Source organism: Molossus molossus, unplaced genomic scaffold (genome assembly GCF_014108415.1).
Source record: "Molossus molossus isolate mMolMol1 unplaced genomic scaffold, mMolMol1.p scaffold_m16_p_1, whole genome shotgun sequence".
NCBI lineage: Eukaryota > Metazoa > Chordata > Mammalia > Chiroptera > Molossidae > Molossus > Molossus molossus.
Genome location: NW_023425344.1, coordinates 189,982,066 through 190,054,154, shown reverse-complemented (window position 1 = coordinate 190,054,154; position 72,089 = coordinate 189,982,066). Strand labels below are relative to the sequence as shown.

Here is a 72,089-nt window from a genome sequence, read left to right as displayed (position 1 = left end):
TCTATATAGCTGGAAGTTACATTTGAAGTTAGAGCCACGAGTCCCGGTTGGTCGAGAAAGAATGAGGCAGAAATGAGAAACAGCCTAACCCTCCTCGGGCTGCTGGTGCCCTCTGGCCTGGTTCTGTTTATCCTAAGGCCCAGTTCTTAGGCTCCATGAGTCACCCTTGAATTCTGATCAATTTCCCCCTTTTTCAAAGGCTAGCATGAGAGGGTTTCTGTTGCCAAAGATCCTTAACTAAACATATAATCTAGGCCTGGCTCATTTGGCAGCATTATGATTAACAGGAATAGTAAAGAGGCAGTTAAAAAACAAACCAGCTGGCACTGTTTTAACTGGGTCATGAACATATTGTGCAACCCTGACAGGTACAGTCATTCCAACAAAGAGAACAAGCAAAGAGGCAAGCAGTGGAGTCAGGAGCAATAGTCGTTAACCTCAACTGCACCCGCATTTGAAAATAAAATTCAGGATAAAGAACCTGCTGGACCAGACCACATTTTTCTGCAAATTTCTAACTGCTCTTGAGACTTTTAGAGTTTGCTGGTTCTGGAGAGTCATACCTAAGGAACCCCAAAGTTAGAGTCCTCCCCCTCCTGCGAATGACAGAAAGTTGGAGAACCACGGATGATACCATAACTGAACCTCAGTAGGCAAACCCCAGACCTATCACCAGAGCCTCACTGCTCCTGAGCCCCAGCAATCCAGAAGGAACAGCAAGCAGCATTCATCATTAGTTCCCTGCATGCCTTCATTCATCCAGCAAATACCGAGCACTTACTATATGCCAAGCACTTGTTCAGGGCTGGAGACACAGCGGTGAACAAAGCCAATGAACTCTCTGCCTCAAGGAGCTCATATTTTAAGTGGAGAGAGAAATAAAGATATAAGACATGGCATATGTGCTAGAAAGAAAAATCAAGTAGGGCAGGTGTAACATAGTGATGGATGTGTTATTCCATATACACTACTCAGGCACAGCCTCCTCTGAGACAAGGTGACAGGTGAACAGAGACTTGAAGAGGTTGGCAGTGATGTAGCTCTCGGGCCAAGAGCCGTACGGGTAGAGGGAAAGGCTAGTCAACACCCCGCGGTGGGAGCCAGTGCGGCTGGGGCCACGCGAGCTTGGGAGGGAGCAGTGGAGGATGCCTGGGGGGCTGTGGTAAAGGCTTCCTCTGAGAAGGGGTCAATCAGGTTTTAACTAGAGGAGCAACATGACATGATTTAAAAGATCACTTTGGCTGCTATATTGAGAATAAACCGTAGGGAGGCCAGGAGGGTCAGTGAGAGGCTATTGATGAAGTCCCGACAGACACATGATGGTGGATTAGATCACACAGCAGTGGTGGAGACGGTGAGAAATGGTCTGATGCTGACATCGCCACAGGATTCCCCGGGGTATTGGATGTAGGTTTTCAGAAGGAGTACGAGATGACTCTCAAGATTTGGCTTCCAAATGAGGATGCTTGTTGAGCTAGGGGTCTGGGTGGTGTGGAAGATCAAACCAGGGCCAGGAGTGGGGCAGGGCTGATAAGCAGTGTGGCTAGAACAGAAATTAAGATACTTCGAGAAAGGGTGCAAAATCAAGGTTGAAGTTTCAATTTGAGGGGCAAGGGCAGTAATTTAAACAGGACAAGAGCAATGATAATTTATGAAATACCAGGCATTGTGCTAAAAGGTTTTGTGGATAGCCTTTTAAAATCCTTACAACAGCCCAGCCAGTGTGACTCAGTAGTTGAGCATTGACCCATGCACCAAGAGGTCACCAGTTCGATTCCAGTCAGGGCACATGCCCAGGTTGTGGGCCCAGTCCCCAGTGGGGGGCATGCAGAAGGCCAATCGATGTCTTCTCTCATCGATGTTTCTCTCTCTCTCTCCCTTTCCCTTTCTCTCTCTCTAAAATCAATAAAGAGCCCTGGTTGGTTTGGCTCAGCAGTAGAGCATCGGCCCATGGACCAATGAGTCCTGGGTTCGATTCCAGCCAAGGGCACGTACCTCAGTTGCAGTTCGTTCCCAGCCTGGTCGGAGTCGTGCGGGAGGCAACTAGTCAATGTGTCCCTCTCATGTCGATGTGTGTCTCTCTCCCTCTTTCTTTCCCTCTCTTTCCCTGAAGGTAAATAGAAAAATATCCTCCAGTGAGAATAAAAAATAAAAATAAAATCAGTAAAGAAAAAATATTTAAAAATAAAATAAAAAAATAAAATCCTTATAACAGGGTGGGGGGAAAAGGAGAAATATCTGTAACAAAAAAAATAAACTAATACAAAAAATAAAATAAAATCCTTACAACAACCTGAGAAAATGTGTTAGTAGCCCTATTTTACAAATGAAAAAAAATCAAGAGGCTGAATAACCTACACAAGGCTGGTAAGTAGACGGCGGTTTTCAGTTTAGTTTGGATCTGACTCTGAAGTATGTGTGCTTAAGGACTATGCAATACTGCAAAGTTCAATGTCTTCGGTGGTGGCTGAAGTCATCCCTAAGGTTCAAGTTAGGTGGGTGTGGGAGTGGTAAGCACAGTTGGAAGCAAGGTCCAAGTGTACAGACAAATATGGATCCAAGCTTGTGGTTTAAGCTGGGCAGAAAGAAACAGGCTTGGACTGGAGTACGAACCAGACGCCCAGGATCTGGCACAGCACCAAGAGCTAGGCAAGGCATTGCAGAGGGGCCAGTTGTCATGGAAGGTGAGTTAGATTTGTCACAATACCACCGAGGCATTGAAGATAAACATGCAAACCACTAGAATCTGATTGCTAGACCTCTGCCTGGAACAGAGACCAATGCTCCAACACGGGTAATCAAACACCCCTCGCTATGAGATACTTGTTACATACCGACCTTTGGAAGAGCTCAGTCTTCTCTTCACTTGGCTTCTTTAAGGAGCCTGCCTGCCCCAGGCACTATGGAGAGGAGTTTGGTGAGCTCACACTGCTCTTTCAAGGTAAACAATCCCGGGGTTCTGATATTTTTGCCTCTACCAGTCAAGTGGTAACGGTACACTGAACACAAAATTTCATTCTCAATCTTTAAAGGCACATGAATGCATCCAGTCCAATGTAGCTATTATCCTGCCAAGGACTAATCATTGTGACTGTTATAGTGGGTTAGAATTCAACACGGCACTGTGCTGTTCAGTTATCCCCAGACTATATTGTTAGGCTCAAGTAATTTGTATCATCTACTTAGTAAGAAACTTAGACCCAGAGATGTGACACCCAAGTGAGAGTGTAAGTCAGTGAAACTGGATCCAGATCTCAGATCTCCCAATTCCTGGTTTCTCCTTTTCCTTCTCTACCCAGATTTTCATGGTAGTAAAACTGAATGATAAGCAATCCTCATATGAACAAGTTTAGGGTAAAAGTACAACAGACTAATATTAGATACATAATAATAAATCCATTTAGGGTAGAGCCACTATTGATTTGAATTCAATAGCAAATGGGAACTGAAAAGTCTGAGATCAGGAGGAAGCATTTTGTTATTCAAAGAGCACGAGGACCAGCCCACTAATAATTAAACATGTTATATAACACACAACAAAGCAGCTGATAGAAAACAGTCCTTTTTAAATAAAACAATAGTCTTATAGGAGCAATACTATGCAGAACCTACATTATTGAGCCTAGACGCAAAGGCAATCCTATGTTACATTTTATTTTGAAAACACTGATTCATGATCCTCTTTTACTCCTTAGCTATAGGCCTCAGTGTAAGTTACATAATTGGCTCAACTTTTAAAATTTAAACCACCTGTTCCCAAACTAGAGCAGATGCAACAGGACATATAAAAACAACACTCTCTCATCGTCATCAAAGTGGCTGCATACACATCCCTGAGGTGCAGTCATGACTTTGTCATAGTTGCTTAGAATTAGGAAGTCCAATTCCTACTATAGTTAAAGTAAACTAAACACAGCAAGCCTGCTAAGGTTAATTGAATGAAAAAGACTCAGTTTCTGGTTTGGGAGGATGTGTGTGGATAGGAACTCTCATACTGCTGGCGGGAGTATGAATCTGTACCATCACTTTTGGGCAGCAAAATCTCCTAAACTTGAAGATACACATTCTCTATGACTCAACAATTCTACGTCTAGATATATACCCTAAAGACACTCATCCATGTTCACAAGGATTCTCACTGCAAATGTGTTTGTAGGAGCAAAATTTTGAAAACAAATGTAATTTAAGAAATGGATATATACCCAACCGGTATGGCTCAGTCGTTGAGCGTCAACCCATGCACCAAGAGGTCGTCAGTTTGATTCCCAGTCAGGGCACATGCCCAGGTTGTGGGCCAAATCCCTAGTTGGGGGGCATGCAGGAGGCGGACAACCAATGTTCTCTCTCATTGATGTTTCTCTCTCTCTCCCTCTCCCTTCCCCTCTCTCTAAAATCAATAAAGAAAAACAAATTTTTAATTTGTGAAAAAATAAAAATAAAAAATGATACAGCCCTGGCCGGTTTAGCTCAGCGGTTGGAGCATTGGCCTACGGTCTGGAAAGACCTGGGATCGGTTCCCGCTAAGGGCGCGTACCTCGGTTGCAGTTTGTCCCCGGCCCTGGTTGGTCGTGCGGGTGGCAGCCACTCGATGTGTCCCTTTCACATCAATGTTTCTCTCTCTCTCTCCCTCCTGCTCTATCTGAACAAAAAATGAAAAAGTGTCCTCGGGTGAGGATAAAAAAAAAAAATGATACATAGCACTACAACAATTAATGGAATTAGAGTTACCTGTATCAACATAGTTAAATTTCAAGATATGCTGAGCAAAAAATGCAAATTGCAAAAAGATATGAAAAATATGTCATGACATTTTAAAACCTGCAAAATATTATGTTTACAAAATCATATATAGTAAAGTATAAAACTGCATGAGAATGATAAGCAAAACTAGGAAAAGTATCTACCTCTGAGGAGAAAGGCAGGAATATGAAATGTGCAGGTTTAAATAGAGGAATTCAGTTGTATTCTATAGCTGTTCATCTGATGCAAATCAAAAGGAGATGAACTGATAAAGAGTGGTGTGTGTGTGTGTGTGTGTGTGTGTGTATCTCTCTCTATATATTTAACTTTATACAGTTTTTCTATATGCTTGAACTCTCATTTTTTTTTAAAGACAACCAAAAGGTGGGGATAGAAGGCAACAATACAGGTTCCAAAGTAGGCCCAATATCCAAGCTTCAGAAATAGCTCTAAAAATTGTGATGCCAAACCATCAGTTCAGAGACGTGTCAAATCTACTGACAAAGACCATACCAAAAGCCTGAAGCTGCATGACAACTGGACATTCCTCTTAGTCAGAATTAGTCATTTAAAAAGTAAATTATTTTTGGATATAAGCAAGATGGCAGAATAGGAAGCCCAAGACATTACTACTCCACAGAAATACCAACCTAACAATATATGGTCCATAAAGCCTTTAGGAGAAATCCAGAAACCAGTTATGAAGTCACAGTACCCCAGAGCCTCAAAGCCAAGAATAGGTACATGGAAATCGGTAAGAAAAGCGGTTTCATTTCAACCAGGGCAGCCCCTCCCACAAACCAGCATGATTAGGAGGAAAAGCTCAACTTGCAACTTCTTCCTAAGGAGTGAAGAGAACAATCTTCAATGTGCCAGGCTTTGGGAAGGCTGCCCAAGAGACTGATTGATTTCAGTATGACCTGACTCAAAGCACTAATTTAGATGCCTGGGGGCCACTGAGAAAAGTAAGCTCAGTGAGTTGTAGTGCCAGGTATTTCAGACAGACACCCAGAAGGAGCAAGCGACTACAATCTCCAGTAAAAAGAAATTGTCAAATCTGTTAAGGGCCAGGGGGGTTACACACACCAATACAGAGGTGAAACATCCCCATAAAAGGTTTGAGATGCCCAAGAATCTCTAACTGGGATGGTTGGTAAAGATTTTCCTCAGTACACAGCCAGTCTATAAATACAGGCAGAAGTGGCTGTTTTTTCAAATGCAAAAATCACAACAAAAAATAAGACACATGAAGAAATAGGGAAACCCAGCTCAATCAAAGAAAACAAAATAAATCTCCATAAACTAGCCAAAAATAACTGGAGATCTATTAATTGCCTGACAAAGAATAAAATAATCATCTTAAAGAAACTCAATGTGCTACAAGAGAACACAAAGAACGACACAAAATCAGGAAGACAATGCATGAACAAAATTAGAATATAGCAATGACATAGAAACTTTTTTTTTATCCTCACCCGAGGGCAGTTTTGCATTTATCTTCAGATAGAGTGGGAGGGAGAGAGGGAGGAAGAGAGAGAGAGAAACATCAATGCAAGAAAGACACATCGAGTGGCTGCCACCCACACGACCCCAACCGGGGCCAGGGACAAAATGCAACAGAGGTATGTGCCCTTAGCAGGAACCAAACCCGGGAACTCTCTGGTCCGTGGGCCAATGCTCTAAGTGCTGAACCAAACCGGCCAGGGCAGAAACTTTTTTTTTTAAGAACTAAGTGGAAATTCTGCAGCTAAAGAATACAGGAATTGAAAAGTTCACAAGAGGGGATCAACATCAGACTTGATCAAGCAGAAGAATCAGTGAACTCTAAGATAGTTTATTTGAACTGTCAAGTTTGAATAAGAGGAATAAGAAGAAAACAGAATAAACAAAAGTGAAGAAAACCTAAAGGACATATGAGACACAATCAAGCAGACCAATGCATATTACTCAGTGAAACAAACCAGTCTATAAAGGCTACATACTGTATGATTCCAACTATATGTATGACATGCTGGAGAAGGCAATGCTAGGGAGACAGTAAAAAGATTGGTGGTTTTCTTGGGGTAGGGGCAAGGAAGGATAAATTGCAAGAGCACAGAGGATTTTTAGGGTAGTGAAACTACTCTGTATGATACTTCAATGGTGGAAACAAGTAATACATTTGTATAAACCTATATAGTATGTACAACACCAAGAGTATATCCTAATGTGAACTATGGACTTTAGGTGATAATGATGTGTCAATGTAGGTTCATCAATTGCAACAAATGTACCACTCTGGTGGGGGATTTCCATAATATGGGAGGCATGTGTGGGGGCAGTAGCTTTATTGGAAATTTCTCTACCTTCTGTTTATTTTTGCTGTGAAGCTAAAACTGCTCTCAAAAATAAATCTATTAAAAAATAAAGACCTCAGGCCCTGGTCAGTGTGGCTCAGTTGGTGGAGCATCATCCTATTCACTGAAAGGTCACCGGTTCAATTCCTGGTCAGGACACATACCCAAGTTGCAGGTTCAATCCCAGGTCAGGACACATATGGAAGGCAACTGATCAATGTTTCTCTCTCTCTCCCTCCTCCCTCACTTCGCCCCTTCTCCCTTCCTCTCTCTCTCTCTCAAATCAATAAAAAACATATTTTTAAAAAATAAAATAAAATAGCCCTGGCCAGTTTGGCTCAGCGATTAGAGTGTTAGCCCGCAGACCAATGAATCACGGGTTCGGCTCAGTCAAGGGCATGTACCTCGGTTGCAGTCTGTCCCTGGCCCTGGTCGGAGTTGTGTGGGAGGCAACCAGTTGATGTGTTTCACATTGATGTTTCTCTCTCACATCGGTGTTTCTCTCTCTCTCTCTCTCTCCCCTCCCACTCTATCTGAAGATAAATACAAAAAAATAAAGATAAAATAAAATAAAGACCTCAAACCAATAATCTAACTTTATACCTCAAGGCACTAGAAAAAATGGGAACTAAACCTAAATTTATCAGAAGGAAGGAAATAATAAAAATTAGAGCAACAATAAATGAAATAGAGAACAGAAAAGATCAACAAAATCAACAAACCCTTAGAGTAAGAAAAGAGAAAGTATTCAAATAACATAAATCAGAAATGAAAAAAAAATGATAACTTATTCAAAAATAAAAAGTGATCATAAGAAACTATAATAAACAATTACATGTCAACAAATTGGATAATCTAGAAAAATGGATAAATTTCTAGAAACATGCAACCTACCCAGAGTGAATTGTAAAGAAATTAGAAATCTGAACAGACCTATAACTAGTAAGGAGATTGAATGCATAATAAAAAACTTCCCAACAGAGAACAGCCCAGGATCAGATGGCTTCATTATAGATAGAAGTCTACCAAACATTTAAAGAATTAACAACAACCCTTCTCAAACTCTTTTATAAAACTGGAGTAGGGAATACTTCCAAACTCATTCTATCAGGCCAGCATTACACTGTAACAAACTCAGACAATGATATTATAAGAAAACTACAGATCAATATACCTGATGAATATTGACACTAAAATCCTCAAAACAAAACAAACAAAAGTAGCAAACTGAATCCAACAACACATTAAAAGGATTATACATCACAACCAAGTGGGATTCCACAAGGGTGGTTCAACATATAAAAATCAATATAAGATACATTATCAAAACAAAGGACAAAAACCATATGATTATCTCAACTAATACAGAAAAAAGCATTTGACAAAATTCAACACCTTTTCATGATTTAAAAAAATACTCAAAATAGGAACAGAAGAAAATTAGTTCAACATAATAAAGGCCATATATGACAATCCACATCTAACATCATATCTAAGGGCGAAAAATGGAAAGCTTCCCCATAAGAGCTTGCCTGTTTAATGTAACTTGAGTACATATTTAAATTCAAAAGACAAAATTCAGGAGCTCAGAAATTCACACAGCTGATCATTCTACTTCTAAAAGGTATTATGGCAGGCGGACCTACATCCTCATGTGCTTCCTTAAGAAAGAGTATATGGCCCTGGCCCGTTTGGCTTGGCTGTTAGAGCATCAGCCCAGGGACCAAAGAGTCCTGGGTCCAGTTCCCGCTAAGGGCATGTACCTCGGTTGCACTTTGTCCACGGCCATGGTTGGGGTCATGTGGGTGGCAACCAGTCAATGTCTCTCTCACATCGATGTTTCTCTCTCTCTCTTCCTCCCTCTCTCCCTCCTGCTCTATCTGAATATAAATGCAAAAATGTCCTCGGATGAGGATAAAAAAAATATATAAAGAAAGTATATGGCAAAAGAGCCAAGATCTGCTCGTCAGTAACACACAACCTTTAGTCCAGAACAGCTCAGAATACCACAAGATACATTTGAAAAGACCATGTACCCACATTAGGTTAGCATGGCAGAACTTATTTCAGCTACTCAACTTGATGCGTTAGTAATAAAGACTTGGCTCAAGAACCAGTGCATCAAAAGGAGGAAGCAGCAGCTACAAACTCGGCCAAGTCTGACACTAGAAGCAGCAAACCAAATCATTTCAGTGAATGAGGAGACCCCTTTATCCATAACTTCTACAAACACTCATCCCATGAGTCCCAACATTGTGAATGCCTATGATCATGAACCACCTAAGACTTCTGGTATCAAGCAATCTGGAATGCATCATGGGATTCTCAGTCTCATGATCTCCCCCAGATATAACTGGGAGTCTCTGAACCTCCTTTGGCCTCCATTCTCTATGACATAGATCACTTTACACAACTATAAATGCCTTACCTGGGGATGATCACCCCAACATTTTAGGTCAGTACCTCTTCCCAAAGTGCCTTCCTTGGTTGAGGTGGTATGGTTAGGATTGATTTTCAGTGTGATGGCTGATACATCCATAGCTCTTGAGAAAGGTCTGTAATCAAAGTCTTGACAAACTGAGACATTTCCAAATACTTTTTATTTTTAGAGAGGAAGGAAGATTGAAACATCAATGAGAGTGAACACTGATTGGCCGCCTCCTGCATGCCCCCCACTGGGGATTTGGCCCACAACCTGGGCATGTGCCCTGACTGGGAATCAAACTGGCAACCTCTTGGTGCATGGATCAACGCTCAACCACCAAGCTGCACTGGCCAGGCCATTTCCAAATACTTTTAATGGGTCAACTCCAGTCTAAATAGACCAGTTCTTTATTTTTCTCTAAGAAATCCCATTATTTTCATCATTGCCTGAAATTTCTTTCCTTTTTTTTTTTATCCTCACCTGAGGACAGTTTTTGCATTTATCTTCAGGTAGAGCGGGAGGGAGAGAGGGAGGAAGAGAAAGAGAGAGAGAAACATGGATGTGAGAGAGACCCATCAAGTGGTTGCCACCAATACGACTCCAACTGGGGCCGGGGACAAACTGCAACCAAAGTACGTGCCTTTAACAGGAACCGAACCTGGGACTCTCTGGTCCATGGGCCGACGCTTTAACCACTGAGCAAACCGGCCAGGGCCATTGCCTGAAATTTCTGTCCTCTGAGTCTCCTGAGCCAAATTTAGTATCAAGGGCAGTCATTGGTGCCTTTGGAGGAAGTGGAAGCCAGCTAGTTTCCCGTGGGTCCTAGCCTGTCCCAATTAAGCTTAGCACCATGAAAGTACTCCAGCTAAAGTCAACACCATATAAAAAGTCTTGGCCCAAAGACCATCTTTATTTCTTCCACACAAAAAACAAAACAAAACAAAACACATTTTTAGGAGTGCGGCATCAGCAAGATTGGTGGACTGGGCGTTCTCAGCACATATACCTCCAAAAAAACAATGATTAACAGTTACTTACTGATGAAAATACCTCTGAGAAAGCTCTGAAGTACAATGCAGGAGCTACAGCAACCCAGTGGGGCACAGATATAAAAAAGAACTTCATAGAAAAGAATAGACAGCATTTCACAGGGGTCAGCCCATCCCCCAGTCCCACATAGCTTGCAGCCAAATGGGATCCCCTCAGCTATGATCTCCCATTTTGGGGGAAAAGGAGAGCAGAAGACCCCACCAGCTTTCACCACTAAGGATCCATGTAGCCCTCGTGGCTCTCAGGGACACCCGAAGCTTTTGCCACTAAGGATTCCCTCAGTCTTTGCCTATGCTAATCTCAGCTGATGGAGCTGCCCAGAAGCCATGCCAGAGCTCCCCAGAGGAGCCAATGCTGAGTCCCCAACCATAGGTGTTCTGGCCCAGCACACCAACACCCACCCCCTGAATGGTTAGGTATAAAAAAAAAAAAGGACATTGATGGGGTTCAAACAAAAGGTTTTGTTTGTTTTTAATCCTCACCCAAGGATATTTTTCTATTCATCTTCAGGTACAGTGGGAGGGAGAGAGAGGAAGAGAAAGGGAGAAAGAAACATCAACATGAGAGGGACACATCAACTGGTTGCCTCCCGCAAAACCCCAACCAGGGCCAGGGACGAACTGCAACCGAGGTATGTGCCCTTGGCCAGAATCAAACCTAATACTCATTGGTCCGAGGGCCGATGCTCTAACCACTGAGAATCCGGCCAGGGCCAAGCAAAAGTTTTAATACAGTACTACCCAAGGTGGTATAGCCTTAAAGGACCACCTACTGAACCTTCAGGATTAAAGAGCCCCAGACAAGTTTGATTTATTTAACCTGGTTTTGGAAACATTTTGGAGCCAAGACTCAGATAATAAAAAATCTAACCTGCAATTGCTTCAAGCTGAATCAGATGAGGGTTGACAAAAGGACAGGGTCCCTTGACTCGACCCCTCACTGGGGACCCAAAGCCTTTGCACCAATGTGGGTCAGAAGATGGAGAAATTTCTGGACTCTTTGACATGGAAGCCCCACGCACTGTGGCACCAAAATCCAATGGCAAAGCCCAGGGATGGGCTACAATTATACTGAGAGCACATAAAGATTGTTCTCCCAGTGAAAGGATTGATGGGATTATGAATGCTGGGGTCTTTAGACAGGCTTATGCAAATAACTGTGTCTTCTGTGAATGTTTTATGGGAATGGATATTCTGTCTGGCTGGGGAATGTTTCTACCAAGTGTAGTGAAACCGAAAACTTTTTTTTTTTTTAAATCCTCACCCGAGGACATTTTTCCGTTTTTTGTTCAGGTAGAGTAGGAGGGAGAGAGAGGACCAGAGAGAGAGAAACATCGATGTGAAAGGAACACATCGAGTGGCTGCCACCCGCACGACTGACCAGAGCCGGGGACAAACTGCAACCGAGGTACATGCCCTTAGCGGGAACCGAACCCGGGTCTCTCAGGACCGCAGGCCGACACTTTAACCGCTGAGCCAAACCAGCCAGGGCTGAAACCGAAACTATTAATCAAGTCAGAATGGAGGCTAAAAAAAATAAAATTCACGTGACAATGACATTCATCCAGATAATATTTGCATTTTTTTAAAGCCTGTGAATACAGATGAAATCAATAAATAGGTCTTGGGCAGGAAGTAGTTCAGGCATTAACAGAACTGGCTTTGTACAAAACAAAATGGAAGATATACACAAAAGTGAGATTTAAAAAAGATTGGTTTTATATTTGGATAGGTAAAAGGATAAGTTTTTGAGGAAAGGAAAGATGTACTGTAAAACAAATGTTTATTTTTATTATTTTTTAATCCTCAACTGAGGATATTTTTCCATTTATCATCAGATAGAGTGGGAAGGAGAGAGAGAAACATCGACATGAGAGGGACACATTGACTGGTTGCCTTCCCGCACGACCCCAACCAGGGTCAGGGATGAAGAGCAACCGAGGTATGTGACTCGAACCCATGATTCACTAGTCCTTAGGCCGACCCTCTAGTGCTGAGTCAAACTGGCCAGGGTTAAAACAAATACGTTAAAGGTGGTTCCTCTGACTATGTAGCTCAAAGCTTCTATACATGTCTTAATTTTTGAAATAGATAAGTCATGTGCCATATAACGTTTCTGTAACGACAGACCACGTGTAAGACATTGGTATACCACACAGCCTGGGTGTGTAGTAGGCTATAACATCTAGGTTTGTGTAATGGAACTCTATGATGGTTGTACAACAAAATCACCTAACAATGCATTTCTCAGAACATATCCCTATCATTAAGCTACATCTGACTATAGAAAGCCTAATTCCACTTAATTATGTGACGGTAAGTCAACAAGAGATTTTTGTGTGAATTCTTTTAAGCCTTTTAGGTCTAATATAGCTTAAACAATAGCTACAATTCAAAGATGCTCAAAAGTGGACTAGATAAAGATTCTGCTAGTAATTTTCATTCTAGCAAGTAATTTTAATTACCTAAAGAGTTATACAAGAGCCATATTTGCTGGCCATGTTTTATTTGTCCTTTTTCTCCAAACAGGATAACCAAAGATACAGACAGTATGCAATAAAATAAAATGGATGAAACAAATTCTAAAAGACTGCAATGCCACATGCTACATTTAACCTAATTTTATTCATGCTTGCCTTGGGAGGGGGGATAGATCATTCAGTAAAAACATACAGTAAAAACAAAATATGTCTTATCATGTACAACTTTTAAACTACAATAATGATGTACCTTAATTACTTCCATGCACACAAGTCTAACATTACAGTTGGTTTCTTTTTTAAAAAATAAACACAATTAAGACTTCTAGGAGCATTTTATAATAAAGTAATTCCTAATTTTTCTTTGTAGATAGATCAAGCACCTCCAAAATACAAATTCCTATACACAGTGAGCACTTTACTTAAAATGAATACTTAAGTAAATTAAGTATGGGGACAGCCTTAGGATAAGCTGACATTATATATTCAGCTAAGTAGGCAACAAACCATAGTGCCAAATGGAAAAAGTGTATTTGTAAATAAATTTCAAAAACTAAGTTAACTTTTTATAATTAAATACAGAAAATATACTGATTTGCTAAAATAAATAAGATGTGATGTAGTAACACTTCACTATAAAGAATGCATACCAGAACATTTATAAATGGTGAGTGAATCTTATTAAGAATAGTTTACTACAATAAATGCTGGCTAAATAGAAGTGCATATTGTGAAGCACTATGGGTGGTATATGTTTTGCCACATACTTTTGTTACCTTGAGGTAGATAACACATGTGTACCAAATTCGGCATTCATTTTCAGTTGCTGCTGGTATCATGTGTTTTAAGAAATGTGTACAGTATGAAAAACTTGAAAATACTCATGAATGAAAAATGTTTTAGGAAAAAAATAGATATTTTCATGCAATTATGTACAGTCTCACTGTGTAAATTTCAAGGCAAGATTTTTGTTTCCTGTAAAAGAGATCATTGTTCTATGAGAGAATGTTTACTTGTCTTAGTGCATTTCTTTTGTCTCCTCCTGCATTGCATTATTTTGCTCTATTCTTTACTTTTGTGTGCAAACGACATGCCAGTTAAAATGAAAACCATCTCACATGTAGAAAAAAAGTCTGGATTTTAAAAACCAAGAATAAAATCCTTTCTAAATGAAACCATCTGATTCAAGTAAAAAAATGACTTAAACACCAGTAATAAAAAAGACAAACACATTTCATGAAGAATACAAAGAGAAATGTCTGCTGAGTGTTTTAGTTCAGATGTTTCAGAATGCTGCTGTATGTTTTATGAGGAATCTGAGGGGAAGATTTCATAGCAGAAGGTGTTAATGTGGCCTGTATTGACTTAAGTGGTGACCCAACTGGACTGTGAAATTGTGGGATGCCTATGGATTCAAGCTGCTTGTTAAAGAGGAACTCACCACTGTTATTCAGAAATCCTTCCTCATTTCCTCTCTCCCCAAGCTTCCCATCTTCTACAGGCTCAGTGTCTAGCATTTCAGTATCTTCTTTCCTACTAAAGAACTTGTCCAAGTAACTGGTGTAAGTGTTTTCCTTCTCAATTTGTTCATCCTTCCTTACCTCACAACAAAACTGATTTATGAGAAAACATTCCTCCCCACTACCCACAAACTGGCTATCCCAAGAAGATTGGTACAAGGCTTCTAATTGAGCCAAATTTGCCATTCCTTTTTCCTGTTTTTCTCGGCTTACTGACTTTGATATCAAACTTTTCAATTCTAGTTGGGACACTGAGCTATTCAAGTCATTTAATTTATCAACAACATCAGTAGGCTCATGTTGTGAACTAAGTTGAATAGTTCCTGCAATAAAGGAATCGAAGTCAAATCCCTGGTTCCTTTCCCTTTCTTTTTCAGCCAGTTGCTGTGATGCTTCCTCTAGAGCTATCTGGGCTTTAACCAATCCATTCCTTTCACATTTTGATTTGCCTTTCTTATCAGATTTTTCTTTGCTTTGTTCTTTCCAATTGGAAAGATCTATAATAAGCTTGGGTTCATAGTAATGGTTAACTTCACTCTCTCTCCAAACTAAGTTATCTAAATATGATGATGACCTCATTTTGTAGTTACAAGTATGGCTACACTCCAGATCACAATACTTGTTTTCATGATGATCTGAATACTGCCAACAAGGCTCAGTGGAGTAATTGGTATCAAAAGCAGGATCCTCCAAATACTTTTCACGATCTCCATCCAAATATTTTCGAGGATCAACTTGTACTTCTTCTTCATCAGTGACATCAGACAAAACTCTTGGGTCACGCTGAACTTCATCAATATCAAAGTTGTTATGTATAGGCCAATCATGCTCTGAAAACTGACAATCATGGTACCTGAAAAAAATCAAGACATTACTATTAATCCAGGTGTCTAATTTAATTTTCAAATTCACTGAGTACCTTTTATGTGAAAGCACTGTGATATAGGCCTATGAGGGGATAATAGAGTCTAAAGTAATAAGCCTTCCCTACCCTTGTTATCTTAAGAGATAGGTAAAATCTGTAAACATATAAAATATGAGGAAACATCTGGTAATTACCAATGAAGTATATAATAATCAAACTCTGAGTCCTCCATTCTTAAATAAGATCAAATATAATTTCACACTTATTTATTTCCTCTTTTCTCTATTCTTTTTTTTTTTCATCCTCATTCGAGGACATTTTTCCATTTTTTTTTGTTCAGATAGAGTGAGAAGGAGAGAGAGAGAGAAACATCGATGTGAAAGGGACACATCGAGTGGCTGCCACGCACACGACCCAACCAGGGCCGTGGACAAACTGCAACCAAGATACGTGCCCTTAGAGGGAACCAAACCGGGTCTCTCTGGACCGCAGGCTGACGCTCCAACCGCTGAACCAAACCGGCCAGGGCTTCTATTTTTTCATCCACCTTAAACACAACGGCAAGTAAACATCCAAATGGCTGGCATATCAATAGTTTAATTCCAACAGTTTACACAGAGACAAAAAACACTTTATGGCCACAAAATGCAGATCTCTAATCTCAATGAGGTCTCTTACAAATTTTTGCTCTAGTGGTAATAGGCAGACTAGAAAGAGAGGAAGGTTTCCTGGAACTCATCACCAGTGAAGAGAAAAAAGCCCTCTCCATGTATATGTGTTACTGAATGCAGTATCCTCCACTGACACATCACAGCAAAATGACCACACCATGCCCATGTAGACACATACATGACAACAGTTGGGGGGATGGGAAGGAGGGAGGAGAAAAGACATTAGATGTCTTAACTAAGTATGATAGAAAATGTAGATTGGGCCCTGGCCGGTTTGGCTCAGCGGTTAGAGCATCAGCCTGCGGTCCTGAGAGACCCGGGTTCAGTTCCCGCTAAGGGCATGTACCTTGGTTGCAGTTTGTCCCCGACCCTGGTCGGTCGTGCGGGTGGCGGCCACTCGATGTGTCCCTTTCACATCGATGTTTCTCTCTCTCTCTCTCTTCCTCTCTCTCCCTCCCACTCTACCTGAACAAAAAAAAAAAAAAAAATGTCCTCGGGTGAGGATAAAAAAAAAAAAAAAAAAAAAAAAAAAAAGAAAATGTAGATTGGGTCTGGCCAGTGTGGCTCAGTGGTTGAGCATCGACCCATGCACCAAGAGGTCACTGGTTTGATTCCCAGTCAGGGCACATGCCCAGGTTGTGGGCCAAATCCCCAATGAGGGGCATGCAGGAGGTGGCCAGTCGATGTTCTCTCTCACATTGGTGTTTCTATCTACCTCTCCCTTCCACTTCCTCTCTCTCTCAAATCAATCAAAGGAAAAAAAATTTTTTTAATGTAGAGATTGGAGTACATCTGGGTATGTATGGAAAAAACTGTATATCCATGGTAGAAATGGTCACATAGAAGAAAAAAAAATTATTTGGCAGATGTGTGTAAACATATTCACAAATACCTCCACGTTTTAGGAGGAAGAAAAATTCAATGAGTAAACAAACTAATTTCAACATTAACTACTACTTTATTTTTTTCCTAATCCTCACCCAAGGATATTTTTCCATTGATTTTTTTGAGAGGAGGGAAGGGAAAGGGGAAAGGAGAGAGAAAGACACGTTGATGTGAGAGATATATCGATCAGCTGCCTCCCGCAGGACCCCAAATGGGGCCAGGAATCAACCTACAACCCAGGTAGGTGCCCTTGAGCAGATCAAACCAGAGGCCTTTGGTCTGCAGGCCAATGCTCTAACCGCTGAGCCAAACCAGCCAGGGCATTAGCTATTTCTTTATTTTTTTTTTCCTGCTTAATATTTTTAATTTTTAAATCTTTATTGTTGGATGTAAAATGTATTACAGATGTTCCACATTTGTCCCCATTGACCCCCTTCTCCCCACTCCTGCCCCCCTCCCGTCTTTTCCCACACCATTGTCTGTGTCCATTGGTTATGCATATAAGTTCTTTGGTTTATTTCTTCCCACCCCCTCAACCCCTTTCCCTTTGAGGTTTGTCAGTCTAGCAATGAATTTGTACTTCTTAATCTCTTCACCTTTTTCACCCATTCCCCCAAACCCCCTCCCAACTGGCAACCAACAAAATGTTCTCTGTATTTATGAGAATGTTTCTGTTCTATCTGTTCATTTTGTTTGTAGATTCCATTGTCGATAGGTATGTATTCATTGCCATTTTGTTTGTTCATATATTTTATCTTTTTCTTCAAAAAGAGCCTTCATCATTTCATATAATAACAGTTTGGTGGTGATGAACTCCTTCAACTTTTTCTTGTCTGGGTAAGTTTTTATATGGCCATCAATTCTAAATGACAGCTTTGCAGGATAGAGTAATCTTGGTTGTAGGTTCTTGCTTTTCATCACTCTGAGTATTTCTTGCCACTCCCTTCTGGCCAGCAAAGTTTCTTTTGAGAAATCAGCTGACAGCCTAATGGGAACTCCCTTGTAGGTAACTAGCTGCCTTTCTCTTGCTGCTTTTAAGATTCTGTCTTGAACCATTTGCATTTTGATGATGATGTGTCTTGGTGTGGGCCTCTTGGGGTTCATCTTGTTTGGGACTCTCTGTGCTTCCTGGACTTGTATGTCTGTTTCCTTCATCAAGTTAGGAAAGTTTTCTGCCATTATTGTTTCAAACAGGTTTTCGATTTCTTGTTCTTGCTCTTCTCCTTCTGGCACCCCCAAGATGCGAATGTTGGCACGCTTGAAGTTGTCCCAGAGGCTCCTTACGCTATCCTCATTTTTTTGGATTCTTTTTTCTTTTTGCTGTTCTGATTGGGCATTTTTTGCTTCCTTATATTCCAAATCGATGGTTTCCTCCTTGGATTAACATACTCTATTATTGAAGCTGTGTAAATTATTCTTTATTTTAGTTAATGCCTCCTTCAATTCTAACTGTGCATCCATGATTTCTAACTGGTCCTTTTTTATGCTCTTGAGGCCCTCCCTAAGTTCACTGAGGTTCTCACTAAGTTCACTGAGCATCCTTATAAGCAGTATTTTGAACTCAGCATCTGTTAGGTTGCTTATCTCCATTTCGCTTAGTTCTTTTCTTGGGGTTTTGTTCTGTTCTTTCATTTGGGACCTGTTTCTTTGTCTCCTCATTTTGGCTGCCTCCCTGTGTTTGTTTCAGTGTATTACTTAATGAGAGATATGGGGCTCGCTGAGACCAGATGCTGCTCGTTTGAAAGAATTTAGGAAAAACCTGAAGCAGGATCCGAGACAGGCCAATCCTATGGTTAAGCAAGTGGCAACAGCTTGGGTGGCCTTGAAAGTGGGGCGGGGCGGGGCCTCAGGGAGTCAGCAGGGCGGAGCTACCAGTGTGAGCCAGGTTGCTGGAGTCCCAGATATGGCTTCCGTCTGCCGCCCCAGGGAAGGGCTCACCAAAGGAACAAAGGCCTCTGACAGCACATTTGTCCCGGAGAAAGCCCCCTCTCCAGCCCTCGCTCCAGTGCCAAACAGCTCAGTTCTTCCCTGTAGGTCTCTGGCGCCCCTCGAGCTGCCTCCCCTCCAAGCTTAGAGAGTCCGATAAGTCCGTGCGCGGGCCCTTTAAGGAGCTGCCTGGGGCTCCAGCCGCCTCAGCTTCCCTGAGCCTCAGTTCCTGCTGGTTTTTCCAGCCAGAAGTTATGGGGATTCTCTTCCTGGCACTGGAACCCTGAGCGGGGCACCTGGTGTGGGACGGGGACCCCTTACTCCTCAGGAAGGACCTTCTCAGCCGAGGTAGCCTCCTGATTTTTATCCGCCACACGTGGGTGTGGGACCAGCCCGTTGCGCGGTGCCGCCCCTCCTACCAGTCTGGATGTGGCTGCTGCTTTAATTCCGTAGTTGTAGGACTTCCATTCAGCTTGATTTCAGGCGGTTTTCAATGATGGTTGTTTTGTAATTTAGTTGTAACTTTGATGTGGTTGAGGGAGGACGCGATACCGTGTTTACCAACTCCACCATCTTGACCGGAAATCTCATTACCTATTTCTTTAACATTTAATTGGCAATCATTTTTCTTTTAACACAGAAATACATGAAATCCTGAAGTTTTTAAGATTGTCAGTAGTGATTCCCAAATCTGGCTAAATGTCAAAATCACCTGAAGATTTTAAATAATACCAATTCACTATTATATTTTACCAACCCACTTTGAAGCAGAATTATACCCAAACTTCTCTAGAAATTTAAAAGTCTTAAAAGGAGGCTGAGGGAAGAAATTATTTAACTAAAATGTATATTATCTATTTTGATGTTTTAGCCTGTTCAGATTAGAAAAGTTTCTTATATTATACTTAGTTAACATTCCAAAATAAATTTGTCATGAGAAAAAACATTTGAAAATAAATATCATAATTTATATCCTAAGACATAATGAGTTATATGTAAAAATGTGAGACACTTATGGAGATACCTTACTGCATAAGGTTGAGTCTTCACATTCAACATCTTTAAAAAAAATTGTGACATTCATAAAAGCAACTGCTGAGCCCTGGCCGGTTTGGCTCAGTCGTTGGAGTGCTGGACTGCGAGCCAGTAAGTCTCGGGTTTGGTTCTCACTAGGGGCGCGTGCCTCAATTGCAGTTTTTCCCCAGCCCCGGTTGAGGTTGTGCAGGTGGCAACCACTCAATGTGTCTCTCTCTTCCTCCCTCTCATTCTATCTGAAGATAAATGCAGAAATGTCCTCAAGTGGGGATAAAAAATAAAATAAAATAAATAAATAAATAAAATGAAATAAAAGCATTAGGTGAAAATGGTTTAGACTTTCCATATAATTGTATTAACTAAACATACCTTAATGGCTTAAATATGCTTCAAAGTAGCATTTAGCTTTTTCTATTATGTATATCATAACAAATAATTATTAAATATTTAAATTCCATAAAGGCTATTCAGAGATAAATTTAGCAGAAACTGAAAGAGACTTTTACTAAATTTTTTAAGAATTCTACATTGTGTTATATATAATGTAAAAATAAAATTCACTACATTATGATTTATTAAAAACACAGTATTTTTCTAATTTAGGATCAATTTACCTTTCCCAGTTATAAATGTGACTGTGAGTTTCATCCATAAGCAAAATATCATCAACTTCATCTTCAATATGAAAAGGATGACTGGAAATTGGCTCATCCGTTGGAAAAGAATATATGCTCATGTAAGGATGGGAAAGCGCTTCTTCTGCTGTCAACCGATCCATGGGGCTAAATGTCAAAATTTGTTCCAGGAAATCCAGTGCTGCAAAAGAAAGGAATAAAACTCCTTAACTATACTGAAGGTCTACCAACCCATAAAGGAAAAACAAAAAACAAAAAAAGACTACACAATTACAAGGTAATTTAAGTTTTATCAGAGAAATAAAACCAGCTTGCCTGATTATAGATTTTAAAGAAAAAACATCTATTCAATAAACATAGCAAAAATTTGAAATCTCATTTTATGGCCAGTTATAAAAGAAAAGGAATATATTAACTTGAACCATATGAAACTACCATTTTTGTCAGTAAAAATGGTCAAATAACAGCAATTTCATATGGATCAACCTAATATACAGGTCCTAATCTCAGCTCTGCAACTTGCTAACTTCACTGAACTGCTGGGTTACTTAAATTTGCTGAACTTCACTTTCTTCATGTTTAAAGTGGATATCAAGATATAAGGTGTAGAAATGTAAAAACATAGTATGCAGTGCTTAATAAAAACACTTTCTCCTTTCTTTCTCTGATTTCACTGACTAGCTGTTATAATAATCTGTTAATCTCTGTTCACACCAATCTCCTACCAGCATATTATAAAACGCACTTAATCATTTTAGGGCCCTGGTGGGACTACATATACCCAATTCTTCCCACTAACTCAGTCCGTTAGGACTTCCTAAGCTCCTTATCCAGCCTGAACCACACTAACACCAGCCTAAAGGTTGCCTTTACACCACCACACATTCATATGCCTTATGATTTATACCAATCTTCAACTCTGAATTATTTTCACCATCTACTTTGTCTGGCTCCCTAGTCATATAGTACTGATGAAAGCTAGACAGAAAAATCACATACAAAGTCATACTGTAGAATTTCAATTTGGCCTTTGCTACTGTGCTCAGCAATGATCCACACCATCCCTTTATGCTCTCAATCTTCTCTATCATTCCCAACAGATAAATTCACTTCACATCTATCTCAATTCCTATTTCTTTATTATGGTCTATCACACATCCTCTTATCCCTACCTCTGTCTCAAAGGAAAACACAGCCCTTCTCTCTAAAACTAAGCTGTACTCTAGCAAAGACCCTATTCACATTATCTCATTCAAACCTCAATCCATCCAATAAAGACTGAAGAGAAGAAACCTAAGGCTCACTGGTACTCATACTCAGTGATGCAGGACTGAGATTCCTTCCTGTGCTCCCTGCTCTTTTACCCACTCCCCTCTATTACATTACTCTGACCTAGGAGGTCACTTTACAATACACCAAGCTGTTCTTAGTTCTCCTGCAAAAAAAAAAAAAAGTCAGTCTTAATTAGCTCAGGGCCCACATTTCTCAAGGCAAAAAAGACTCTAAGGCACAGAGTTATGGACGATTGACCCAGCACAGAGGGGAGGAGGAGATACATTCAGCTACGCAAGAGGAATACTGTATATTGTAAAATCCCTAGCATTTGGGAACTATAGGTAGCAAATAAAACGAGGAAGTGCTCGGCCAATGTGGCTCAGTTGATTGAGGGAAATCCCATGCACCAGTAGGTTATCGGTTCAATTCCTGATCAGGACACATGCCTGGGTTTCAGGCTCAATCCCCAGTAGGGGGTATGCAGGAGGCAGCCGATCAATGTTTCTCTCTCACTGATGTTTCTCTCGCCCCCTTCTTCTCTCTGAAATCAATAAAAAATTATTTTTAAAAAGGGCGGGGGAGGGGGGAGAGTAAAAAACTAGCCAGACTGAGAACTCCCAAGTATACATATCTACAGTCCAACCTCTGTTCCCAACATTTCCCATCTCGTACATTTCAGTTCTCAACCCAACAACCCTTTTATGCTGATACCTGTATGATCAGTCATGCCTCTCTCAGGTGACAAAGGAGAGAATGCTCAAATATGAGTCAGTTTACCAGTAAACCTCACAATGTGAATATCTCAGGAAATTGTACTGTGCTGTGAATATTTGTATTTTTGCTTTTGTTACAGCTTATTATTAAATTTCCATTTTTTATTGTACATTTCATTTCCTTTTTAATTTTCACTTACATTTTATGTCCTTTTTATTTTTAAAGTGTTTATAGATCAAACACTACATTAGACATGTACTGTATATAAGGTTAAAACGGAATCATTTGGGGGTCTGGAACAGATTAATTCAATTCAAATTATTTCTAATGGGAAAAAAATGCTTCGGTTTTTTTTTTTCCTTTATTGATTTTTAGAGAGAGAGGAAGTGAGAGGGAGAGAGAAATAGAAACATCAATGGCTACCTCCTGCATGGCCCCCACTGGGGATTGGGCCCACAACCTGGGCAATGTGTCCTGATCGGGAATCAAACCAGCGACCTCTTGGTGCATGGGTCAATGCTCAACCACTAAGACACATCAGCCAGACATGATTCTTTTTTTTTCCTTTATTGACTTTTTAGAGAGAGAGAGAAAGAGAGAAGGGAGAGGGAGAGAGAGAAAAACATCGATGAGAGAGAACATCGATTGGCTGCCTCCTGCATGCCCCTCACTGGGGATAGGGCCCACAACTGACTGAGAACTGAATCAGTGACCTCTTGATGCATGGGTTGATGCTCAACTGGTGATCCACAACAGCTGGGCAATGATTTGGTTTTTTAATAGACTTCCAGAATGAATTAAATTCGAGAACCAAGGCTCCACTGTATAGTACATTTCTGTCATTCAGGGGTGGGGAACATCTGCAGGACGTATAAGGCTTGCAAAATCAATACCAGCTAACATCACACACCTCACCAAATTAGCCTGACCAAATATAGCAGGATAATTTTTAACTTGATAATTTTGTATGGCCCTTGAATGATGTTATAATTATCCAAATGGCCCTTGGCAGAAAAAAGGTTCCTTACCCCTGCAAGATAGTTCTTTTGGACAGTACTGCTATAGAGGAAATAGGTCTAAGATATAGAAGTATGTGGTAAACTATAGAGAAAGAGAGGACGAAAGGCTAAGTATAGAGGGAAATGAAAAAGAGGGTACTCATCTAAAGACATTACCCAGAAGGGTCCCTAGTAGTCTTGATGTGTTAATTCATATGGAGCATATCTACTAAGTAAATCTTTAGTCTCAGGAACTTTAAATACTCTGCAGTGGTGAGCCCAGTTCTGCCACTTGTGAATATCAAAGATCTCTGCCCAATGGTTAACTTAATGAATCCTTTATCAAAAATACTCATTCAGCCCTGGCCAGTTTGGCTCAGCAGTTAGAGCGTCAACCTGTGGACCAGAGAGTCCTGGGTTCGGTTCCTGCTAAGGGCGCGTGCCTCAGTTGCAGTTTGTCCCCAGCCCCGGTTGGGGTCATGTGGATGGCAACCTGTCGATGTGTCTCTCACACTGATGTTTTTCTCTTTCTCGTCCCCCCCTCTCTCCCTCCCACTCTATCTGAAGATAAATGCAATAAATGTCCTCGGGTGAAGATAAAAAAAGATACCCATTCAACACATTATGAATAAATCCTAGCCATGAGCTAAATATTCAGGTTGGCTTATAGCTGACTGAGATGGTCCCCACGCTAATGAGAATAGAAAAAAAGAAGATTCAAATTTAGCTAGACTTCAGATGCTTCAACAGTAATGTCCTATATTTCTAGCTTGTCTCTTTTGACAAGACCTAGCAATAGAGCTAATGACTCATTCCAGAGCCTAACCACTTTATCCCTAAGCAGTGTCTTTCAACCTGGCTGAGCAGGGCCATACCTATAGAGGGTTTTAAAAACACAAATGCCACCCAGCCCATGTGGCTCAGTAGTTGAGCGTCAACCCATGCAACAATAGGTCAATGGTTCAATTCCGAATCAAGGTACATGCCCAGGTTGTGGGCCAAATCCCCAGTGGGGGGCATGCAGGAGGCGGCCAAATGATGTTCTCTCTCTCTCTCCCCCTCTCCCTTCTTTCTCTAAAATCAATAAATTTTGCCCTGGCCGGTTTAGCTCAGCGGTTAGAGCGTCAGCCTGTGGTCCCCAAAGACCCTGGTTCGGGTCCCGCTAAGGGCACATACCTCACTTGCAGTTTGTCCCCGGCCCTGGTTGGGTTGTGCAGGTGGCAACTACTCGATGTGTCCCTTTCACGTCATTGTTTCTCTCTCTTTCTCTCCCCCTCCCACCTCTATCTGAACAAAATATCAAAAAATGTCCTCGGGTGAGGATTAAAAAAATAAACTAATTAATTAATTTAAAAAAAAGGTAAAATAAAAAAAAAAACACAGATACCCACCCTGGACGGTTTGGCTCAGCAGTTAGAGAGTCGACCCTCAGACCAGAGTCATGGGTTCAATTCTGGTCAAGGGCATGTACCTTGGTTGTAGTTCAGTCCCGACTCTGGTTGGGGTTGTGTGGGAGGCAGACAGTTGATGAGTCTCTCACATGGATGTTTCTTTCTCTCTCTGTCCCTCCCTCCCTCTCTCACACTCTATTAAAAAATAAATCATTAAATGAATTGATAACTATTTTTTAAAAAAGATAAGAACACTCTGACACACACTCATCTGAACCACACAGAATGAGCAGGGTTGGTGATATGAATAATGGGTACATAATTCAGAGAACGTCTTTTTTTTTTTTTTTATCCTCACCCGAGGACATTTTTCCATTTTTTGTACAGATAGAGTGGGAGGGAGAGAGAGGAAGAGAGAGAGAGAGAGAAACATCGACGTGAAAGGGACACATCGAGTGGCTGCCACCCACACGACCAACCAGAGCCGGGGACAAACTGCAACCAAGGTACATGCCCTTAGCAGGAACCAAACCCAGGACTCTCTGGTCCGCGGGTCGACACTCTAACCACTGAGCCAAACTGACCAGGCCACAATCAACTTTTAAAAAAGGTATTTTTCATGTCTAATGCTCTTCCTGACAAAAAAAAAAATGTTATTACAGATTACTAAAAGAGTTAAAGATTGTCCTGGCCGGTTTTGCTCAGTGGTTAGAGCGACGTCCCACGGACCAGAGAGGCCTGGGTTCGGTTCCCGCTAAGGGCACGTACCTCGGTTGCAGTTTGTCCCCAACCCTGGTAGGGGTTGTGTGGGTGGCAGCCACTTGATGTGCCTCTCTCATGTCGATGTTTCTCTCTCTTTCTTCCTCTCTCCCTCCCGCTCTATTTGAAAATAAATGCAAAAAAAAAAAAAAGTTAAAGCTCTTTGTATCTTATTTATCAACAAATCTAAAGATGTCACTCTATTTTGAGACATGAAATTGCTTTAGTGGTCAATGTTTTGATTCTCTCCAAGTTCCTACTACTTTCAAGCTTACACAAACTCTCACTTTAACATCTAACACAAATCTGCAAACTCTTACATAATGTGTTTGCTCATTATAGAGTTTTGCTCATTCCTCCCCCTCTTCCTTGTTCTGAAGACTTTGCTCCCCACCCCTCCACCACCCAACTGAATTCACTCTTTCATATCTAAATCACATTCTCACTCATACCCACACTTACTTATATAACCCTCAAAGAACTCCATCCATCTTAGTGAGAGCCAGTAATTTAATATACTCATCTATGGTAGACAGACAGAGGTATAAACTCAAAAAGAAAAAGGAGTGAGAACCAGGAGGGATATATTTTTTGAAATGTGGAAAATTATTCAAAGGAGCAAAGAAACAGATTCTAGCCTAAGTGCCAGGCAAAAAAAAAAAAAAAAAAGAAAGTGAGAGTTTAAGTGTTAGGTATACCCTAAATATCTAAAGACTTTTTGGGAGAAAGCCATATAACTAAGGATAAAAAGCTAAAGCTTCCTACACATCCTGCTTACTTACACACACACACACACACACACACACACTTCATGATGTTTAGTCTTGAGTCACAATACCTTCTCGACTAATTCCTGGAAGCAGCTGAGTTAAAGGTTTGTGTGGCTCAGTCATGTCATTTCTAATGTAAACTGGAATTACACTGAGAAGCTCCTGACGGTCTTCCTCATGAACAACAGGTATAGATTCTAAAATCAGCTGCATCTGTTCAAGTTCATGTGCACCTGAGTGAGATGGGGGAAAAAAGACCAAATACAATATAAACAAACACATTCTTGAATGTTTACGAATTTGACAATAAATATTCTAAAGCTATACAAAACTAAGTTAAATATTGTAATGACCACTGGGGAAGAAATTGTTTTAACTGAATCGTTAATCAGCAGGTTACATTATTTCTGATTATCATCAATCTTCTCAAGAAGCCTATTTCAATTTCTACTTACTAATATATTTAGTTTTAGCTCTTTGTTTCTGTAAGAATCTGATTTTTTTTTTTAAATCCTCACCCGAGGACATTTTTCCTTTTTTGTTCAGGTAGAGTGGGAGGGAGAGACAGGAACAGAGAGAGAGAGAGAGAGAGAAACATCGATGTGAAAGGGACACATCGAGTGGCTGCCACCCTCACGACCAACCAGGGCCAGGGACAAACTGCAACCGAGGTACGCGCCCTTAGCGGGAACCGAATCCGGGCCTCTTGGGACCGCAAGTCGACGCTCTAACCGCTGAGCCAAACTGGCCAGGGCAAGAATCTGATTCTTGAAGTCTGGCCTCATATTAAGGTATCACAAAGTGTTGGGAAAAAATATCAATAAACTGGGATTCAAAGAGACTTGGATCCTAGTCTTAGCTGTATCGCTACCTAACAGGCTATAACTGTGGGAATATTTAACATGGTGGTGATGGCCTGATTTTATCATCAATAAAATGGACGGTTGAACTAAATTTGCAAAACAAAATGTTTTATAGTTATGTTAGTCTCAGTTAGCATTTCAGTACCACTATTAAAGAAATAAGAGGAGTGTCCATCAGTAGATGAATGGATAAAAAAGCTGTGGTACATATACACAATGGAGTACTATGCAGCTGTAAGAAAGATCTCTTATCCTTTGAGACGACATGAAGGGACCTGGAAAGTATTATCCTAAGCGAAACAAGCCAAGCAGAAAAAGACAAATACCACATGATCTCACTTATTTGTGGAATATAATGAACATAACAGTCTGAGGAATAGGGTAGACCCAGAGACGTGGAAGTAGGGTACAGACTGACAACCCTATGAAGTGGGAGTGGTGGGGGGAGAGAAGAGAAAAACCACAGAACTTATATGCATGTACGCATAACCAATGGACATGAACAACAAAGCCAGGGATGGGGAGGAGGGTGTCAATGGGGTAAAAAAGGAGAAGCATCTGTGACAAATATAAAATAAAATTAAATTTAAAAAAATATATATATATAAGAGGAAACATTAGGCTAAATGGGTGCCCCCCAAAACCCCACAAATCATCCATTTTGCTTTCTGCTAATTTCTCAAAATTCATTCAACATTCAAATTTTTCTTGAATGCCTACTATAAGTAAGGCACTTTAGACTCCAGGTGTGAAACAAAACAGACCAAGTCTCTACCTTCATGGAGTTTACAATCTGGTGGAGGAAAACAGTTAACTGTAAATATTTATGTCAAATGGTGACAAATGCTATGAGTAAAAATAGAGTAAGCTAAGGGGAAACAGAGGATTGTTGTGGGTAGGGTTGTTAATACATAGATGATGACCAAGGAATACATCACTGAGAAGTTGAAAGTTAAGAAAATTAGGAAACACACCATACATTCATATGGAGAAAGGAAATTCCAGAAAGACTGGAAAAGGCCCAAAGGCCTTGGGTCTGAGAGGATAGGTTTGGCATGTCTAAGAAACAATTTGGCAAGTGTAGCTTGAGGTACAGTGACTGTGGGGGTGGGGATGGGTGGGGACAATAGGTGATAGTGTAGTACCAGAACACAAAGGGTCTGCTTTATTCTGAATGGGATGGGAAGCCATTACAGAATTTGAGCAGGGAAATGACATGATCTGATTTCTGTTTTCAGAGAACTACTAAGGTTGCTATGTGGTAACCAGACTACAGATAGCAAATATTGAAGCAGGAAAGCTAGTTAGAAAGTCTTACATTGACCTGAGACTGGAGACCCCCGACCTGTTGGCTAAGGTCATTCACTGCTGGGGAACTGCCATGTCCCAGACGACCTGCAGCTCTTGCTCTATTAGACCTGGGGCCTTTTTGTCCAGAATCTAATAAAAACTCTGACACCAAAAAAAAAAAAAAAAAAAGTCTTGCATTGGACCAGGAAAGACATAATAGTTGATTAAACTGGGGAGTTCGGGGGATAGTGATACACATAATAACAAGCAGTTAGATTCTGGATATATTTCGAAGGAAAAGCCTACAGGATCTGTACTGACAATGGTGAAGGACGATGCCAAGATTTTGGCCTAAGCAACTGAAAAGTGGCTCTGGTTTTACTATTATGAAAAAGACAGCAAAAGAGAAAGTTTGGAGAAACTATTAGACATCCAACGGATATATTAAGTTGTACCAAAAAACAAAGCTAGGACACTTCCTATAGGTTAAAAAATCACAATTTCCGTCCTGGCCGGTTTGGCTCAGCGGTTAGAACGTCAGCCTGCGGTCCAGAGAGACCCAGGTGCGGTTCCCACTAAGGGCATGTACTTCGGTAGCAGTTTGTCCTCGGCCCTGGTTGGTCGGGCGGGTGGCAGCCACTTGATATGTCCTTTCATGTCGATGTTTCTCTCTCTCTCCCTCTCTCTCCCTCCCACTCTATCTGAACAAAAAATGGAAAAAAAAATGTCCTTAGGTGAGGATAAAAAAACACACACACAATTTCCAATGAAAACTTTAGTCCTTGCCACTTATAGCTCAATTCATTTGAGTCCTATACCTAATAAACACTTAGATCATGCTCATGCTGCTCTTATTGAATGATTCACAAACCTACCAATAAAGCATTAGAAGGAAACAACAACTAGATATTTCAAATGATTTCACAAAGTCATTAAATGTTTAAAGTTTACATGAGTTTACAATAAAAATGATGTTATTTACAGGTGTTTTTTCTTAATCTAATTCTTTTTTTAATTGATTTTTTTAGAGAGAGGGAGAGATAGAAACATTGATGAAGGACAACATTGGCTGGCCGCCTCCTGCATGCACCCCACTAGGGATGGGTCCACACCTGGGCATGTGCCCTGACCAGGAATCAAATCGGCGACCTCTTGGTGCATGGGTCAATGCTCAACCACTGAGCCACACCAGCCAAGCGATCCAATTCTTTTTATTGCTTTACGTAAGCAATGTCTGAATATGCCAAATGAACATTTAAAAATACACTACCTTTTTATAAGCAATACAACAGTAAATTTTGACCCCATTTCATACAACTTGGAGCATAATCTAATAAATTTAAATAAAACAAATTAAATTTTTGCTTTCTTTTTTTTTTAATCCTCACCTGAGGACATTTTTGCATTCATCTTCAGATAGAGCAGGAGGGAGAGAGGGAGGAAGAGAGAGAAACATCAATGTGAAAGAGGCACACCAACAGGTCACCATCCACACAACCCCAACCGGAACCAGGGAAAAACTGCAACCGAGGTACATGCCCTTAGCGTGAACCGAACCCGGGACTCTCTAGTCCATGGGCCAACACTCTAACCGCTGAGCCAAACCAGCCAGGGCAAATTTTTGCTTTCTTGATATAATATTCTGTAAGTTTTAAAATATGTCCACAAATGCTTTGATACTCTTTCCTTCAAAGGGTGGAATGTAATTCTCCTCCCCTTGAGGCTGAGGTGTAGTGACTTGCTTCTAATAAATAAAATAAAGCTCAAGTGACAGTGTGTCACTTTTGAGTTTAAGTCACAAAAAGATATTCTGCATTCATGCCCAACTGATTTTTGAAAAGGGCGGGGGTGGTCAGGAAAATTCAAGAGAGAACGAATCATCTTTTCCATGAATGGTGCCGGAATAACTAGATAGCCACGTTCAAAAGAATGAGACTGGACCCCTACCTCAAACCATGCATAAAAATTAACTCACAATGGATCAGACCTAAATTTAAAGCTAAAACTATAAAACTCTTAGGTGTTAGGCAATACTTTCATAGATATGACACTAAAAGCAGAGTGACAAAAGGAAAAAAAAAAGATAAATTGGATTAATCAGATTTTTTAAATCTTCTCTTTCAAAACACACCATTAAGAAAATTAAATGATAACCCAGAGTGGGAAAAAACACATGCAAATTATGTACCTGATAAGTGATTTGTATCCAAAATATGTAGAGAATTCTTACACCTCAATTATAAAAAGACAACCCAATTAAAAAGTAGGCAATGGGCCCTGGCCAGTTTGGCTCAGCAGTTAGACCATTAGCCTGAAGACCCAAAGGGTCTCTCTCAGGTTCAATTCCCAGTCAAGAGCACATAACTGGGATGCAGGTTCGATCCCTGGCTCTAGTTGGGGTGATGTGGGAGACAACTAATTGATGTTTCTCTCTTTCTCTCCCCCCCACTTCCTCCCTTCCACTCTACTTAAAAATCCATGAAAGAGCCCGGCCAGTGTGGCTCAGTGGTTGAGCATTGACCCATGCACCAAGAGGTCACCAGTTCGATTCCAGGTCAGGGCACATGCCCAGGTTGTAGGCCTGATTCCCAGCGAGGGCATGCAGGAGACAGCCACTCGATGTTTCTATCTCTCTCTCCCCCTCTCTCTAAAATCAAGAAAGAAAAAACAAAAAATTCCATGAAAGAGCCCTGGCCAGTTTGGCTCATCGGTGGAGGACTGGCCTGTGGACCAATGAGTCATGGGTTTGATTCTGGTCAAGGGCATGTACCTCAGTTGCGGTTCAACCCAAGCCCTGGTCAGGGTCATGTGGGAGGCAACCAGTAGATGTGTCCCTCTCACGTGATGTTTCTCCCTCTCTCCTTTTCTCTCCCTCCCACTCTGTTTGAAGATAAACAGAAAAATATCCTCCAGTGAGGATTAAAAAAATTTTTTAAATCCATGAAAGAAACTTCCAGTCAAGATGGCAGTGTAGGTAAATGCAATATCGCCTCCTCCCACAAACACATCAAAATTAAACTACAGAACAAACATCCTTCAGGACCGCCTGAAACCAAACTGAATGAAGTCCTACAACTACGAAATTAAAGCAGCAGCCACATAGAGACTGGGAGGAGGGGTAGAGGCATGGACAGGCTGGTACCACACCTACGTGTGACCCATAAAAATCAGGAGGAATAGCTCGGCGATGAAGGTCCTCCCTGAGGAGAGAGGGGTCCCTGTCCCACACCATGCACTTAGCTCAGGGTTCCAGTGCCAGGAAGAGAAGTCCTCACAACCTCTGGCTGTAAAACCCAGCAGTAACTGAGGCTAAGGGAGGCTGTGGCTGTTGGAGCCCCTAGCAGATCCTCATAAAAGGCTTGCACACGGGACCTGCTCCCTCTGAGCTCCAGCCAGGAGGGGAGGCAGCTTGAAAGGCACCAAAGACATATGAGGAAGAACTGAGTTGTTTGGCATTGGGGTGAGAGCTGGAGAGGCAGCTTTATCCTGGACAGACCTATTAGTGGAGGCCTTTGTTCCTTTGGTGAGCCCTTCCCCCACAGGGCAGGCAGTCGGTGGCTATACCTGGGAACTCTAGCAACCTGGCTCATATTGTTTGCCCCACCCTGGTGATTCCCTGAGGCCCTGCACCACCCAACTTTCAGGCCCACCCAAGCTGTTTCCAAAGGGTTACCAAAGGATTGGCCTGTTTTGGCTCCTGCTTCAGATTTTCCTAAATTCTCTCAAACAAGCAGCATCTGGCCACAGCTGGCCCCACACCTCTCGCTAAGTGGCCCTAGGCCCAGCACTAGAAGCAGCCAGACTTGGTTCACAGCTTGGCTTCATCTGAGCACCTCCAAGCTCAGCACAAGCAGCACCCATCGGCAGATCACTTTGTAGCTTATGTCTGGTGGCCCTGGGTAGAACACAGGCAGTGGGTGACCTTGCCCCAGAGCCAGCACACCCAGTGGATAGCTTCAGACCACATCAAAGCACCACCACCCAGCCACCTCCACAAGTGACACACTCAAGGAATGGACTCAGTGGGTACCAGAGCACTACTGAAGTAAGTCTTGCTCTGTGTAGTGGGCCCCTGGAAAACTGATCATCCAAGGTAGTCAGAGATCAGTTATTAGTGGGCATATCCAGTCCTCGCAGCTGATCGGCCGAGTAAGACCCTCCCACTACTCCTCCCACTGACGTGCCAAAGGCAATCAAGATTCAATTACAACAGAAGGGTGTAAAGCGCACATGAGGGTTGCACCTCGAGGGCCCAGCTGGGAGACCAGGGAGCCTGTGCCACTAGACCCTACAGGACAGCTACTACAACAGGCTACCCTAGGAAGCCCAGGAGACACAGCAACTCTACCTATAACATAGAAACAAACACAGAGAGGCAGCCAAAATGAGGAGACAAAGAAACATGTCCCAAATAAAAGAACAGAACAAAACTCCAGGAAAAGAACTAAATAAAATGGAAATAAGCAATCTAACAGATGCAGAGTTCAAAACACTGCTTATAAGGATGCTCAATTAACTTAGTAAGGGTCTCAAGAGTACAAAAAAGGACCAGTAAGAAATGAAGGATGGCCCTGGCCGGTTTGGCTCAGCGGTTAGAGTGTCGGCCTGCGGTCCCGAGAGACCCGGGTTCGGTTCCCGCTAAGGGCATGTACCTTGGTTGCAGTTTGTCCCCGGCTCTGGTCAGTCGTGCGGGTGGCAGCCACTCGATGTGTCCCTTCACGTCGATGTTTCTCTCTTTCTCTGTTCCTCTCTCCCCCTCCTACTCTACCTGAACAAAAAAATGGAAAAATGTCCTCGGGTGAGGATATAAAAAAAAAAAAAAAAAAAAAAAATGAAGGATTGAAGGATGCACTAACTGAAATAAAGAATAATTTACAGGGAATCAACAAGAGAGTAGGTAAAGACAAGAAGCAAACCATCGAATTAGAATATAAGAAAGCAAAAAACACCCAATCAGAACAGCAGAAAGAAAAAAAAAAATCCAAGAAAATGAGGATAGTATAAAGAGCCTGTGGGGCAACTTCAAGTGTACCAACATTCACATCATGGGAGTGCCAGAAGAAGAGAGAGGGCAAGAAACTGAAAACCTATTTGAAAAAATAATGACAGAAAACTTTCCTAACTAGGTGAAAGAAACAGACATACACGTCCAGGAAGCACAGAGAGTCCCAAACAAGATGAACCCAATGAGGTCCACACCAAAACACATCATCATCAAAATGCAAAAGGTTAAAGACAAAGAGAATCTTAAAAGCAGCAAGAGAAAAGCAGTTAGTTGCCTACAATAGAGCTCCCATAAGGCCAGGAGGGAGTGGCAAGATATATTTAAAGTGATGAAAAGCAAGGACCTACAACCAAGATTACTCTATCCTGCAAAGCTATCATTTAGAATCAAGGGCCACATAAAGTTTCCCAGACAAGAAAAAGCTACAGGTGTTCACCACCACCAAACCAGTATTATATGAAATGTTGATGTGTCTTCTTGAAGAAGATAAAAAAAATATGAACAATAAAATGGCAATAAATACATATCTACCAACAATTTAATCTAAAAACAAAATGAGCAAGCAGACAGAAACAGACTCATAGATACACAGAACTTTTTGTTGGTAGCCAGATGGGAGGGGAGTTGGGTGAAAAAGATGAAGGGATTAGGAAGTACAAATTGGTTGTTAGACTGATGAACCTCAAAGGGAAGGGGGGAGGTGGGCAAGAAGAGAGAAACCAAAGAACTTATCTGCATATATGCATAACCAGTAGACACAGACGATAGTGTGGGGAAAAAGCAGGAGGGGGGCAGGTTTGGTGAGAAGTGGGTCAAGGGGGGAAAAAGAGGGACATCTGTAATACATTCAACAATAAAGAATAGTTTAAAAAAATGTTTAAAAAATAAATTAAAAAAATAATAAATAAAATAAAAATCCATGAAAATATATCCCTGGGTGAGGATTAACACACACACACAGCCCTGGCCAGTTTGGCTCAGCAGTTAGAGGGTTGGCCTGCGGTCCAGAGAGACCCAGGTTTGGTTCCCGCTAGGGGCGCCTACCTTGGGTGCAGTTTGTCCCTGGCCCTGGTTAGTCATGTGAGTGGCAGCCACTCAATGTGTCCCTTTCACATCAGTGTTTCTCTCTCTCTCTCCCCCTCCCACTCGATCTGAACAAAAAATGGAAAAATGTCCTCGGGTGAGGATACACACACACACACACACACACACACACACACACACACACAAACACAATGAGATACTACATCATTTCACATCCAAAAAGACAGACTAATAGGACAGACTATACTTTAAATAATTATTAGTGAGCCCTGGCCAGTTTGGCTCAGAGGTTGGAGCACTGACCTGCGGGGACCAGAGAGTCTGGGTACCAAAAAATAAAAAATAAATAAATAAATAGATAGATAGATAGATAGATATCAGTGAAAATGTGCAGAAATTGGATTGCATGCACTGCTAATGGGAATGTAAAATGGTGTGGCATTTCTTCAAAAACTTAAAGAGTTATCATATGACACTGTTAATGGTTACAACAGAAAACATGTTGTAAAATTAGATGATGTCGCTCAGTGGTTGAGTGTCGACCCATGCACCAAGAGGTGGCTGGTTCGATTCCCAGTCAGGGCAGAGGTTGTGGGCCAAATCTCCAGTGGGGAGCATGCAGGAGGAGATCGATGTTCTCCCTCATCGATCTTTCTCTCTCTCTTTCCCTCTCCCTTCCTCTCTAAAAAAAAAAAAAAAAAATCAATTAAAAAAAATTAGATGCTTCTAAGAACCCATGAATACACTAAAAAAATATAGAACTGTATATTTTATGTGCGTGAACTGTATAGTGTGTAAATTATATCTTGAGAGAACTTTCTTAAAAAAGATACGTTAACTTTCTTTGCTCTCTCCTTTGGATCATTAGTTCTTCTGGGAGAAGCCAGCCTCCATATTGTGAAGACACTCAAGCAATCCCATGGAGAAGCCCACATGGTCAGAACTGAGGCCTCCTGCTAAAAGTCATGTGAGTAAGCTATCTAGAAGTGGAAACTACTATCTGAGGCAAGCCTTCAGATGATTGTATCCCCAACCAACATCTCAACAAAACAAATCTGAGCAAGAACCAGATGGCAAAGCCACTCGCAAATTCCTGACCCATAAAAACTGTGAGATGACAATTGTTTGCTGTTGCCCAGCCAGTGTGGTTCAGTGGTTGAGTATCAACCTATGCACCAAGAGGTCACCAGTTCAATTCCCTATCAGGGCACATACCCAGGTTGTGGGCCTGGTCGCGGGAGGGAGAGGGGGATGCAGGAGGTGCAATTGACCAATCAATGTTTTCTTTCATCAATATTTCTCTCTCTCTCTCCTTCTCCTTTCCCCTCTAATATCAATAAAGGGAAAAAAAATATTTATGTAACAGTAATAATTGTTTTGTTGTTTAAGCCACTAAATTTTGAGGTAATTTGTCACACAGCAACAAATAATTATTTTATATATCAAAAGGTACTTGAATATCAGTAATATAACTTACAATTATAGTATTGTTCCTCAGAAAAACTTCAATCCACTTAACAATTTTTTAAAAATATTTTTAGCCCTGGCCAGTTTGGCTCAGCGGTTAGAGCGTCGGCCTGCAGTCTGGAGAGACCCGGGTTCGGTTCCCGCTAAGGGCACGTACTTCGGTTGCAGTTTGTCCCCGGCCCTGGTTGGTCGTGCGGGTGGCAGCCACTCGATGTGTCCCTTCACGTCGATGTTTCTCTCTCTCTCTCCCTCCCACTCTATCTGTACAAAAAATGGAAAAATATCCTCAGGTGAGGATAAAAACAAAAAAAAAACAAAAAAACAAAAAAAAAATATTTTTAAATATTTTTTCTTAAATATGTTTTTATTGATTTTTTTTTTTTTTTTTGTATGTGGTATGTGCCCCTAGCAGGAACTGAACCTGGGACTCTCTGGTCCACAAGCCAACACTCCAACCGCTGAGCCAAACCAGACAGGGCTGTTTTTATTGATTTTTTTAGATTAAGAGAGAAACAATGATTTATTACACCCTGACCAGGGACTGAACCCACAACGTGGGTGTATGGGGACAATGCTCTAGCCAACTAAGTTATCTGGCCAGGGCAGAACACTAGAATTCTGACTGTATTAACTGAGTGAGTGAACAGTTCAGTGAATATGTGAATACGTTTTCTCAATGTTTTAAATACTAAATGGTTACAGGGTAATATTAAATATTAAAAACACCATTTTATCTTTACATTTTAATATTCCAGACTATAATAAATTGTTTTAAATCTTATATAAAACTTTCTTCATAAATACATTCAAAATTATTTCTCTTTGGAATTTTACCCCATATATTTTAACTTTCTAACCTGCAAAGAGGGTTTTACCAGTCAGCATTTCAGCAAAGATGCAGCCTGCAGCCCACATGTCAATGGCTTTAGTATAATTATTAGGAGAAAGTAAAAGACGTGGAGATCTGTACCATTTAGTAACCAATCCTTCAGAAAGATGACCCTGAAAAAGAAACAAAAACATACTTTAATTTTTCACTTTAGCTGAAAAATTAGAATAGTATATAAAACTTGATTCATTAAAGAATCCTTATCTAGCCTGCCCAGTGTGGCTCAGTGGTTGAACATCGACCCATGGACCAAGAGGTTACCGGTTCAATTCCTGGTCAGGGCACATGCCCAGGTTGTGGGTCAAGTCCCCAGTGGGGGGCATGCAGGAGGCAGCCAATCAATGCTCTCTCTCATTGATGTTTCTCTCTCTCTCTAAAATCAATGAAGAAAAAAATTTTTTAAAAGAATCTTGCAACTAAGAAAACAAAAAACAAACAAAATAAACCCAACAAGCCATAATTGTGAAATCCTAAAATACTGTTGATTTCTATGCTTATTTTCAAGGCTTTTGACTTTTGAGGTTAAATGGAGGTTAAGCTCTCCCTGGGATATACCATCTATAAGCTGATGTTCACATGAAGTCTGCTGACCAAAATATACTGTAACTCTAGGCCACACATTCAAAATATGTTTCAGAAGAGGAGCTATTTTTCACTTCAAGTCTTAATTAAGGAGCAGGTATACTTCAAATCAAGGAGAGAGGTAGGAAAGAGCACCAGAGGTGCTACTTATAAACCAATGAAAACCTTCTTATTGACAACCCAGGGGACCAGGCTCTACTACACATTCCATTCCTAATCAACTCGTCTATAAAGCATTTGACAAAAACAGTTATACATATATTGCTTTATTTCATCTTCAAACCAACCCTGAGAAATTGTAAAGGAAGATATTAATTCCATCTGTGGGGGCAATAACAAAGAGATTAAAGAATCTGCCTAAGGTCATAAAGCTTAGATAGATGTAGAAATGGAACTCAATTTTAGATAGTCTAACTCTTTGTTCAATGGTCTATCCACAATACTTCATTGTTACCCATAAAGAGGATGTGGTCATACATTTCATTTTAATACTCAATTTCTGTGTTATGGTTTTTTTCTTTAAGTTATACTTAATGTTAGATAATATGTGAGAATGAAAAGATATTTTTATTTTAGACATGTGCTGTGGGAAGCCAAGCAGGCAGCACTCCTAGTGAAATCCTGCTCAACTTTTATATTTTAAACATCAGAGTCCTGCACATCATTTCATTTGAAAACTAAAAGACCAGGGTTTGTCTTGGAAAATATTAACTTCTTGTACGAAGGCAACTTATCTAGGCAAAGCTACTATGAGTCCTATTGGCTAGTTTTACCGCTTATTTTATCTTTAGGTGAATTTAGATTTTAAACAAATTGTGTCTAAATAAGGTATAACAGAACAGTATAGTCTCAAAGGGGAAAAAAATCAAAAATTTGAAATTGCATCCTCTCTTACCTTTATAGGGATCACACTTCTGCCCTAAACACATAAGAATAAATTCCACTTTTAAATAAGAAAGAATTTAAATTATAATTAATAACCATATACTTTTAGAAATTTGTATTAGAATTACCACTCGACCTTCATTTCAAATGCAGCGAGACTGTGAATGAAAGATCTGTATCAGAAGAAAGATACTATGGCCAGGCCAGCGTGGCTCAGTTGGTTAAGCCTGGTCCCGTGCACCAAAGGGCTGCCGGTTTGATTCCCAATCAGGGCACATACCTGGGTTTCGGGACCATATGGAAGGCAACTGACTGATATTTCTCTCTCTCATCAATCTTTCTTTCTCTTTCTCTCTAAGCACATCCTCGGATGAGGATAAAATATTTTTTAAAAAGAAAAGGTATATGTAAAGTTTAATACAACTAACTAGCCCTGGCCAACTTGGCTCAGCGGTTAGAACATTGGCCTGCGGACCAATGAGTCGTGGGTTCAATTCCGGTCAAGGGCACGTACCTTGGTTGCAGTTTGGCCCCAACCCTTTTCAGGTACAGGAGGCAACCAGTTGATATGGCTCTATCCCATCAATATTTCTCTCTGGCTCTCTCTCTCCCTCCCTCCTACTCTATCTGATAATAAGTAGAAGAGTATCCTCGGGTGAGGAATATAAAAAAAAAGAAGAAAAAATACCACTAACTAAAAATTCTGCCACAATATATAGAGGAAATACAAAAGAACACATTCCTAATGATATACATCAGTAAAGGTCTGTCTCAGCTGGCTTTCCACATACCTTATGGGAATAATGGGGATCCATGATCCGCGCAAGACCAAAGTCACCTATCTTCAGCACCAAGTCTTCAGTATTAATAAAAAGATTAGCTGGTTTGAGATCTCTGTGCAGTACATTTGCAGAGTGAATATATTTGAGCCCACGTAGCAGCTGATACATGAAAAGCCGGGCATGCTCTTCCAGTAAAGGGCCCTGCTCCAGCACATTAGCCAAGTCTGTCTCCATGTACTCCTGAACAATGTAAACACTGTTCAGTTCAGTAAGAGAGCCCACATCGTCTGTTAACTGGCTTCCACTAGGACCAAGAATTTCAAACACTTTCACAATGTTATCATGGTCAAGTCTTCTAATAATTTTGATTTCACGTAGAGCATGTTTGACACTCTGGGGATCAGTAAGGACAATTTTCTTGATGGCTACTCTTTTGTCACAGTCATTGTCTACAGCAGAAAAAACCAAGCCATTGCCTCCACAACCCAATGGTTTTAAATCCATATACCTAGAGCCCAGATCAAAACCATGAATGTTCATGAGACTTTCAAATTTCTCTGCCATTTTGAAACCCTTACTACTGCCTTTTCCTTTCGAATTGTTGAACTTGTGTAAACAAGGAAGAAAACTGGCATCAAAAGGAAGGATCTTTCAAAAAGAGAGAAGAAAAACAATTTTGCTTCCACAGCAAGATGGTTTCTTGATGTTCATTGCATATGCCAACCAGGCCCGTTGAGTTCCCCTTAGATTTAAAGCTCAAAAAGCTCTCCTCATATTGAGAATTAAAAAGATTGCAGTACTCATAGTTCAAGAAAGGGGCAGCAACTCTGCAGACATTTAAAGAAAACACTCGAGAAACTCAAACGGAATGAAATGACATACTATGCACTCAGATTTACTGTGCTAAACGATTTAACATTTAACAAAAATGTGAATAAATATGCACACAACAGGCTTCTATGAACATTCTCCTCACAGTGCAGATACATTCAGTGTTGGACTGGTCCTGAGCAGCATCGTAGTAAGGTGCTGATAAGCACTATTTCCGTTTTGCTTCTTTTCTTCCTTTGTTGCTGTATATTTCAACAGGAAGCCCTGGCAGCTGTTGTTTAACAGAAGATGTCTTTTGTTAGTGATCAGGTGGCTCCAGCTCACCACAATCACAATCAAAGCTACCGTCCATTTTACTCTGATACAACCTAGGGGATGAGAAAAAAGAATAGTTACCACTGCAGGAAATGTTCTTTTCTTCGACTCTATAAAGTGACACGGATTGGGCATTTAGCTATAAACTACTACTGTTACGTTAAACTTCTTTTATAGTCACTAAATGTTAAGATTACCCTCAATCGAAAATATCTATGTTGTAAGCAATTTCCATGTCTTGGCTCAGACTCCAGATCCCATCACACTAGATTGTTTATAATGTTTAGGCTCATTGGGTTGTATCATTTCTTAATTGCCAACAAGTAAAGGAAGGGAAGTTCAGAATATTTTTACAGAATTCTTTAGAATTTTTTGAGGCTTAAAACATTTGTTACACAAAAGAATAAATAAAAAGTGCACCAATGCTTGGCAATTTTTCTTCAAGGAACAATTACTACAGAAATGTTTGAAAATTAACATACAAAACTTTTTTTGTAATCGCAAAATATTAAAAACAGCTAAACGTTCAGCAATAGAATGAGTTATATTCATTTATCGACTACTATATAATAGTAAAACTGAATACAAATGGTTGAAATCACTAAATATACACTAAATTTAAAAAGCAAGTTGCAGATAGAAATGTGCATGCTGAAACTAGTTTTATCAAGTTCATAAACATGCAAAATAGTGCTGTTTTATGGGTGCATCGGAATATAGCAAAAGTATAAAAAACTTGATATAACTGATAACAAATTCATAATAATTTCCTTGAGAAATAAAGAAAGGGATTAGAATCAGGGTGAGATTACAACATATGCTTCAAATATATCTTTAATGTGTTATTTCTTTTTTAAAAATTAAAGTATGACAAATTATTAGAATCTTATAGAGCTGAGTGGTATGTATATGAAGAGTTCATATTATAGTGGGGGAAAACAGACTGACAAATAAGCAGAACACACAGGTGTCAGAAGGCAGTGAGTGGTATGGAAAAATAAAGGGGGCAGGGCGGGTGGTTAAGGAATGCCTCTCTGATAAGGTGCTATTGAAACAAAGCTCTAAAGGAGGATGCTATGTGGGAGTAACTATTTCAGACAGAGGGCTAGCACTGAGTGTGAGTGTCTCTCTCATGTCTGAGAAACTAGGAGGCCAATGTAAGTAGCTCATTTCAATGTATATACAAGTAATACAGCCTAACCCCTAAATGCAAAGGCTTCCTGTTGCTGACTTTTGATCTAAAAGGTAGTAGAGGTGCAATATTCCTTTATTCAAAAGACCAATCATTTAAAGGCATTAAGAAACTGTACCAGTGTATGAAATAAAGCAGCCCATTCCAAACATGGTGTGATAACTTCTAGTAACCTTCAGTTGTGGCTTAAGAGAACTGCTAGGATTCTCAAACACATCAGCTGTTCCACATTAGTAAAGCTTTTGTACTGGCTCAATTTCCCACCCGCTTCACATTCCTACATACCTCACACGTGGAAATACAAGAGTCTAAAAGATATACAGCACTTGCCTCAAATTGAGCAAATCCTCAATTCTGAGAAATCAACAAACATGAAAAATTACATGTGAAAGAGAAAATAATGATACTAATAACTCAAGAGACTAAGTAGATAAATGACCCTTATGGCAACAGCTTTAATTTAACAAAAATTGATACTTACTATCCCTGAGTTCTTTTAATAAATATGAGCACTTCTTGTATCTGCTTAATATTGTGAAGGACAGCAACAGCATAATAGCTTCCTTTGTTTTACTATAATAGAGATGGTTTCCTCAGGTGGCAAGTTTTTGTCTGCTTCTCAGAAATCAGGAAAAAAAAAAAAGCAGAATCCTAAAAATTCTGTAGCTTATTAATCTATTTGTAGTAAAACATTTAAAAGTTAATTTGTGCCCTGGCTGGTGGCTCAGTAGTTAAGAGCGTAGGCCCACGGACCAAAGAGTCGTGGGTTTGATTCCTGTCAAGGGCATGTACCTCTGTTCCTCAGTTGCGGTTCGGTCCCCAGCCCTGGTCGGGTTCGTGTGGGAGGCAACCAGTCCATGTCTCCCTCACATGGATATTTCCCTCCCTCTCTCCTTCCCTCCCATTCTGTCTGAAGATAAATGGAAAAGTATCCTCGGGTAAGGATTTTAAAAATAAAATAAAAATAGATAAATAAAAACAATAGTTTTAAAATAATAATAAAATAAAAGTTAATGTTTGCAAATAAACTTCTGAATTTAAAAAAATACTTCAGATTTTTAAAGGGCTTTCATTAATACTGTGTGTCCCATCAATTTTTTCTATTTGTATACATGCTGATACTTCCTGTTCCCTACCAAACATCCTATAAAAACAGTATTTTTCAAAAGCTCCAGTACTTCTGAAACTTATTTCTATTTTCCATGTGAAATAGAATATTGTTCACACCTACCTTTCTGCCTTAATGTAGACAATTCCTTAAAGCTTTTGAGTTTTAACTTTTTTATAAATGTACATTTTTAAGTCAGTTCTATAGATAGACTTGACATAAAAACAGTAAAATATCTAAGTATTCTCTTAAGTTTCTAGTTCACTAATAGAGCAATCAGTCAAGCACAAATAGTGCTTTGTCAAAAATGACACCACTATGCTCTGGCCAGTTTGGCTCAGCAGCTGGAGTGTTGGCCTGCGGACCAATGGGTCACGGGTTCGATTCTGATCAAGGGCATGTACCTCGATTGGGGTTTGTCCCCAGCCCTGATAGGGGTCGTGCAGGAGGCAACCAGTCAATGTGTCCCTCTCACGTCGATATTTTTCCTTCTCCCTTTCTCTGTCTCTCTTCCTCTATCTCCCTCCCACTCTGTCCGAACAGAAATGGAAAAATACCCTTAGGTAAGGATTAAAAAAAAAAAAGATACCACTATTATCTGACAGAATGGCACTATAGTAGGAATTGCAGCCAGATTAGAGAGCCATGAGAATGAGAGCTCTCTACTCAAGAACCCTTCCCCCATTCACATCCATCCCCTTTACATATCAGTAACATCAAGAAGCATCACAGGCCAGAAACAAGAAAAAGGGTGAAAATGCCTTTTCAGAAATCTCCGTGACTGATCAGCACTTACAGGGGTATAGAGTAGGTAAAAATTCATCTCAGGGAAAGTAGGAGCTTGTGCCTATGCCGAGAACCGCAGTCCTCATAAATTCAGATGATGACTTTATTAAAAGCCTTGAACAAACTTCAGAAATATGAGACCATTCTAAAAAGAGAAGGTAAAATTTATTCAGAAAACTGTAATTCCACTAGACAGTGAGGCCAACACCAATAAAAAAAAATTGGGGGGGGGGGGGCATTATTTAAAATAACAGTGCTTGCCCAGTGATCTGACTCACTGTTGTGTGAGTAGTATTCTTCCAAGTCCTCCAATATCCATTAGACCAAAAGCTACTGGGGCACCTTTTCATCCAGGAGCCCACCTTAATCAGTATGTTGGAGGTAATGTTATACCTCTGCATGATAAAGTGGATCCAGTAAATGTTTCTCATTTACTCACACTTCATTCAGCAATTATTTGCTAATTACATATTATGTGTCTGTCGATATACTAGGTACAGGGGATAAAATGGTAAATAAAAACAGATTGAAGCCCTGCCCTCATGGAGTTTACAGTATGGAGACAAACGATAAAGTAACACAGAAAAAAGGAAATGCAAGGGGGACAAATGGTACCAAGGAATGGTACAGGATGCTATGAGAGCCTACACACTAGGGGATCTGACCTAATTAGGGAGATCAGGATGTGTGTGTGTGCCTCTAGGAGCCATAAAAAGGCAGAAGCCTCCCATGCTCACTCTTAGTGACCATAAAAACAGTTTCCTCCTTATCACATTGACCCTCATTAAGAGTTGTACTCCAAATCCTGATCTCTCCAAGCATCTCCATCTTCCACATCAATCATAGAGCTCCTTGGCATCACTAAAGCATGCAGATACAACTCAACTGTACCAGCAAATTACTGGTCAGAACATCCTCCATCCACATCAATCACCTCTAGAAATGTCCCATTTATACCATGTTTTCCACCATCTTTCATGTTTAATTTTATAAAAGCAAAGTTCAAGGCTTACACTTAAGAAAGATCTGGGGTTGCCTGGCCGGTGTGGCTCAGTGGACTGAGCATCGTCCTATGGACTGAGAGGTCTGGGTTCAATTCCTGGTCAGGACACATACCCAGACTGAGGACTCAATCCCAAGTAGGAGGCGTGCAGGAGGCAACTGATCAATGTTTCTCTCTCGCATCAATGTTTCCATCTCTTTCTCCCTTCCTCTCTCTCAAAAAATAGAGAGAGAGAGAGAAAGATCTGGGGTTCCACATTCCTTTTGCACCTTCCACACACTTAAAGGGAAGAAAAGAAAACTAAGATGGTGAAGTAACTTAAAATGACCCTTTGCAACATCCTTCCAATTTCTCTACCTCCAAAGGTTACCCACCCATTCCCTTACCAACCTCAGCAATGATACTGTGTTGCTTGGAGCAAGTTCATTAAGTTTTAATTAGTTGAGTCGATGTTGTTTTGTTTTTAACAATTTGTGAATAAAATGAAGTGCAGAGAATGACTCATAAGAATGAAGTTTGCTTTATGCTTTACCAGTGGTTTTTCAGTGATCCACCATAACATGGAAGTAAAACCTCTGTATGTAGCCCAGACTGGGTACCAGCTTCCAAGTTTATAAGACAGTTTCTGAAACTGCATTAAAAACAACTGTCTCATCAAGCATCCCTTTCTTCCCTAAATTACCTGCTACTTTCCTTCAAAAAGCCCAGCCCCAAGACCATGAGAAATACAGGTACTGTGAGTCAAGCTTAAGTATATGAAGTTATAAAATGAAAAAGAAGAAACTCCACTCTGTCCCATCACCCCCATTCTATAGAAAATGGGATTTTCTTTCCCTTCTAATCCAGTTACAACTTGGCCTGTGTCAGTAAGGGAGCCTGGATCTGCAAAGCAAGTTTGAGATGAGGGCCTTAAACATAAAGGTTACCTTACTGGTTCTCTCTTCCAACTTCCATTCTGCAACTTCTCAGGTTAAATGCTGATATGGGTCATCTGGACTGATCAAACTCACTGACAGCTACCCCCCACCTCCTCCCTCTCCTCAACAGTTCTTGTTTATTTTGCTCTTCTCCAGGGTCAAGTGAGTAATTTGAGTTAACTGGAATCCAGCCAGACTCACATCTTCTCAGCCAAAACCCAGCTGCTATTGGAGAGAAAGGAAAGGTTGAGCTCTACTTATATTCACCCAGAACTGTCTCCTAACCCTGGCACAGAAAGGTGTTGTTAAAGCAAATTCACTTTTACTTAAATCGTGTCTCAAACTCTCATTAAAGCTACTAACTTTCTAGGGTGCAGAAGGCCAAAGGCTGGAGCTTAACTGCTTGCTCATATGCATTCTTGACAAAGCCCTTGCTCCTAACGTAGAATAGTCCTAGGAGTTCTCGGGAACCCCCCTCAGGATTTGGACCTCAAAGAGGCCCAGAGTGCAAATCAGTGTCAGTGAATGATCTTAGGAACATAGGGTGGGAGGGAGGACCTTAAAATCAAAACACCAACGTCTAACAGGCTTTGCCTCCTATCAGGAACTACTGCTAGCTACAGAAACTTTAAAAGTCAAAGACAGATTATTATATAGTGGCAAGCAAAGTATCCAATTTTTAAAAACTTCTCTTCCATTTCCAACTTCTATTCTTAAATTGTCTGAGCCTTTGTTTAAATCCATTTCAACTTGCCTCTGACCTTAAAAAGCGATTATAAAATAAATGCCACTATATTTATTTTCATGCCCACATCTAGTTGCTATATACTCTAGAGTATCCATACTGGAATATCAGAACTTCACAGACCAGGTAAACAGGATAGTTAAAGAATACTTAAAGACCCTTCCAATTCTAAAAGTACAAGTCTTTCATTTCACGGATTTTTGTTCCCAAGCACTTATTATGGTGATACACGCAGAATAGGGGAAATGTGATTGAAACCACTCTATACTGCCCAGCCCGTGTGACTCAGTGGTTGAGTGTCGACCTATGCACCAAGAGGTCACCAGTTCGATTCCAGTCAGGGCACATGCCCAGGTTGTGGGGCATGCAGGAGGTGGCCAACTGATGTTCTCTCTCATCAATGTTTCTATCTCTCTCTCCCTCTCTAAAAATCAATACAGAAAAAATTAAAAAAAAAAAAAAAGAAAAGAAAGAAACCACTCTATATTGAACATTAAACTTTTTTTTTCTACAAAATTATGGCTGAAAATTTAAAAATAATCACAGTAACCCTTCATCTCTTCTATCTTCTTGCCCAAGCCCTCATTTCTGACTCCTCTCCTAATGTTAAAGAAACATTGGGGCAAACATACAAGCAGGAAACATGTAGACAGCTTCCTTCTTCAAGTACCTTTGGACATCTGAGGATTCTAACAAGATAAAAATTAATATAAATTTCTGTAGCAGTCGGGATAGGTCAGTAACAAATAACCCCAAAATCTCAGTAACTTATTAAGTTTTGCTCATGCAAAGAGTCCCACAAAGCTGTCATCCAGACTATCAAAGTAGTTACCATCTCTACCACTTCCACTCAATGTGCCAGAGGGAAAGAGAAAGTGGAAATATCTCAAATATCTCACTGGTACCTAAAGCTGATATCCAAAAATGATGCACTTCACTCTATTCACCTTTGGTCACATGGTCACACCTACTTCAAGCGAGTGGGGAAATGCATTCAGTACAGTTTTTAAGTTTCCTACTATGGTCCTAGAAGCATAAAGAACCAAGATGTTTAGAACAACTTAGAGTAAAACAGTTTTAATTCTTCTATCCATCCATTACATTTTTAAAAATCTTACTAAGTGCTTACCACATGCCAGGCATTGTTTTAGGCATTAAAAAAGGAAAACAAACAAACAAGCAATAATATACGAATCTAACCTCCTGGACTGCTTACTTCTAGACCACTGTAGCAGATTCCTCCCTATGTGACTATTACTTCTTTTTCTCCTCTCTTTTCTAATAGCATTTTCCTTCCCTTGTCTTTTGCCATTTTCCCCAATTCAATTTAATTTAATCCCTATTCTTCAGATCCTCTGCTCCTCATTTTTCCAGGGCACCATTCCCCTCTCCTTTGTTACAGCTCTATTTTAAAATAAAAGGTTTGGGACTAAGTAGTTTAATTGACATTTTATGAGCACAGTACCTGCTACTTAGCAGGCAACTTAAAAACTGTACTGAATAAATTAGTGTAAAAAGCATATGCTTCTTGATAGTAAGATATTTTAGAAAAGACAAACTCTTGTCCTGGCCTGTTTGGCTCAGTGGCTAGAGCCTCGGCCTGCAGTCCAGAGAGACCTGGGTTCAGTTCCCACTAACAGCACGTACCTCGGTTGCAGTTTGTCCCTGGCCCTGGTTGGGTCATGTGGGTGGCAACCACTCAATGTATCCCTTTCACGTCGATGTTTCTCTCTCTCTCTCCCTCTCCCACTCTATCTGAACAAAATATCAAAAAATGTCCTCGGGTGAGGAAAAAAGGAAGGGAGGGAGGGAGGGAGGGAGGGAGGGAGGGGAAAGAAAAGAAAAGAAAAGAAAAAAAGAAAAGAAAAGAAAAGAAAAGAAAAGAAAAGAAAAGAAAAGAAAAGAAAAGAAAAGAAAAGAAAAGAAAAGAAAAGAAAGAGACAAACTCTAATCTCAATCTGATCATGTTCTGACCTACCATGAGGGAACATCAGTGATGACTCCTAGATATGGTACTTTCTTCCCCAGGCATTCCCCCAGGGGCTGCACTCTATGGTGAACACACAGGTCAGTCGGCCAACACATGAAGAAATAAACTGATTTCAACACACTCAGACTGAAGAACCAAAAACACTTCAGTTTGTTACAGCCCATTTTGTTTCACTGAGATAATGGGGAGGGGCTGTGTCACTGAAATAGTGTCCTATACAACCAGACAAGTAGGATTCTATAAAAAGTCCTATCAATTCATGTAATACCATGTAGGTATCATGAAGACACACAAGACCTTGACATTACTGATTTTACTATTCTTCAGTCCACCCTAGCAGAGTCTCTGGCATCTAGCACCATACCTTTCTAGACTACTTATCAAATATAACTGCTGTCATTTTTTAGCTCTCCCTGGTAAGGTTCTGAAGAAGGCTATGCTGTGCAAGGCCATAGAAAACATTTTGGACTATGATCAAAATGGAAAACATTTTGGACTCTGATCAAAATGGACTCTGATCAAAATGGAGAATCATATGCTTGATTGGGGAGTCCCCAGTTAAAAAAAAAAAAATCCGAAATGTCATATAACTTTTCTGGAATATCCTTCCTCCTTTCTCACTTTCTTCAAACCTGAACAAATATAAATCTTGCAAAATAAAAAATTAAGAGTACAACTTTCCTATCAGATTCACACTAGAGTTTGGCACTTTGAAAAATTTGTATGATTCACTGCTGGTGGGAATGCAGACTGGTCCAGCCTCTATGGAAAACAATATGGTGCTATCTCAAAAAATTAAAAATTGAACTTCCATTTGACCCAGTGATCCCACTGCTGGGAATATACCCTAAGAAGCCTGAAACACCAATCAGGAAGAATATATGTACCCCCATGTTCATAGCAGCACTATTTACAATAGCTAAAATCTGGAAACAGCCCAAGTGTCCACCAGTAGACGAATGGATAAAAAAGCTGTGGTACATATACACAATGGAGTACTATGCAGCGGTAAGAAAGAAAGATCTCTTATCCTTTGAGACGACATGGAGGGACCTGGAAAGTATTATCCTAAGTGAAAGAAGCCAAGCAGAAAAAGACAAATACCACATGATTTCACTTATATACGGAATATAATGAACATAACAGTCTGAGGAATACAGTAGACCCAGACACATGGAAGTAGGGCACAGACTGACATCCCTCAGAAGAGGGGATGGGGGGTGGGGGGGTGGGAAGAGATAAACCACAGAACTTATATGCATGTATGCATGACCAATGGACATGGACAACTAAGCCGGGGACAGGGTGGAGGGGGGGTGGGGTGGGGGGTGCCAATGGGGTAAAAAGGTAAAATGTCTGTAACAAAAAAATAAATAAAAATTCATAAAAATAAAAAAAAAGAAAAAAGAAAAATTTGTATGATTTAACTAAGCCCATATTAAAAGAAGAAAAAAAATCAGCCCTGGCCGGTTTAGCTCAGTGGTTGGAGCATCAGCCTGCACACCAGAAAGTCCTGGGTTCGGTCCCCACATCAAAAATAAAAAAAATTAAAAAGAAAGAAAACATGAGTCAAAGAGATCTGACATCTAGTCTAGGATCTGTAACTAATTAACTAGCAATCAAAGCATTTCACATTCCTAACTCTCAGTTCCTCATCAGGTAAATGATGTAGCTAAATTATATCATTTCTATAGTCCCTTCAAGCTCTAAAATTCTATAATTTTAATGAGAGGCTCAGGATTTCCATTTCTAATTAGAATGTTGAAAGGTGAAAGACACCATTACTCTCACCCTATAAACTACGACAAGATAGATAAGCTACAAAATGAGTTTTAAAAAATAAACAATCAAAAAGCTAAGGATGCAAAGAAATCTAAATAAATTCCAGAAAATGCCATGGCTATTATTCCTGGCAAAGTGGAAAGAGAACAAGGACTTCCCCACTAACTGGATTAAGAAGACGCCAGCCAGCCTGGCTAGTGTGGCTGAGTGGATTGAGCACTGTCCCATGGACTGGGAGGTCCCAGTTCTATTCCTGGTCAGGGCACATACCTGGGTTGCCAGCCGATCAATGTTTCTCTCTCACATCAATGTTTCTATCTCTCTCTCTCTCTCAAAAAATCAATAAAAACATATTTACCAAAAAATGGTTGCCAGTTCAATTCCCTGTCAGGGCACATGCCCAGGTTGTAGGCCTGATCCCCAGGGGAGGGCATGCGGGAGGCAGCCAGTTGACGTTATCTCTCATTGATGTTTCTCTCCCTCTCTCTTCCTCTCGGTCTAAAATCAATAAAGAGAAAAAAAAAGAAAAAAAACCAGCCAAATTTATAACCAACTTCTAGTGGCAATATGAGGATTCAGATAACAGATTACAATTCAAAGGAGATCTAGTTACAAGCCTCACTGGTCAACTCCTCCCCATGGGTCTTCAATGAGTATAAAAGTCTAAGGGCAAGGCAGGAGAGCTGAGAGAGAAATCTCATGAAGCATATGGGCCTCCACCATGTTCAAGGTGGCTACCCTCTAATGGTGTGGGACCAAAAAAAAGGAAGCATGAGATAAACCCCTCAAAGGCATTCAGAGTGTGAGGCAAATTAAATACAGCAAAAACATGTGGTAAAGAAAAACTGATGTGAGACTGGAAAACAAAGAAAATGTCCAAGCAGCCCAAAGAGCTGGCAGCTAAGGCTGAAAAGCATAAAGCACCAAGGTTCAGAACACTGATGAGTAAAAAACCTTCCAAAACTGATAAAGGACACCAACACAGACCTAGAAACTCAATGAACCACAAGCAGGATACATACAAAGAATCCCTTTACATAGTCACATCGTAGTCAAACTATTAGGAAAAGGGGGGCGGAGGCAACTCTTAAAAGCAATCAGGGAAAAGAGAAAAAGTATATACCAGGGAAGAATAGGAGTGATGACTGATTTGTCACTAGAAATATGAAAGCCAGAAGACAATAGAACATTATCTTTCAAGTGCCAACAAGATCAATCCAGAATTCTATATCTAGGGAAATATATTTCAAAATGAAGATAAATTAAAGGCATTTTCAAAGAGACAAAAGCAGAAAGAATTTGTCTCCAGCGAAATTTCACTCCAAGAAATTTTAAAAGAAGTTCTTTAGGCTGAAGTAAAATTACAGCAAATGAAACCCAAACCTTCAGAAAGGAACAAAATCTCAAGAAAAGGTAAATAATTGGAAAATACTAAAGGTCTTTTTAAAAAGTCTACCTTCAGCCTGGCCAATGTAATTGAGTGGTTGAGGGTCGACCCATGCACCAAGAGGTCACCGGTTCAATTCCAAGTCAGAGCACATGCCCAGGTTGTGGACCAGAACCTCAGAGGGGGGCATGCAGGAGGCAGCCAATTGATGTTCTCTCTCACTGATGTTTCTATTTCTCTCTCCCCCCCTCTCCCTTCCTCTCTAAAACCAATAAAGAAAAAAAAATATTAAAAAAAAACAAAAACTATTTTCATGTTTAAATGCCTCTAAGAGACTGTTGTTTAAAACAAAAATCAAGTATCATGGGTTTATAGCGCATGTAGAAATAAAATATAAGACAACAGGGATACAAGGCACTATAAGGGGATAAACTGAAACATGCAATTGTGAAGTTCACAGTATTTGTGATGTAGATTTATTGTTTAAAATAGATTATAATAACTAACGAAAGGCTCCTGGGTCATCTTTAAACACCTCTCTTTTTTTTATCATTATGTTTACTTAATAACATGTCCATCAAGGGGAAATAAAGGGAAGAAAAAGAAAGAAAACTAAGTAAATCGCCAATATGAAGTAATGATTCATTTTGTCAAGCAGTTTTATGTACCTTTACATCAATAATAATAAAAACTAATACATTAATATGTAAATACCACAGATTCATTGATAATTCCAAAGGAAATAGAAATTAACCATGTGAATCAGGATACATATTTTAATTGAAATAATTTCAAAGGGCTCTATTTTCTGCTTTAAAAGTATATAGTTTTGCCCTGGCCGGTTTGGCTCAGCAGTTAGAGCGTTGGCCTGTGGTCCGGAGAAACCTGGGTTTGGTTCCCGCTAAGGGCACATAACTTGGTTGCAGTTTGTTGGGTCGTGTGGGTGGCAACCACTTGATGTGTCCCTTTCACGTCAATGTTTCTCTCTCTCTCCCCCCCTCCCACTCTATCTGAACAAAATATCGAAAAATGTCCTCAGGTGAGGATTGAAAAAAAAAGTATATAGTTTTAGGATATTAAATTGAATATGACCCCAAATTTCTAATTTGAGGATATAAATAACATATTTGGTAGTTATCCCACTTTATAAACAATCACAAAAGCAATTAATTTTTCAAATATTTGTTTACATTATAAAGGAAGCCACAGCACTAAATATGACAATAAATTATTTTCAATATATGAATTTTAAAAGACTATAAGGAACAGCAGCAAAATTCATTAAGAATGTATTATGTGGGATGTAAAAATGGCAGTAGAGTGAATGGAAGCTACACAGACCATCTCCCAGGACCAAACTGGAATTACTGTAAAACTAAAACAAAGACAAATCATCATGAAAAACCAGCAGAAAAGCAGCTGGAGAGAATCTGTATAACCAGGGACAGTAAGAGGACACCAAATCGAGCCTGGTAGGAACTGTAGAGGCACAGAGCGCAGGCTGGGAGCCCACTGAGAGCAGCTGAGGGCTGTTTGAATTATGAGCAGTTCCCTCCGGGTTAAAATTCCAAGCTGGCTCCACAGTGCAGAGAGCTGAGACAGAGCACTAAATTAGCTACAGACACTAACCTTGGGCTCCAGCAGAGGGAGGGCGGGCTGGACTAGAACTGTGTGCAGGAGCTCGGGAGTTTGGAGATCTGCGAGGGAACTGGGATTTTTATGCTGAATCACTGCCTCATGAGAAAGTAGCCTCTTATTCAAAGAGCCCCTTCCCAGAACCCTGGGGAGAAGCAACAGCTCCTCCCTCAGGAACTTAACACCACCCACCAGGCCAAAGAAATGCAAATTGAGACTCATTAACAGCCAGCAAACATCTGCCCCACCCGCTGGAAATCCTCTTACCCTGAACACCTGAGGGATTTTTTCATTCATCTGAGGGCTATAACCCAAGGCTCATCAAGTAACTGAGACTAAGAGCAGAATTTTCATTGATACAATGCCTAAGGCAAACAAAGAGAAACAAAGGAAAAAATACATGGGACTACAACAAACTAAAAAGCTTCTGCACATCAAAAGAAACAACTATCAAAATGGAAAGGGAACCCACTATATGGAATAGCATATCTGACAAGATACACCAGATAAGGGGTTAATTTCCAAAATAATACAGAGTACTCACACAACTCAACTGAAGGAAGACAAAGAATCTAATTAAAAATGGGCAGAGGCCCAGCAGGTGTGGCTCAGTCGTTGAGCTTTGACCCATGCACCAGTTAGATTCTGGGGCAGGGCATATGCCCAGGTTGTGGGGCCCGATGCCCAGTGGGGGGCATCCAGGAGGCAGCCAATTGATGTTCTCTCTCATCGATGTTTCTCTCTCTCTCTAAAAAATCAATAAAGAAAAATATATATGTTTTTAATGGACAGAGGACCTAAATAGACACCTCTCCAAAAAGGACACACAAATGGCCAAGAGATATATGAAAAAATGCTCAATGTCACTAGTCATCAGAGCGATCCAAATTAAAAAGGACTATGCAGTATCACCTGCCAGAATGGCTGCCATCACCAAATCATCAAACAAGTGCTCGCAAGGATGTGGACAAAAGGAGACTCTAGTACACTTGCTGGTGGGAAAGCAGATTGGCGCAGCCACTACAGAAAATATGGTGTCTCCTCAAAAAATTAAAAATTGAACTGCCATTTGACCCAGTGATCCCACTTCTAGGAATATACCCAAAGAAGCATGAAACACCAATCAGAAAGAATACATGCACCCCTATGTTCATAGCAGCACTATTTACAATTGCTAAGATCTGGAAACATCCCAAGTGTCCATCAATAGATGAGTAGATAAAAAAGCTGTGGTACATATACACAACGGAACACTATGCAGCTGTAAGAAAGAGATTTCTTATCCTTTGAGATGATATGGAAAGACCTGGAGAGTATTATGTTAAGAAAAATAAGCCAATCAGAGAAAGACAAATACCACATGATCTCACTTATCTGTGGAATATAATGAACAAAATAAGGGGATGAACAAAATAGACCCAGAGACACAGAAAGGAGTACAGTTCAGACTGACAAACCTCAGAGGAGGGGGCAAAGGGGGCGGGATGAGATAAACCAAAGAACTTATATGTATATATGCATAATCAATGGACAAACATCAATGTGAGAGAGAAACATCCTGGGGGGGGCAGGATCGAGAGAAGGATGTCTATGGGGGGAAAAGGAGAAATATCTGTAACAAAAATAATTTAATTTAATAAAATAACATAACATAAAATAATTTAATAAACTAAAAATAAAGCCCCATGACATAGCTAACAACAACAAGAAAAAGAATGTATTATGTGGCCCTGGCTAGTTTGGCCCCGCAGTTAGAGTATCAGCTCCCGGACAGAGGATCTTGGGTTTAATTCTAGTAAAGGGCACATACCTGGGTTGCAGGTTCAATCCCTGGTCCTGGTTGGGGTCATGTGGGAGGCAACAAGTAGATGTGTCTCTCACATTGATGTTTCTCTCTCTCTCTCTCCCTCTCCCTCTTTCTCTCCTTCCCTCCTTTCCACTCTCTAAAATCAATGGAAAACACATCCTCAGGTGAGGATTAACCAAAAATAAATAAATAAGTAAAATAATGTACTTGAGAGCTAAAAAACCCAGTCCAGAATCACGTTACATTAACTACAATGCAATCTTTTTTTTTATCCTCACCCGAGGACATTTTTCCATTTTTTGTACAGATAGAGTGGGAGGGAGAGAGAGGAAGAGAGAGAGAGGGAAACATCGATGTGAAAGGGACACATCAAGTGGCTGCCACCCGCACAACCAACCAGGGTCGGGGACAAACTACAACCGAGGTACATGCCCTTAGCGGGAACTGAACCCGGGTTTCTCCGGACCGCAGGCAGACGCTCCAACCGCTGAGCCAAACTGGCCAGGGCAACTACAATGCAATCTTTTTTTAAAAAAATATGCTTTATTGATTTTGTAGAGAGGAAGGGAGAAAGAGATAGAAACATTGATGTGAGAAACATCTCTTGGCTGCTTCTTCATGCTCCCTTCCAGGGATCAAGCCGGCAACCCGGGCATGTGTCCTGATTGGGAATCAAATCGGGACCTCTCAGTCCATGAGACAATGCTCAATCTACTGAGCCACACCAGCCAGGCACTGCAATGCAATTTTTAACATACTTTTTCCCTTTATAAGTTTCAAGGAATCAAACTATTTTATATAACACACAAAAATTTACTGAGTCTGCCCAACTGGTGTGGTTCAGTGGTTGAGCAATGACCTATGAACCAAGAGGTCGCCAGTTCGATTTCTGGTCAGGGCACATGCCTAAGTTGCAGGCTCGATCCCCAGTGGGGGGTGTGCAGGAGGCAGCCAACTGATGTGTCTCTCTCATGGATGTTTCTATCTCTCTCTCCCTCTCCCTTCTTCTCTGTCTAAAAATCAATAAAAACATATTTAAAAAATTTACTGCGCCCTTGATATGTATGCACAAGGCACTGTTTGATGGTACAGTAGAGAATAAGAAAGTTAAGGTTCTTCTGCTTCCAAATCAATAAAACTATATAAAAAAAATTTACTGAGCCCTTGATAGGTATGGGCAAGGCACTGTTAGATGGTATAGTAGAGAATAAGGCAGTTCAGGTTCTTCTGCTTCCAAAGAGTTTATATTCTAAAGACTAACAAATAAACTAATAACTTCAGATTTGGCCAAGTGCCATGATTATATGTCTGGGAAATGGCCATCTAAGGAACTGAAACCTGAAGGAGAAGGTATAAGCACTTCTAAGAGATGGGAGAAGAGAATTCCAAACAGAACAAACAGCAAAGACAGAGCTTGGTAATTTGAAGGAAAAGAAAAGATGCTAGTCTGGCCAGTGTGGCTCAGTGGTTGAGCATCAACCCATGCACCAAGAGGTCACTGGTTCGATTTCCGGTCAGGACACATGCCCAGGTTGTGGGCCCGATCCCCAGTGGGGGGGCACGCAGGAGGCAGCCAATCGATGTTCTCTCTCTTGGATGTTTCTCTCTCTCTCTCTCTCTCTCTCCCTCTCACTTCCTCTCTCTAAAAAAAGAAAAAAAAATCAATAAAGACAAAAAAATTTTTGAAAAAATGATAGTGTATCCACAGCATTGTGAGGAAAAGGAGTGGGAACTAATGTAAGATTGGATAGGTTGAAAGGAACACATGAGGCAGGAGTCTACATTTTATAACTAAGAGTTAAGAAAAACTATTAAAGGATTTTAAGCAATTGGCTATGGTTTAATTTTCATTTTTAAAAGATGATTCTGGTGACTGGGAGGAAAATGAACTGAAGATGGTTTAGTGATAGTGAAAGTAGAAACCAGTTAAAAGTTTTTCAGTAGGCCCATGAGATGATGGTGGCTGAGACTAGGCTGGCAGAAATGAAGATGTAAAATAGGAGACAGATTCAAATGATATTTTGGAGACCAAGAAAACTTGATGCTCTAGTAGATATGAGGGATAAGGGACCAAGAGGATTCAGAGTTAACTCCTAGGTTCCAATTACTGAGATGAAGAAGACTGGGAAAAGAACAATACGGGAGAAAGGGTTCTATTTTGGAAATGTTAAGTCTATTTAGATAATGTCTATTTAAATAACTGAATGGTAAATCAAGCAGACAACTGAATAACGTGTCTGGAGCAAGAAATCTAAACCAGGAACATAAATTTGGGAATTATCCACATGTACATTGTATTTAAAACAGTAAGTTGAATGAGACCACATAGGAAAAGAATTTAGAAAGAGAAGGGAAAAGGCCCAGGACTAAACTCTGGGATAGGCCAATACTTGGAGGCAGGAAGAGGAGAGAAGCCTCTAAAAAAGTATGACAAGGTATGAGGTAGGAGAAAAACAAGAAGACAATGTGTATCATAAGCTAAGGGAAGCAAGTGAATGGACAGAAAATAGTGGTCAACTATACTGAATGCTATTACAAGATCCTGTTATGTAGATCTGGTAAATGTAACTCACTGGTAACCTTGACTAGAACAATTTCAGTGGGGAGATGGTGCCAGAAGCCAGTCTGGAGTAGGTTGAAGAGCAATGGAAAGTGGAAAGAGCACGCAAAGACAACTAGAGCACATTTGTATACTAATAAAAATGGCCCAACAGAAAGGGGAAAATTCATGATGCAGGCAAGAGATGGGTCCTTAAGAAGTCAAGAGAAGGAATCCAAAACAGAAGTGGAGGGATCTACAAGCAATATAACACAAACGAAGCAAGGCATATAACTACAATAACCAATGGGAATTAACAAGACCTAAAATCAGAATGTCTTAAACCTGGTTTGAATCTTAAGCATAAGACTAAATTATAGAAGGCTATTAAAGCTGTGCAGTGGTGGAAGAGAAGGTAATTCATACTTATCAAGTACCTATTTATGTGCCAGGCATGTTTTAAGTAACAAATGTATTCTGTTATTCAGAACCTCTACCTTGTAAGCCTCATTTTACAAACAAGAGCACTGATGCCCTGAGGGGGTAAAGCAACTCACTGAAATCACACATACAATAAATGTCAAGATTTGGACATAGGCCAGTCTGACTTACTCTAAGGTTAGAATCTTCCCACTACATAAGGTGGGAGGTTAAGCAACAATGTTTCTGTACCTGGAAATAAATAACAAATAACATATCATTCTGGCAGCTATCAACAAGTGCCAACAAGCCTGGAGGTACTAGGCCAACAGCAAAAACTGTCCCCTCAATGATATCCACAAGATAATTAAAAAAACACTTACTTAACAGATATTTTTAATTTTTTAATCCAAGTGAAAACACCTTTATTGAGACAAAAGGAAAAACATACATTCTCATAATAATTTAGATTGTCTACTTTATCAAACATAGGAGTACCAATCAGAAAATTGGCACTGCTTTATAATAACTACTAAAATAATATCTGTATAGACTAGAAAAGTTGGTAGTTAAAAACCTACCATCTTTCCAAGAGGAAATTAAACTGAGCCTAATCAGTTATCAAATTACAGCTTAGATTACTTTAAATTTAGTGTAGGTAAAGATCATCCAGATCTGTGCTGTCCAATATAGTAGCCATTAGCCACCTACAGCTATTTAAATATAAATTAAAGTTAAATAAGATTAGCCCCGCCGGTGTGGTTGAGTGTTTGAGCATCGCCCCAGGGACCAACAGATCACCGGTTGGATTCCTGCTCAGGGCACATGCCCAGGTTGTGGACCAAATCCCCAGTGGGGGGCATGCAGGAGGAGGCCAATCGTTGTTCTCTCTCATTGATGTTTCTTTTTCTCCTCCTCCCTCCCTTTCTCTCTAAAAACCAATAAAGAAAGAAAAAATGTTTTTAATCGTTAAAAAAAAAAAATCAAAGTTTAAAAAATACAAACATAAAATTAAATAAGATTAAAAATTCAGTTCTTCAGATGCACCACCAGTCACATGCTTAATAGTTACATGCAGCTAGTGGCTACCTCACTGGACAGCACAGAACAGAATACTTTGATCATCACAGAAAGTTCTACTGGACAGTGATTAGATAGAACATCAACTTTCCTTTTGACTTTTTTCAGGAGGGACAATGGAAAAGCATTGTCCAAATTGGTCACTAATCAGCTGAGTAACTATGTATATATCACTTAGCAGTGCTTCTAGAAATGTACATTTGAATCAGCCACAATTCTTATTAAAAATGTAGATTCTGCCCTGGGTGGTTTGGCTCAGCAGTTAGAGCATCAGCCTTCGGACCAATGAGTCTCGAGTTCGATTCCAGCCAAGGGCACGTACCTCAGTTGCGGTTTGTCCCTGTCTCTGGTCAGGGTCATGTGGAGGTAACCAGTTGATGTGTCTCTCTCACATCGATATTTCTCTCCCTCCCACTCTATCCGAAGATAAATAGAAAAATATCCTCGGGTGAGAATTTAAATAAATAAATCTTAAAAAAAAAAGATCCTGCACTTCTAACAAATTCCCATGTGATGCTAATACTTCTGGTCCAGAAATCACACTTTGAGTACTAAAGTCTTAGATATCTCTGCTTCTTTAGCTGTCAAATGATGTACCAGGGCAAGATAATGTCCATGACCCTTCTGTACACACTAACATTTTATAGTTTTATGATTGTACAGAATTTAGTGCACAGAGATTTCACACACTCTGCAGAGGCAGGCTCTTCTCTAAAGTAAATGCTAGGATTCTGACAATTTTTGTGATACCATCTTTTTTTGTTTGTTTTTGGGGGTTTTTTTTTCCCCATGAAAAGACATATCAAATTTAAATGGAAAATGTTATTTGCTATGTAAACATTCGAACTCTGTACAACTTTTCAGAAATGAATTTAAAAGGCTGGCACATATGAAAGACAACCTTTTAAAACTATCAGAGAGGCACACTCTATTTTCCAAATATGCAGTTCATGAAGGGAAAAAAAAAAAATCAATGCTGGACGAAGCCTATACTGATACCTTAAAAGCATCAGCTCCACATGAAAAGCAACTCTAAAAAAGCCATTAACCACAATAACATTATTGCTGTTTTGTTTTTGTTTTTATCCTCACCCGAGGACATTTTTCCATTTTTTGTTCAGACAGAGTGGGAGGGAGAGAGAGGGAGAGAGAAACATCGACATGAAAGGGACACATCCAGTGGCTGCCACCCACACGACCCAACCAGGGCCAGAGACAAACTGCAACTGAGGTATGTGCCCTTAGCGGGAACCGAACCCCGATCTCTCTAGATGGCAGGCCGATGCTCTAACCGCTGAACCAAACTGACCAGGGCTCATTATTGCTGTTTTTGTCAAGTCTCAGTCATGGATCTGAGCAATAAAACTGACCAAAATCCCCATACCACTAGTAGGCTGTAGAATACTATAACAGCCCACAAAACAGGCTGAAGGAGCTGAGAGGAGGCAGCAACAATGCCACAGAGAATTTACTTTTGAGGCATCTTCTTTCTATTTTAACAGTGGCCCTAGAAAAACACATGGTTCAAGTGGGCAATACGAACAAGGAACCAGAGAGCAGTGTCAAAGCTAGCCGTCTCATAAGGCAATGTACCTCAGAGAAAAAAGGCTAAGCTATCCAGTTTATTTATAAATTCTGTATTATGCAGGACAGCTAATTACCTATAATCTTTTTTTTTTTTTTTTTTTTTTTTTATCCTCACCCGAGGACATTTTTCCATTTTTTGCTCAGGTAGAGTGGGAGGGAGAGAGAGGAACAGAGAGAGAGAGAGAAACATCGATGTGAAAGGGATACATCGAGTGGCTGCCACCCGCACAACCGACCAGGGCCGGGGACAAACTGCAACCGAGGTACGTGCCCTTAGCGGGAACCGAACCCGGGTCTCTCAGGACCGCAGGCTGACGCTCTAACCGCTGAGCCAAACCGGCCAGGGCTAATTACCTATAATCTTAAAAACACACACACAGGAAGTACTTATTCAACCTAAGTGATAGGATGCTTTGAAAATCTGTAACACTTCTATATTTGTATTTTTATATTTCCTTTAGTAGGAAATATATTTTAAAGTTTGAATTAAACTTTATTAAAATTCCTCTATATAAATTATGCAATGCTCTTCCAAAATCTCTCCAAAGACTTAATTCACATTAACAATATACTTTATTGCCCACAGAACTTCAAATAAGTCACTCTGATAAAACAGAATACAGCCCTGGCTGGTTTGGCTCAGCGGTTGGAATGTTGGCTTGCGGACCAAAGAGTACTGGGTTTGGTTCCCGCTAGGGGCACGTACCAAAAAAAAAAAAGAAAACCAAAATACAAAGAAAACTGAGGGAATGAGTTTTTTTTTTCTTCTCATTTTCAAAACAAACTGCTATTCCCAATCTTTTTTCCCCTCAATCTTATTTTAAGCCAATCTACTAAATGATTACTTTTAAGAATCAGTCAAACTATCTTACTTACCAAATTTTGGTGTATGTCCTAAATTTGGAACTGTACATTCAGCTTATCTTTTAAAAAGACTGATGAAAAACGGTGCCACCCTGGCAGGTATGGTTCAGATGGTTGGGCATTGGCCCATCCACTGAAAGGTTGCTGATTTGATTCCCAGCCAGAGCACATGCCCGGGAATGCAGTATCCATCCCGGTTAGGGAGTGTGCAGAAGGCAGCCTATAGACGTTTCGTTCTCTCTCTCCCTCGCCCTTCCTCTCTAAAAATAATCAATAAAAATACTAAAAAAAACAAAACAGTGCCTGTAACAATACCTATTTCAGGTTATGTTCATTAAAACTGAAAACTCATATAGACCTGGGGAAAGCATGATGCATAATTCCATCAGAATGAAATGCTCACATTCAGATTAAGTACTTCTGTACCTTTACCACTTAAACTAATTTCTAGGTATTATAAGGTAACTTTTACATTACTAATGAAAACATAGGATTAATTTTTACCATAACAGCACTATCTGTCCTTTGCAAATAATCTGTAACAAATCTCTCAATAAGAACAAAAGAACTGTTAGGATCAAACATTTAATTTCAGGATCAAACATTTAATTTCAGCAACTGACCAGCAATTTTACCTTTCCTCTCAACAAATGTTAACAAAATTCCAGCTGTAGGATATATAACCTTATAAAATGCAATTTAAATCCAGCTGGTGTGCTCAGTGGTTGAGCACAGACCCATGCACTAGGGGGTCGCCAGTTTGATTCCCAGCCGGCACACATGCCCAGGTTGTCACCCGATCCCCAGTGGGGGGCATGTAGGAGGCGGCCAATAGATGTTCGCTCTCATCCATGTTTTTTTTATCTCTCTCTCTCTCACTTCTTCCCTCTCTAAAATCAATAAATGAAAAAAATGTTTAAAAAAATAAATAAATAAAAATAAAATGCAATTTAAGAAGTCATTGCTTTTTTTAAAGAGAAATTGTGGCTCCTCCTGAGAGAGAATATAATGTGGACAGAAACATTTTAGCCTATCATTAAAAACAAAAACAAAAACAGTGTATACAAAAAAGCCACGTAGCATGGGCAGGATGAGTCATCACCCAACTCAAAACTTGAAGCACTTCAAGCTTCCTCCTACCCGACCCCATCCCCTTCAGCAATGTACCCTGCCTGAGTCAGCAAACTTTTCCATTTTGTCAGTTATGAATTCTCACGATGCTTAAATGAACTTATGCAAAACACTGCAACACATTTAGTATTAACACTGATCATTGGAACACGTGCCTTTCTTACTGCAAAATTAACTGATCTTCAAATCAATCTTCTCTAGATTCTTAATTACAGAAAGAAAGAAGTCAAACACTACTTTTAACCCTCTTTTGCAAATAAGTGAACTCCAAAATACAGTGATAAGTTTTTATAAACAATTCTCCATTTCTCAGGGGTGTTTTTTTTTTTTTTTTGTCCTGAATAGTAATATCTAGATAATAAAACATGCCCTGCTCAAATCTGACATTTCCTAGATGACAGCAATTACTAAATTTTGGACACCTATAAGATCAATTTTACAAGTTTCACAAGGCAATACTTATTAAGTGATGTAACATATATATGTGTGTAAAAGGACTTTCCATACCTTGGTTCATAGCAAGCCCTTCATAAACATGTTTGAGCAACTACGCACTTGAGAAATGTCCAGTTTCTTCCACCCAATTCAAAATTATTTTTCAAACGTTAAAGTCTGACGTTTCTAAGAGAAACTCTAGAGGCAATTCCCTCTTTGGACGCTACATTCATCTAGTCAGATTATTCTCTCCATCTCAGTTTCCCAACGTTGAAAAGAGAGGCTAAATCCGATGAGAACTTTAAAAATAACAAGGCAAGAATCATCGAACAATCAGAAAGTTACTTTGACGCTGTTTGAGCTCCATTTTTTTCCTCTGTTAATTTTTTTTCTCAACAAATCATCTTGTATCCGTAAAAAAAAAAAAAAAGAAAGAAAGAAAAAAGTTAATACTGAGACTGACTTTTAAAGGCATTTTTAGCACTGAAGGAAAGAACACGAATTCTGCTGCAAATGCAGTAGGCTTCCAATTCCACATCACCAGCTCCCTTCACTGGACTTTTTCCAGTGAACAAGCAAAAGAAAAAAACAGGAAAGGAATCAAAAAGATCCTGCTTCACGGAGCTCCCTAACACCTCAACCAGTCGAGTCTTACTATAAAACAAGGAACAAAGGGCGGCCAAAACACCTTTGCTTTTCAACGCACCACCAAGCCACCAAGCCAGGCCCTTTTCGGGGAGCCGACGGAACAAGTTTCCACTCGGGGACTTGCACAGACCACCGCTCAACGTCCCGAACGCGGGGCGGAAAGGCCGCAGCAGAGAGGAGGGAGGAAATTAGGAATTGCGACTCACGAGTTGTCTGTATCTCGTCTACGGCTAGACTCTAAACTTAGGCAGAGGACTCCAGGGCTCTGCGACAAGCCGGGTAGTGGCGCGCGCTACGCAATTCGCCGAGTCCACCGGAGACTTTGCCCGGCGGAGTCAGCTGAGGCCGACTCACTGGAATGGGAGGGGGAGGAGACGCGGCCGCATTTCGACAGGCAGCGTGCCAGGAAGGCGAGACTCCGCGCCACCTCATGCTCGCCGGGCCGCCCCTCCCGGCCGCCGCCCCTAGCCCGGGCCGGGCTTCGAACCCGCGGAGCCGGCGCAGGCGGGCGAACCGCGGCGGGCATGCGGGGCTCCGAAGCCGGCGGGCGCGGCCGGACCGGCAGCCGGCGAGGGGCGTGCCGGGTGGGAGGGGCGCGCCGGCCGCTCTGCCGGCCCCACGCGGGGACCCCGGCCCGCTGGCCCGCGCGGGGACGCGCCGGCCAGGCCCGAGCGGGCGGGCCGGCGGGCGGGAGATGGAACAAAAGCGCCTTTGTTGAGCGGCGGCCGCTGGAGGGTCACACACAATGGAGGAGGGAGCCGGCTCCGACGCCGCCGCCGGGCCCGCCGCGGCGCCCTCCCGAGCCGCCCCGCCGGCGCGCCCCGCACACGTACACACACACACTCACCGGACTTCTCCGACTCATCGAGGGAGTGAGGGGCCCGCGCACAGCCCCTAGTGTCGGCTCTGGTCTCCGGCTGTGCTGGCGGCAGCGGCGTCTCCGAGGCTCTCGCTTTGCCGCAGTCGCCGCCATGTAACCCCGACCCGCGAGAGAGGGCGAGGGAGAGGGGGCGGGGCCTCTTGGCGCCGCGCCCCCGTGCGTCACAGGCTCACTCCACGGGTTCCCCCGCCCCCGTCCAGCCTGGAGCGTCTGCACGCGCTGGAATTTCCAACGCCCGTGACTGGGCGCCGCGCGCCGCGGGGGTGGCCGGAGAGGCACGCGGGCTTGTCAGCTGCCTCGGTGGGTTGCGGCCGGCGGGAGGGCCGGCGGCCTTCCCTGCTCTGCTACTTGCCCCAGCGGAAGAGCACAAAGCATCAAACTCCTTATGACCGTTTACTGTGCAGCTACTACGTGCAGGGCACTGGGCAACCCAGAGAAATAGGCCTTCGTCCCTGTCCCCAGGATGGGCCGGGAACAAGAAGGCTAGATCTGAAGATGGAGTGACTAGAAGGCAACAGCCGACTTAAGAGGCAAACATGTTAGAGGCTAACGTGCTAAGAAGGCCATTAATTCTGCCTGGCGATATGGAGGAAGGCTTCTAAGTAAGGTCGCCAGGGTGACCTTTCAGCTGGATCCAAAGGAGCAGATATAACTTGAGGAGGGGGGGAGGGTGTTCCTGGAATGGAACAGAGTGAGCGAAGACAGGGAGGAGGAGAGCACACCTGGGGGCGGGAGGGACGGCGTTGCAACAACTGGGACGAGGCCAATTTGGCAGAAGCTTAGAATTTGGGAAGAGGTGTACTGGGAGATGTACTGGGAGCTGTGGACTGGTGCTTTCTTGGGCCCACTTGGACGAAAAGCAAACATTTTATCATGGCTTATTGAGTCCAAGGAAACTTTCCAGTGTTTATGTGAAATTTATGTACGTATTTATGAAATTAGAGACGCAGGTCAACATATTTTTTCAATGACTTAATCACCGTTCCTGATGAGAACCAAAAGTTTGGCAGCGCTTATCCATTATTATGCCCATCTTCAAACTTCAAGCGTGAGGCAAAGACCACTTCAAAGATCACATCGTATCTTGAAGTTAAGTGGTTGGGATGGAGTTTAAATTTTTTATATTTAAAACAATACCATCTGAGTACCAGGTGTGAAGGGGATTGTGAATAGATAAAACCAGGAGGAAGGGGAGGCTAGTTCCAACTGCAAGATTTCTAACTTGTGAATGCAGCCACTCTGCCACAAGATCTCCTTACCTGCTACCACTCTACATCCCTTACTGGCCCTGCTCTAGGCTCCCCTCAGATTCCTAAAACACCTTTCCTCATTCACCCATCAATATGGGGTTATCAGGAGGAAGGTGGGAGGAGAATAACAAGCACTGTGCCTTTCCTCAAAGAGCTTAAAATGTAGTGTCAGCTCCTGACTTCCAACAAAGACCCCCAAAATAACCTGTTCATCAATCAAGGCCAGGTTTATTAGAGAGCCCACTATGTTGACAATCAGTAGGAGGGAGGTCAAGAGTAGGAAAGAAGCTTTGGCTGGTGTGATTCAGTGGTTAGAACCTGTACAAAGGGTCTTGGGTTTGATTCCCAGTCCAGGGCACTTACCTTGGTTGCAGTTTCTCTCTCTCTCTCTCTCTCTCTCTCTCTCTCTCTCTCCACCACGCCCCACTCTCTCGGGGGAAAAAAAAATTCAATGGAAAAACATCCTTGCATGGATTAACAACAAAAAAAGAGTAGGATAGAAGATTTGATGAATCTGGTTTAAGACAAGGCTTTCAGCCCTGGCCGGTTTGGCTCAGTGGTTAGAGTGTCTACCTGCGGTCCAGAGAGACCCAGTTTGGTTCCTGCTAAGGGCACGTATCTCGGTTTCAGTTTGTCCCCGGCCGTAGTTGGGTCATGCGGGTGGCCACTCGATGTGTCCCTTTCATGCCGATGTTTTTTCTCTCTCTCTCTTTTCCTCCTACTCTATCTGAACAAAAAATGAAAAAAAATGTCCTCAGGTGAGGATAAAAATATAAGACAAGTCTTTCATGAAAGAGCATGGCTAAATTTATGATATAATCCTTTAGAATGAGTGTACACAAGGAGGGGAGAGTCTTGAAGCAAGCCTAGAAGAGTAAACTGTTGTTTGGTAAACCCAATGGAGTAATCTTGTTGAGAAGGGGACTATTGACCCTGATGAAGGCGAGGTCAAGTAAGGTGAGGTCAGTCAACAATTGTAGTTCAGAGAAAAGGACTTTGAGGAAGTTCCTGAAACTGCAATTAAGTTATTTGCAACTTCTTCTTGGGCAAGAATTTCTTGAAATTAAAGTCCTGTTTATGCAAACCGTTGCGTTGTAAAGTAGTGGTTTTAATCCTATTGTGTGGCTGTAAATAGTTTCAGTTCTCAGTGATTTTCCACAACTTCATTAGTGAGTAATGAATTCATTTTAGTGGACTATGACCTGCATTTTCTTCTTAATGAAATAGAGAAAAAAACTAGAGACCATCACCCATAACAAAGGGTAAAGATTCTTTTACAGAACTTTTGTTTCAATCATGTACCATATTTCAACAACTCTGTAGTGTCATCAGTTGTGATATGCCATTACTTTATGTACTATTGAGAAAGCGAAAAACTCTATCAAAATATGATAGCCTATTGCTACATCCTGATTTCAGATTTATTAAAATGGAGAAAGTACTTTTTATTTTTATTTGTTTCTTTATTGATTTTAAAGAGAGAGGAAGGGGGAGGGAGAGAGAGATGGAACCATTGATGAGAGAGAACATCGATTGCCACCTCCTGCATGCCCCCCACTGGGGATTTGGCCCACAACCTGGGCATGTGCCCTGACCAGAATCGAACCGGTGACCTCTTGGTGCATGAGTCGACGCTCAACCACTGAGCCACACCAGTGGGGCTGGAGAAAGTACTTTTTAAAGTTAATTAAATATAAGGTATATAAAAGTGTGCCAATTGGATCATAATGTAAAATGTATTTCTTTTTTTTTTTTTTTTATCCTCACCTGAGGATATTTTTCCATTTTTTGTACAGATAGAGTGGGAGGGAGAGAGAGGACGGGAGAGAGAAAGAGAGAAACATCAACATGAAGGGACACATCGAGTGGCTGCCACCCGCACAACCAACCAGGGCCGGGGACAAACTACAACCGAAGTACGTGCCCTTAGCGGGAACCGAACCCAGGTCTCTCCGGACCGCAGGCCGACGCTCTAACCGCTGAGCCAAACTGGCCAGGGCTAAAATGTATTTCTATTTATTGCTCGTTAGAGCTACCAGCTATGCTATTGTTAAAAGAACTTGAGTCCGGCCAGTGTGGCTCAGTGGTTGAGCGTCATCGACTCATGCACCAAGAGGTCACCGGTTTGATTCCCAGTCAGGACACATGCCCAGCTTGTGGACCTGATCCCCAGTGGGGGGCATGCAGGAAGGGGCCAATCGATGTTCTCTCTCATCGATGTTTCTCTCTCTCTCTCCCCCTCTCATTTACTCTCTCTCTAAAATCAATAAGGGAAAAAAAATTTTTTTTAAATAAAGAACTAGAAAGTCCTGTTTTAGTGGAGGAATGCAGGAGAGGAACAAGTCAGTACACCATAAGGCAGCTTGAGATGAGTCCTTCCTGAGCAGAGATGCAAATTACTTGCTCTTGTTGGAAAGAACAATTGATGACAACTGTGGGCATCAGAAAGGTTAGATTGGAAGAGAGAGGTTTTTTTTTTGTGGTATGTGCCCCTAGTGGGAACCGAACCCAGGACTCTCTGGTCCGCAGGCTGACGCTCAACCGCTGAGCCAAACTGGCCAGGGCAGAAGAGAGAGTATTTGAGCTGGGCTTGATTCCATCAAGAAACATCAGGAAAAAGACATTTCTGGATGAGAGAGCAGAGTGTACAAAGGCATGAATGTGCAGGGCACACTTTGGATAATGGGACAAGTCTGACAGGCCTGGAAAAATGAAGACAAGTTAGCACCAGATTGAAAAGGCCTTGATTCGATGCCAGAACTTGGATTTATGCTAAAGGTAGTAAGAGAGGAATTCAGAACAATAATTCCAGCATGAATGAGAAGGATAGATTAGATGAGCAAAAGATTAGAGACAGGGTGAGGGTAAGAGAATTCATTGTTTTTTCTACTCTGCATCCAGTCTACTCTGGTCACAGTACTCTGATGTCCTTTAAGGTGCCACCTTTTCTGTTCACAGTAGTCCCTCCTTATCCACGATTTCACTTTTCCATGGTTTCAGTTACCCGTAGTCAACCATGGTTTGAAAATATTAAATGGAAAATTCCAGAAATAAACTGTCATTAGTTTTAAATTGTGTACTGTTCTCAGTAGCATGGTGAAATATGGAGCCATCCAGCTCCATCCAGCCTGGGATGTGAATCACCACTTTGTCCAGTTTATCAGTACTCTGTATGCTACCAGCTACCCACACATTAGTTACTTAGTAGCCATCTAGGTTATCAGATGGACTTTTTTCCTTTATTGATTTTAGAGGGAGAGAGAGATAGAAACATCAGTGAGAGAGAACATCATTGACTGCCTTCTGCATGCCCCCCACTGGGGATCGGGCCCACAACCAGGGCATGTGTCCTGACTGGGAACTGAACCAGCAACCACTTGGTGCATGAGTCGACGCTTAACCACTAAGCCACACCGGCCGGACTCAGATGCACTATTGAGGCATCACAGTGCTTGTGTTCAAGTAATCTTTATTTTACATAATAATTGTCCAAAGCCATTCACATAACTTTTATTACAGTATATTGTTAGAATTGTTATATTTTTTATTATTGTTAATCTCTTATTTTACCTAATTTATGAATTAAACTATCATAAGCATGTGTGTATAAGAAAAAACATAGTAGATATAGGGTTCATTATTATCTGTGGCAGCAGGCATCCATGGGGGTCTTGGAACGTATCCAAGTGGGGTCCACTTTATGAGTTACAAAATTGGAATTGTATCATTTGGGTGATTTCGCATGGGATTTAAATGCTCTTATATTTGTATTTCGAACTGACATTGTACAATATAAAAAACCAATTCTAAAATTCATGCTAATAATTTAAAAATTTTTTCCTTACTGTCCGACCAGTGTGGCTCAGTGGTTGAGCATCGACCCATGCACCAAGAGGTTGCCGGTTCAGTCAGGGCAAATGCCCAGGTTGTGGGCCCGATCCCCAGTGGGAGAAATGCGGGAAGTGGCCAATCGATGTTCTCTCTTATTGATGTTTCTCTTTCTTCCCCTCCCTTCCTCTCTCTCTAAAATCAATAAAGAAAAAAAATTTTTTTTAATTTTTCCTTACTTAGAATGATATTAAATAGTTATAGGTAACTATCTAAATTTTTAACACCATAACACATTAAGAGAGAAAGACCAGAAGAAAGGAAAAAGCTTTATATTTTAGTTCTTTAGCTGCATCATTTCCTACTTTTTGAACAAGGGACCCCAGAAATTATGTAGCTGGTTTTGAACCCTCCCCCTGCAAAAGAGTGCCAACAGCCCTACTCTGAAGAAGGTGGGTCAGGGAAGACTTGGCACCTGCTCTCACCCCCCTTGCTGACAGGGCTAGGGCATGAGAGGGGAGAAAATGTACATTTCTGCCTTGGGAATAAGGCTTCCAAGGCCACAGCACCCAGCTGCCCACACGCAGGAGCTGCATTTCCTGTAGTAAACACACTGGGGGTAGGAAGTGGGGGAGGAAGGAAGACCTTGTTCCACAGCTGGAGCACATTTTCCCATAGAAACTGTTGTGGGTAACAGCTCTCATCCTCTCATGGTTAAGCTGCATGTGGGCTAAATGCGCTTCTAAGAGCTTGCCCGAGAACCTAACAGCATTTTTCACATTATTTCTGAGGAAGTATATTTTTAGTTTCAAACAATCAAGTTAGAAATCAACTTCTGAGAGCATAATTCAGTCATACCAGGGACTCTATACCTTCCTAGCTCAGAAATGCTGAGACCATAGAGAATAGTGGTATCTGTCAGACCCAGTTAAACAGCAAAACATAACTGAGGAGTTACTAAAAGTCATAGCTTCACTTTATCCTCTGGGTGGTATGAAGAGTCCAGTCCTTCAGATTTCCAGCTTGAAAAACTTGATTGCAGGTTCACCAGGGTTGACTGGTCTCTGGCAGCCAACCACCACCAACCAACCCCCAGAGACTGCATTGTAAACCTGATCTTAATCCATTAAGAACACAAGAAAAGCCTGGCCAGTATGGCTCAGTGGTTGAGCATCAACCCATGCACCAAGAGGTTGCTGGTTCAATTCCTGGTCAGGGCACATGCCCAGGTTGTGGGCCCAATCCCCAGTGGAGGGCATGCAGGAGGTGGTCAATTGATGTTCTCACTCATCGATATTTCTATCTTTCTCTCCTTCTCCCTTCCTCTCTTTCTCTAAAATCAAAAATAAAATAAAATAAAATAAACACCAAAAAAAGCTATGCTAAATTGGGCTAAAGATTCATCCAGTCTGGTATTCTCTGACAATGATTGTGAACTTCTCTGTTTGACTCATTGTAAGCTCTAGTGTTGAGCATACTGCCTGAATATAGTCTTCACTCAGTAAATGTTGAAAATGAAGTGTTTTTGAATATTGCAATTGCCCTTATGACATAAACTTCAGAAAGGTAAGGATTTCCTCCAAATATTCACCTTTTTGACATTTAAAGCAGCTTTCTCCTTAGGTTGCCTTAGTTGTCCTTTTCTATGTCCTAGGACATCTACTAGACTCTTTTTTTAAGGTTTCAGGGCAGAATTATATGAATGATTCCAGGTACAACTTCATTACCAGTTTGTCGAATATAGTACAAAACAATTTTGTCAAAAACTTTCAGTTTTGTTTTCCATGTTCTTAACAACAGTAGGCCTACAATTTTATTATTATATACCTTTAGGAAACAACAATAACTCGGGGTTCTCTTTCTTAGAATAAAGCATAGCTCCAAGCTCATCTTCTTTTAAGTGTACTTCAGACTAACAATCCTAAATGCATTATCCAACGTCAGTACAGAATGAAACTCATTTGCCATGCTTTGTCCATAGCTTTGTGCAATTATCTTTTCTTCAATTTAGATCCATCTGCTGTGTGTTTACTGCTCTGGAGAGCTTAAGGATATCTCAGCCCAATGACTTTTCTTCTGAGCCCACTTTCAGACAGTCCATGGAAGTTTTAAATAAGACAAATCCCCCAGTAATAACCCCTGAGGGCTCCACTCTGAAATGGAAAGAATCCATGTGATATTCTAACACCAACAGTAGTCAGCTGACCTGGGGACTGGCCCCAGTTCTGCCACTTACTAGTTGTTAGACTCTATGCAAGTTACTTAATCTTATCTTTAAAATGGTATAAATAACACCTGCCTCACCTCCCTTGCAGGATTATTCCAGGGATTATGTGAGATAATGTGTATGGACGCACTCTGAAAATGCTAAATAGTGTACTGTATAAATAAGGGGTGTTACTAATAACTGCATCCAGAAGCTTGTCTGTTTAAACCATGGTTTCCTGAAGTTAAGTCAGCTCTCTCTTCTTTCATTCAATTCATCCACAGATATTCTTTCTTTTTTTCTTTATTGATTTTAGAGGAAGAGAGAGATAGAACCATCGATGATATAGAACATTGATTGGCCACCTCCTGCATGCCCTCCACTGGGGATTGGGCCCACAACCTGGGCATGTGACCTGACCAGGAATCGAACCAGCACCCTC

The 72,089-nt window shown here is 41.0% G+C and overlaps 1 protein-coding gene across 2 annotated transcripts; it reads right to left on the bottom strand.

Moving 5' to 3' along the window:
• Positions 1-13,037: 13,037 nt before the first annotated feature.
• On the bottom strand, positions 13,038-64,488 carry MAPK6 (mitogen-activated protein kinase 6). 2 transcript variants are annotated; one of them, XM_036270796.1, is made up of 6 exons: positions 64,331-64,488; positions 39,291-40,480; positions 37,001-37,145; positions 26,543-26,707; positions 20,547-20,748; positions 13,038-15,403 (listed from the first exon to the last, which is right to left on the bottom strand). In XM_036270796.1, exons 2-6 carry the CDS (start codon positions 39,843-39,845, stop codon positions 14,302-14,304), a joined length of 2,169 nt encoding a protein of 722 aa, XP_036126689.1. In that variant the 5' UTR covers positions 39,846-40,480; positions 64,331-64,488; the 3' UTR covers positions 13,038-14,301. The 2 variants fall into 2 exon arrangements, with proteins under 2 accessions (XP_036126689.1, XP_036126697.1); XM_036270804.1 differs by lacking the exon at positions 64,331-64,488 and adding an exon at positions 63,690-63,823.
• Positions 64,489-72,089: the final 7,601 nt, after the last annotated feature.

What these genes read in the sequence shown, in the direction of transcription:
- MAPK6 (XM_036270796.1), bottom strand. Translation starts at nt 39,845, where the DNA reads ATGGCAGAGAAATTTGAAAGTCTCATGAACATTCATGGTTTTGATCTG. An exon ending in ATCCCCATTATTCCCATAAG is followed by an intron (nt 37,146 to 39,290) that starts GTATGTGGAAAG and finishes TTTCTTTTTCAG; the next exon opens with GGTCATCTTTCTGAAGGATT. An exon ending in TCCAGGAATTAGTCGAGAAG is followed by an intron (nt 20,749 to 26,542) that starts GTATTGTGACTC and finishes TTTCTTTTGCAG; the next exon opens with CACTGGATTTCCTGGAACAA.